Here is a 64,267-nt window from a genome sequence, read left to right as displayed (position 1 = left end):
TCAAAATATAGTGCTTTGAGTTCACCACTCGATCCTAATAAAAAGTTAAAGGCCAAGGAGGGCAAATCGTTAGAGGATCTAACTTTTTACAGAAAGTTGATAAGCAAACTAAACTTCCTTACCAATACAAGACTAGATATAACCTTTGGAGTGCAACACTCGATCCAATTCATGCAAGACCCTAGGGAACCTCACCCGAAGGCATCCTATCACTTGCTGAGATATCTCAAGGGTGATTCTACTTTGGGAGTTTTTATGTCCAACATTGCAGATTGGTCTGTCAAAGCTTTTTGTGATTCTGATTGGGCTTCCTACCCAGACAGAAGAAGGTCTGTGAGTGGGTACATTGTTTTGTTAGGAAATAATCCACTCAGCTGGAATCTAAAAAGTAGGAGACTGTTTCACTATCCTCAGCAGAGGCAGAGTACATGTCATTTAGGAAAGTGGTTGGTGAAGTGGTCTGCTTGAGCAGGCTATTGACTAAGCTAAGAGTTCCTTCCATTTATCCAATTGCAGTATTTTGTGATAGTTTATCAGTTTTACATATAGCTAAGAATCTCGTATTCATGAGCGTACAAAACACATCGAAATTTATTGCAATTTTTGAGAAAACAACTGCAAGAGGGCCTTATTTCTTTGCATCACATTACAATTGACCGTCAACTTGCATATATCCTTACAAAGGCTCTCACATGCATCAAACATTCTAGTATTTTAGGCAAGTTGCCAGTGTTTTCACCACCTCCAAGTTGAGCAGGGGGTGTTATTGAGATATATTATTTAATACTTAATTTTCATAATTAGTTAGGTAGTTAAACACTGTTAGGTTGGTTATATCGGTTAGTGTTAGTTAGCAGTTAGCTTTAAAAGCTGAGCTTATGTCATCAACTTCACTCTCTTTCCTTCCCTCCTCTTACACTGAGTTCTAAAAGCTTCATCTACCACCATGGCATGTATGGTTGAGCTCGTTCTCACTGATTCTCAGTGTCGAACTTGACACTATTTTATAAGTAGGCTTACTGTCTTGTGACAAGAGGAAAGTTCTTCGTCACAATAAATAAATAAATAAATAAAACGAGAGAGAGAAATTAATTATTTTTTTAAAAAGGAGAAGAAGAAAAGAAAGCTCAAGCAAATTTCATTTCGATCAGAATATCATGACGCTCTAAGCAACTTCGAGCCTTTAACCTATTGTCTTCGAAAAGCTTATACATTTTCTTCATTCTTGTTGTTTGATTAATTTTCTATGAAATAACTTCTTTCTAGTTCCATTTTTCGGCTCTTTATAGAATATATCCAACGTTTAATATATTTAAGAATGAAATAGGACTTCGTCATACTTTAATTAACTCTCTAATTAGCTCAAACACAATATTTCGTTGATCCTTTCAATCTTACTTTTAGATGGAGGGCGTTATATATATATATATACACACACACACACATACATATATATAGTTGGGAAAAAACTTGCCTAATCCTTGAGGTTCAAATCTTTATATTTTGTCTGGGAATATAATCGACTTTTTTTTTTGTAATTAAAACTTTCATTTACTAGGGAAATATTTACAAGTAAATCAAAAAAACCCTTACATATATCCTATGCTTTCTGTACTCCCCCCCCCCCCACCTTTCTATTACTAAACTATTTGTCTATTTACATAGAGTACCAATCCAATCTACTTAAAGCTTTTTCCACATGCTTATTGCTTCGACAATGTATCTCCTATATAATCATCTTGCCAAGTATCTCTCATCGTCTCACTTTAACTTGAAAGATTATGGTGTTTCTTTCTTGATACACATAGTATACACATGCTGCTAGTGTCATCTTATATAGTTCAGTTGTTGTAATTTTTCTCTTTAGCCATTTTTCAGCCCATGCTAGCTCCTCAGGCCATCCATATACTGGTCTTCTTATCCCTTGCCAAACTAGTAGATTACCCTACAATTCAGCTACATATGAGCACTCAAAGAATAAGTGCTGAATAATTTCACTTGCTTGTCTGCACAGAACACACTCCTGATCAATTTGTATTCCCCATTTGCTCAGTTTGTCTGTAGTACATAACTTGCCATGTGCTGTCATTGTTAGTATAAACGTCCACCTAGGGCAGCCTGCATTATTGCATACAAATCTTCTCCAACTCACTTTGCTGAAGTTTCCTCTCAGTTTGTTATATATATGCTTCATTGAACAGTGGTTCATCTTCCTGATGTCTTCATGATTAAAGCCTGCTTCCTCAAATATCTTTTTTTTGCTTTCATAATCTTGATCATCATCCATAATGTTTGCTTCAGTTGGACTTCCTATATGTTCTTGCCTTTGATGTAGTTATTGTGCATCCATTGAATCCAAAATTTGTTCTTCTCTTTGTATAGGTTCCAATATTGTTTACATATAGCTGCTTTGTTCCACAGTGTGATGCTCATAATATTGAAATCCCCCGTCCACAAAAAACTTGTGCTTATTGCCTCAATTAGTTTAGTGATTTTCTTTGGGAGCACAAAGATTTGTGCCCAGTAAGTTTGAATAGAGAACAGTACACTTTTGATCAATTGAATCCTCCCAGCATAAGATAGGAATTTGGCTGTCTATGAGGTTATTCTACCAACTATTTTATCAATTAAGGGCTGGCATTGAACTGCTGATATTCTCTTAGAACTTAGGGGAACTCCCAAGTATCTAACTGGCAGTTCTCCTTTTTGCATTCCTAGAAATTGCAGAATAGCTTCCTGTGCATCTTGTGATACCCCTCCAAAAAAGATAGAGCTTTTATTCTTGTTGATCACCAATCCTAAAGCTTTTGAGAAATCCATGAAGCAGTTATAAAGTAGCTTGATTGATCATATGTCACCCCTGCAAAAAAAGTAAAAGGTCATCTGCAAAACCAAGTTGCAAAATTTGTAACTTTTCACACTTGGGATGATAATTGAAGTCTGGAATCTGGTTTAAAGTCTTTAGGTTCCTTGTCAAATATTCCATTGCCAGCTCAAATAGAAATGGAGATAATGGATCCCCTTGCCTCAACCCCTTCCTAGCTTCAAATGGCTGTGTCAATGAACCATTAACCAATACTGAATATGTGACACTTTGCATACATGTCATGATCCATCTCAAACTGTTCTGGAAAAGCCAATACATTCAGCACCTGCTCCATAAATGCCCATTCAATAGAATCATATGCCTTCTGCATATCCAGTTTCATCATAAACCTTGGTGATACCCTTTTCCTTCCATATCCTTTGACAAGTTCATGGCTAAGAATAATGTTGTTTGTTATCACTCTTCCAGGAACAAAGGCAGACTGTGTTTTATCAACCAGTGCATCCATCACCCTTTGTAGTCTCTTAGTTAAGACCTTAGAGATCACTCTATACAAAGTAGTGCAGCAAGAGATTGGTGTGTATTCTTTAATACTGGTAGGATTTCTTACTTTAGGGATCAAAGTGATTGTTGTGCAGTTGATAGGCCTATACATTTGAGCTGATTCAAAGAACTCCAACACAACCTTAGTCACATCCTCTCCTATGACTTTCCATGCTTTTTGAAAAATACTGCATTAAATCCATCATAGCCAGGTGCTTTTAGGTCACTAATATCCTTCAATGGTAACCAAACTTCCTTCTTAGTTACTGGTTGGATGAGTTGCAATTGCTGCTCTCTACTTAATACTGCTCCCATCTTCATGACATTTGGATTAATAGCTGGGATACTTGCTGCTCTTGAACCCAACAGTTCCTTATAATATCCCAATATTTCTGCCTCTATGTCTTCTTCTAGCATTAGTTGGATCCCCAAGTCATTTGTTAGAGACTGAATACCATTCAAGTTATTCATGTTCTTCATTGTGCAAAGAAACAAGCAGAATTTGAATCCCCCAGTTTCAGAGATTGGACTCTGGATCTTTTCTTGTAGATACTCTCTTCAATCAGTGTCCATTTATCTAATTCACATTTTAACACTTTCTCCTTCTCAATTAAGTTTGGCTATTGCATTCTGTCACTCATCTTCTCTTACACAATTTGTAACTCCTTCCTAGATTTTTTAATTCTATCTTCTATCCCTTGATAGTGTTGTACGTTTATCCCTTTCATAATCTCCCTGACCCTTTTGAGCTTGTTTCATACTTCCTGCATCATTCCCTTTGTTCCATCTATATTTCATACTTGCTCAACATGCTGTATAAATTGAGGGTGATCTGCTATACAATTAAAGAATCTAAATGGCCTATTCTTCTTCCTTTGTATCTATGTAATCATTAGTTTAAGTGGGGAATGATCAGATACAGACGATTCTAACACCTGTATTTTCAAGCTTGGCATTGTCAGCATCCAGTTAGCATTCACCAATCCCCTGTCTATTCTACGATAAGTATGATTATTTGTCCAGGTATATTTGATAACTAGGGATTATGATGCATTTTACACTCCTTATTACTTGAGTTTTGATTAGAAATGTGATACAAAATAGTTACAAAGGCTTACATGTTGTACTTGATTGCAGGGTTTGGTCAACAAGGTGACAATTCGTAAAACCAGCTCAAAAAAGAGTGAAACATGTACAAGTACCAAGAACAAGTCCAAGCACAGTGTAACAGGACCAATGCAGCCGCACTCCATTCTGTGCGATCCGCAAATAAGAAGTTCAGAGAGGTGCTATTTCGGAGACTCAAGCATTGCGGCCGCAAAGCAATTTGTGCGGATCGCAATGGACTCAAAGCGTCTGAACTCGATATTGTGCGGTCCACAAAGACAGAGTTCAGAGAGTTGCCAATTTGGGGAATCACTGCCAGTGGGGTCCGCGATCCTTTTTGTGCGAACCACAATAGAAGCCACCACGGTCGCGGTGCATTTTGTGCGGCCCGCGGTGGCCAAGTTCATAGAGAAGAAGTTTAAAGCCAAGAGCCTCAGTGCGGCCGCACTCAATTTTTTGCGGTGCGCACTACACCCGTAGAGGTATTTTTGTCCAGAAAATTCAGCCTAGCATAAATAGTTTCTTTTCCCATTTTTAGGTCATCAGTTGTATTCTAGTTTCTAGCTAGCAGTTGCGCTCGTGAACAGTGTTCCTTTACTATTTTGAGTAATTTTACAATAGTTTTATCATTGAATCTTCAAGTTTTAGCTTGTAATTAAATATTATGGGTTTTTCTTCATCTATTTCTTGGCTTCTTCTATTATCATGAGTAGCTAGACCTATTAGCTAGGGTTGTGGCTCAACCCTAGTATGGGTAATTGATGGGTCTTGTGTTTTAGGGCTTGAATGTCTATGGGTGTTTGATATTTGGACTAATTTATGATTTCAATGTTGAATTAGTGGTTGCAAACACTAATTTGTGCCTATTTGACTTGGGCTCTTCTTGAGAAAGAGAGCCTAAGTCTAGGAAAATTAGTCCAACAAGGAATTAGGGTGTATTCAGGAGATTGATAGCCCGAATTAAAGGGTTAAACCTAGAGATAGTAATACCCGACTTGAACCTTAATTGCTTGCAGAAATTATCATACCCAATTGGTCTTGAGAAAGTCAATTAGGGCAAAATCACTCAAACTACCGAGAGGTATAGAGTGAGCAGTATCATGTAATGGTTATATCATAATCCCCAACATGACAACCTAGCCTTAGACTCAAGAATCCGTCAAGTATCCATCTAGGAGAAAGTCACTTCCCTAGTGCTTTTGAACTATTAAGACAACCCTTCAAGTATCTTACTCTTAGCTTAACTTAGCTTAATTTTGCATCTTATTAGTATAAATTTAGAAGTAATATCAAAACCAACTATGATTAGAAGTGCAATTAAGAGCAATTACGCATCTCCAATTTCGATAGAAACTCAATTCCCATTTCTAGCTCCCTATGGAAATTGATCCCAATCTTCTCGGGTAAAAGCTGCTTCGACCACTCTCGCTACTTTGTAGTAGTACAAGGTTGGCCTCGATCACTTTTTGGCGCCATTGTCGGGGAGCTAACGGTTTTGGCTATCTATCTAAATTGTTTTGTGTATTGTTCTTATTTCCTTCTGTGTTACTAATTTGTGTGTGTCACAAATTCAGGTACAAAATAGCAGCAAACTTAAACAACGCACCTCTTGGAGATCTTCCGCCGGGGGAGGAGGTAGATGACAATGTTGATGATGAGGTACCTATTGTGCCTCAAGGACAAAGGAGAGGCCGACAGGCCAATGATAATATTCCAGACTCTCCCCCGCCACCTCCAAGAGTGGCTCCTTGAGTGTTTCCCAACCAAGGATATGCAAGTGCAATTGTCCCACCCGGATCCGGTGGGCAATTTTTAAATTACCAATGTGATGCTGACATTGTTGCAACAGCGTGGGTATTTCACTGGCTCTGCCAATCAGAATGCTTGCTAACATCTTAAGAGTTTTGTGGATACCTGTTGGGGGAGCAAGAAAACTAATGTGTCCGAGGATACACTTCAGTTGAGACTCTTCCCTTTCTCACTTAGAGGGAAAGCATTGGATTGTCTTGAGCGACTTCCCAACCTTTCCATCATTACTTGGATGAGTTGGCGGATAAGTTCGTTGCAAAGTTTTTCTGACTGGGGCACATGGCAGCATTGAGAGATGAAATCTTAGCTTTCAAGAAGGAGCCCACCGAACCTTTACATGAGATTTGGGAGGGATATATAACAATGGTAAAGGAATGCCCCAACAATGATATGACTGAGGCGATGATCCAACAGACTTTCTATCGGGGCATTAACACAACAAACCAGTGCATAGTGAACCAACTTGATGGGGGTAACTTCATGAATCTATCTTATGATGAGGCTTGTGACATTCTTGACGAGATGGCTGACACGTCCTTCGCTTGGAAAAGTAGAGCCAATGTGCCATAGGGTGACCCCACAGTTACTCACTTGCACAAAGAGCTACATGACCATGGGCAGGCTATAGCAGAGCTGACAACTACAATGAACCAGTTAGCAAAGATACAGTTTTAACAAGTTCAAAATCCACACCAAGTAAATGCTATAGAGGGTGTCAACATGCTAGTGAACAAAAGAAGACAAAGAGGTTAACAAAACCAAGGGAGTTCGGATCAATTTGACAATGATTGTGGTGGATTCCAAGATGATGGTTATGATGGGCAGAATGAAGAGGTGCAATACATGAACAACTATCAAGGCTAAAGGGGCAATTCTTCCAACCAATAACAATGGAGACCATAAGGCAATTGGGGCAATCAACAACAACATGACAATGGTAATTGGGGGAACAACAACTAAAATTCCAATTGGGGCAATCGGAACAATCAGGGTAATTGGAATGGCAACAACAATAACTGGGGTGGTAATAACAATCAGGGAGGTTGGAACAATAGCAATCAAGGAAACGGGGGGCAAGGCTTTCAAAGGCCCCCAATGTACCAACAACCGAACAATCTACCCCCATTTCCATCCCAAGGTCCTAGTTCTTCCAACAATAAAATGGGGAGAATTGAAATGATGTTTGAACAGATGATAAAGAATGCGGACTCTGATGCTCAACTGTCTTCCTACAATACTTCAATCAGAAACTTGGAGGTTCAATTAGGCCAAATCTCATAATCTTTGAATACTCGCCCTAAGGGGGCACTAACAAGTGATACGGTAGTTAATCCGAAGGGTAGGAACAATCATGTGATAGTGGTGAAACGAGAAGTGGAAGAGGCAATGATGTGAATGCCTCCAAACAAAAAGCAGTTTTGATTTATGAAATTGAGTTGCAAGAAAATGAAATTCCTTTGGTGGTTAAAAATGTGGTTGATGAGAACGTGAATGAAGAAGTGAGGATTGATATTCAAGATATCTAGGTGGAGACTCAGAATGATGTGAACCCGTCTAGGGAACATGTAATAGACATGCCGGAAATGATTGTGCCAAAAGCCAAGGCTCCTTTGCCAAGGCCACCTCTACCTTATCCTCAAAGGCTCACGAAGTAGAAAAATGAGAATCAGTTTAAAAAGTTCATTGATATGATGAAGAGCTTATCCATTAATGTGCCTTTGGTAGAGGCTATAGAACAAATGTCGGGCTATGCTAAATTTATGAAGGACTTGGTGATAAAGAAAATATCCATGGATTGCAAAACTATCAAGATGACCCACCAAGTTAGTGCAATAGTGCACTCAATAGCCCCGAAGCTTGAAGATCCTAGTGATTTCACCATTCCTTGCACCATTAGGAGTGCAGACTTTGCTAAGGCTCTATGTGATTTGGGGGCAGGTATCAACTTGATACCCTACTCAATTTTCAAGACTTTGGGTATTGGGCAACCGAGGTCGACTTCCATGAGATTGCAAATGGCGGATAGAACTATGAAGAGACCATTGGGTATTATTGATGATGTCCTTGTCCGGGTGGACCAATTTATCTTGCCAGCTGATTTTGTGATCTTGGATTGTGAGGTAGATTATGAAGTTCCAATTATATTGGGAAGACCTTTCCTTGCTATTGGGAAGGCCTTAGTAGATGTGGAAGCAGGGGAACTCACCTTCCGGGTAGGTGATGAGAAAATGATCTTTCATGTGTGCAAGTCAATAAAGTAGCCCAACAGTTCTGAGGTGTGCTCTTTTGTGGACCTTGTCACAATGATAGTTGATGATACTAGTGCAATGATAAATGTGGAGGACCCTCTAGAGGCTGTGTTCTTGAACCTTGATGTAAATGAGGATGAAAGCCGAGTGGAGTGCGTGGATGTTTTACATGGAATGGGCTCTTACTCTTATGAGCCTAGGAAACTCTCTTTGGATCTTGAGAATAGGAAGACTCCACCAACAAAACCTTAAATCAAGAAACCTCCGGTGTTGGAGTTGAAGTCGTTGCCTTCACACCTAAAGTATGAGTTCTTAGGCCCTAGTTCAACTTTGCCAGTTATTCTTTCTTCTTGTCTTACTAACATGCAGGTTGATGCCATATTAGAGGTGCTTCAAAAGCGAAAAAAGGCAATTGGATAGACTTTAGCTGATATTCGGAGGATAAGCCCCACATTCTGTATGCACAAGATTATTCTGGAAGATGATGCAAAACCCTCCTTGGAACATCAAAGGAGGTTGAACGAGGCAATGCAAGAAGTTATGAAAAAAGAGGTGATCAAATGGTTGGATGCCATGGTTGTGTACCCCATCTCTGATAGCTCTTGGACTTCGCCGATGCAATGTGTACCAAAGAAGGGTGGCATGACCGTGGTTGCAAATTCGCAAAATGAGTTGATTCCTACCAGGACTGTCACCGGGTGGAAGGTACGCATGGACTACCGCAAGTTGAATAAAGTGACCTACAAGGATAACTTTCCATTGCCTTTTCTTGATCAGATGTTAGATCGACTTGCTGGGCGTGCCTTCTACTATTTCTTGGATGGGTATTCTGGTTACAACCAAATCTTGATTGCTCCGGAAGATCAGGAGAAGACCACATTCACTTGTCCATATGACACATTTGCCTTTTCTCAGATGCCTTTTGGGTTGTGTAATGCACCGACTACATTTCAGCAGTGTATGATGGCCATTTTCACCGATATAGTGGAAGATATTTTGGAGGTGTTCATGGACGACTTTAGTGTTGTGGGTGATTTCATTTGAGGAATGTTTGAAAAATCTTGATAGAGTGTTGGCCCGTTGTGAAGAAACCAATCTTGTTCTTAATTGGGAGAAATGTCACTTCATGGTGGAAGAGGACATAGTTCTTGGGCATAGCATGGTATAGAGGTGGACAAAGCAATAATTGATGTGATTTCAAGGCTCCCTTCCCCTACCTCTGTCAAGGGGATTCAAAGTTTTCTTGGGTATGCGGGGTTCTACCAGAGATTTATCAAAGACTTTTCGAAGGTAGTGAATCCCTTATGCAAGTTATTGGAAAAAGATGTCAAGTTCGTGTTCGATGAGAGATGTATGCAAGCCTTTGAACTTCTCAAGCACAAGTTGACCACCACTCCTATTATTACCGCACCTAATTGGAGCTTGCCTTTTGAGCTCATGTGTGATGCGAGCGATGTTGTGGTTGGGGCAATTTTGGGTCAAAGAGCGAACAAAATGTTTCATCCGGTGTACTATGCTGAGCAAGACAATGAATGATGCTCAAGTGAATTACATGGTGACTGAGAAAGAGTTTTTGGCTATTGTGTTCGTGATGGAGAAATTTCAGTCATATCTTATGGGTGCCAAGGTCATAGTCCATACCGATCATGTCGCACTCCGGTACGTAATGACGAAGAAGGATTCCAAAACTAGACTGATACGATGAGTCTATTTACTTCAAGATTTTGATTTGGAGATTGTGGACCGGAAGGGTAGTGAAAACCAAGTGGCGGACCACTTTTCCCGCTCGGAGGAGGAGGGGAGGCCTCGTGATGTCCTAGAGATCAATGATTCGTTTCCCGACGAATAACTCCTTTTAGTGTCGGTGAATGGTATGCCATGGTTTGCGGACGTTGCTAATTTCCTTATGACTGGTATAATCCCATATGATCTCTCTTCTAACCAAAGGAAGAAGCTCAAATGGGATAGATTGGATTTCTATTGGGATGAGTCGTACTTGTTCAAGATTTGCACAGATAGTGTGATCCGAAGGTGTGTCCCAGAGGAGGAGCAATTGAGTATCCTAGAGGCTTGTCATTCCTCTCCCTATGGTGGCCATCATGGCGGGGCGAGGACGGCTTCCAAAGTTCTTAGTTGTGGGTTTTATTGGCCAACTTTGTACAAAGATGCAAGTGAACTTGTGAAGAGGTGTGACGAATGTCAAAGAGCAGGTGGAATTTCGAAGAAAGATGAGATGCCTCTTAATACCATTCTTGAAGTTGATATTTTTTATGTATGGGACATTGATTTTATGGGCCCGTTTGTTAGCTCGTGTGGGAACACATACATTCTTGTGGCGGTTGACTATGTTTCAAAGTGGGTTGAAGCCATGGCTTTACCCAACAATGAGGCCCGTAGTGTTGTTGCATTTCTCAAGAAGAGCATTTTTACAAGGTTTGGCACTCCTCGTGCAATCATAAGTGATGGGGGTCTCATTTTTGTAATAGAGCTTTTGACACTTTGCTTGCAAAGTATGGTGTCAATCACAAAGTTTCTACTCCTTATCATCCTCAAGCGAGTGACCAAGTTGAAGTCTCAAACAGGGAAATCAAGAGTATATTGTCAAAGACGGTCAATGCAAATAGGATTGATTGGTCAAAGAAGTTGGATGATGCTCTATGGGCTTATAGGACTGCTTACAAGAATCCGGTTGGTATGTCTTCGTACCGGTTGGTATTTGGGAAAGCTTGCCATCTACCGGTTGAGTTAGAGCACAAGGCCATGTGGGCTTTGAGGAAGCTGAATCTTGAATAGGATGTGACAGCAAATCTTCGTGTGGAGCAGCTTAATGAACTTGATGAATTCTGATTCTATGCCTACTCCAGTTCGTCCCTATACAAAGACAAGATGAAGTACCTTAATGATAAATATGCTCGTGGCAAGGAGTTCAAAGTGGGTGATTTGGTTCTCTTGTTCAATTCTCAGTTACATCTGTTTCCGGAAAAGCTTAAGTCAAAATGGAGTGGACCTTTTGAAGTGGTTTTTGTGACTCCGTTTGGTGCACTTGACTTGAAGAACAAAAATGGGGAGGTTTTCAAAGTTAATGGGCACAGGGTCAAGCACTACCTGGGCAAGATTGATGACAGCCACGTGGTGGCACTTCTTCATCTAAAGTGATTTGATGGTAACCTGCGTCGTGCTGCGACGTTAAATCAGGCGCTTCTTGGGAGACAACCCATGTGTCTTTCTTTTTGTTTTTCTTTGATTCTCTTTGTAGTATAGGATTTATTTTTAAACTAGCTGGTTGTGAGATATTATAGGATTGTGTTGATGCAGTGCAGGACCAAGTTTGGAAAAATGATCACTCTCTGAAGTTTGCAATGCAGACCGCACTTTATTTTGTGCGGCCGCGAAGGCCTTTGTGCGGCAGCAAGAATTCAATGCAGACCGCATAGTGATTTGTCAAAAGTGAGGAGTCTCTGATGTTTTCTACCGCAGCCGCATTGCATTTTATGCGGTCCGCGGTGGACCACTACGGCCGCACTGGATTTCTTGCGGTCCGCAGTGGACAACCTCCCAGTGCTTCATGTCTCTAAGCACCGCGGATCGCGGTGCCATTTTGTGAGGTCCGCGGTGGGTAGGTGAGATAGGCCCCAGGACCTTTTTCTATAAATAGGACCTAAGGCCCTCATTTCAAACTTTTCGACTTTTTTACTCTCAGAGCTTCAAAATTACTGCTCATCCCTCTAAATTGCACAAATTTAACTGCTAAGGCTCGTTAATCAAGATTTCATCTCACTTCTGGTAACTTTAATTCATTCTTAGTTGTTTAATTTTGTTATTTTCATTGAACTTTTATTTTTCTTAGTTTTCTTTCTTTTCTTCAAATTTTTCTTTTAATTCTGTAGCATAAGTTAGTTTAATCTTGTTTTAATTAGGAATAGTTAGTTACAACACTGATGCAACACCTAGGGAATCATTAATAGGTGAAATTTGGACTAAACATGTGAAAAACTTAAACCCTAGGTTGGTATTGCTGTTGGGCAATCACCGCAGACGACGGTGGATTTCGTGCGGTCCCGGAGCTCCTATGCGGTCCGTGAAGCTATTTTGTGCGGACTTCGGTGGTAAATGCTCTAAAAGATGTCAAATAAGGACCGCGACCACAATAGATTATGTGCGGTCCGCGGTGCATAGATTCAGAGAGTAGGTAGTCTGAACCCTACCTCAGTGCGGACCGCAATGCATTTTGTGCGGTCCGCGGTAGCCTCTTTGCGGCCACACTTCATTTTGTGTGATCCGCATTCTGCAATTTTTGACTGTCTGCAGTAGTTTTCCTGTAATTCTGCATTTCACTGATTATATTGATACTAACAAGGCTCAATTAAATGTTCTTTGCAGACAATGGTGAGATCACGAGGCAAAGGTGATAAACAATCAGGAAGAGGACAGTCCTCTTGGTGTAGAGGAAAGGGTATGATCAAACTGACCCCGCAAGACCAGCAAAACATCAAAAACACCAGCAGGCTCATAAAGGCTACTGATAGAGCCATTGACCAATCAGGGAGTAAGTATGAGCCTTCCCGGGAGGCATCGTCAGACTCCGTGCTAGAGTATGTTCCTGACTGGCCGGAGAGAAACAGGTTGAGGGATACACCTCCAGTCTCTCCCACTGCCCAAGCATTAGTGCATATATCTTCTGAGTCGTCTAAGGGCTCAGCTGCAGGCAGTGGAAATGAATATTCCACCTCTCTTACAGCTTCACTATCCGGGGAGGGGCCCGTAGAAGAAGAAGGGGAAGAAGTAGGAGGGGTGAGCCCCAAGTAGGAGGGGTAGAGAGAAACAGATAGGCATGGAAGGACAGATTTGTGAGCGAGGTCGCCTATCACAAGTTTAGAGAATGGTGGCCTGAGAGGAAGCTAATACCTGAGCGTAAATTCATCACCCGGGACCTTTTGCCTCACAACCCCAATGTGTTGAGGCAGTTCAGAGAGAGAGTTGGATGGGATTATTCCATAGGCCATGTGGAGGATGCCAAGGAGCACCTAGTCAAGGAGTTCTATACCAATGTTGCCCACATCAAAAAGGGCACTACGGTGACTAAGGTGCGGAACTTAAAAGTGAAATTTGATGGCAAAACAATCAATGATTATTTGGGATTCTCGAAGGTGGATGAGTCATTTGTATTTGGAGAAGGTGGCATTGGGTGAGGTTGCTCGTCCTTGGTTGGTAGAGTACTTGGCAATCCCAGGTACCACCCCAGATTGGTTGACTATAGGAGTGAAGATTCTGAGGAGAACATTAAACTTTGAAGCTAAAGGGTGGGAAACATTTGTGTGTAGCAGTCTAGACCCCACCACCTAGGACAACTCACTTCCTATCCACCGAGCAATATTGGTGGCATCGATCATGGCGGGGTACCCGATTAATATCAGGAATGTGATGTCCCGGGTAATTAATCGGGTGGTGAATGAAGGTGACAGATCCTATCCCTTCCCCAACTTCCTGACTATGTACTTGGAGGACTTAGATGTGGAGAAGCGGAGATTCAATGTCAAAGTGAAAGCAAAGGCACTGTTCTCCTGGTATAGCCTACAGGGTGATGACAACCCTAAAGGCAAGAACTACAAGAACTGAAGAGCCAGTAGTAGTAGTGGCTCCTACTCAGCCTGCCTCTGCCACTCCAAACATGGCCCCAGGACCCTCTACTTCTTCAGCTCCAGAGATTCCATCATCTGCTGCATACCCCTTGACTGCCTACCGCTTGAGCCAGACCCTCGCCAGCATCAACAACTGGATGCAGACAACCACTTCTAAGCTGTCTGTACTATCTACTACGGTGGCAACCCAGTCAGCACCTCCTCCGCCACAGGTCCCTCAGTCCGCTGAGGACACTTTGATGGAGATTCTGGACAACCAGAAGAAGCTCATAGATGTTGTTGACTCTCATGGAAAGGCGCTGAAGGAGCTTGCTAGGGAGGCGAAGAAAATGAGAAAGACTCGGGCTTCAAAAGAGTCGGTGAAGGAGCTAAGGGTGGAGGTAGAGAGGTTGAAGGCGGATCGCCTACCTTTGGATATGTTATTACGTGACTCGGTGCTAGCAGCCCAGCCCCAGCCAAAGTAGGAGTTAGAGAGGCCACCCAAGAGGAAGAGGGTGATTCCTCGTACTGACGATGCAGTCATAGAGTTGGAGGACCCACAGGGAGGTTCCTCCAGCTAGCCCCAGATTCCAGTACAGGCCCAGGACTCAGTCCAGGTCCAGGTCCAGGCCCAGACACCAGTGGAGACACAGATTACAGGGAGCCAGTCATAGGTTCCCGAGCAGACAGAGGACCCAGGGACCCAGACTCAGGATCCTATGCAGACAGAGGGCCCATAGGGAGTTTCTTTTTCCTTTCTTACTTATTTTGTGCTTATTTTGGTTAGTTGGCATTGGGGACAATGCCAACTTTCATTTGAGGGGGTAGCCCTATTTGGATGACTGTATATATAATAGTATTTTTTCTTTATGCTTTTTTTTTTACCTTTGGTATGTATATAACTTTATCATTTCATTGCACTTTTTGTACTTTTTATTTTTGGGTCTGTATATAAAGTTACATTCTTATGTATATATTCATTCTCCCTATTGTATATTCGACTAAATCCCCTATTGTACATATTCATTTTACTTTCCGCATTTTTCCTTTCTTAGCTTCTTATTTTACGTTCATAGATTCTTGTTTTGAGTTTTTGCAATAAGCCTTTGGTTTTCTTAATGTCACGGTTCTTTCCAAAGGTGGAATTTGTGTGAACCGGGTGGATCATCCCGATGATGGATGGCATGACAACCTTCTTAAGGGTTTGAGTCTATTTTCTTTTTGCTTTTTAGTAGATAGTTCGTAAGGGTGCCTCAAGCAAAGCTTCACTTGGGCATAACACATTTGCATTTGATCCTATGGTCAAAAACAAATTGTTGTGTATAGGATGGTGAAAGTTGTGACCTTGAGACTCTTGTGTTAGCCGATAATCATCAAGTGGTTTTTCGGGACCATTGTGTTACTCAAATATTAGCTAAGGTTGTTGTGGGCCCCTGACTCTGTTTCTTTAGCAATCCCATAGCTTGTGTGGTGAGAATTTGAATTGCAAGTCCAAGTCCCGAGCCATTAGTCTAGAACTTGCTCGGAATGTTTGTCTAGGCGAAATCCAAAGTGTAATTCGACTTGAGATGTGATTATAGGATCTCCTTGATCCGAATGATGTCTTGAACACTTCCATAGCCTACCAATGATAATATCCCTAGTCAACCCTTTTGAGCCTTAGACCTTTTTCTTTCAAAAATCACGATACAAGCCTTTACCCATTCTAAAAATACCCTCTCTTGGCACCCGATCTTTCCTTAGCACATGGCAAAAGCATAAGTTTGGGGGGAGAGACGATGAATGCAACAAAATGGTAAAAAGGTACAAAATGAAGAAAAGGAAAGGCAATGAAAAAGAAAGAAAATCAAAAAGAAAAAAAATGATCAATGTAGAACAGAATGAAGGGATTCAATAAAATAAAGAGATGAAAGGTGTGGAAAGTTGAGAAAGGAGAAAAAGATTTGAAATGAACAAGAAAGAATGACAGTGCGTCTCTCTTACCCCTTAGAAAGAATTTAAATGACTTAAAAAGTCAAGTGAATGTGTGCCAAAATAAAGCAAATGAAGTGCTAAAGGGAATATGGAACCTACTTAGACCAAACATTTCCTACCCTGAACAAAAGCCTTCACTATATCTCCACAAAAGCCCTATATGATCTTGAGTTGAATGAAGCTTACATTAGTAGTGACTTACATAAGGGGCAAACATATTGTACTTAGAGCCGGACTTGTGACTTTTCTTTAAGAGAGATGAATGTATTTCCATTAACCTCGTTATGAGTGCTACAATCCTAAAGGTGAGGTTTGCTTAGGGAGAGTTGAGGATGTGTGAGTTTGGGTTCCACAATGACCAAGGTAGTAGAAAGAGTTTCTTTGATGTGTTGAGTCAACTCTTGATGCTCTTGTGTCGCACTAAATCCATGGTGCTTAAAAGAGTGAATGTTGTTAATGATTCATTTGAATTGAGGTCAATTGTTAGTCCCAATTGATGCTAGATGAGGTCACTTTAGGTCAGCTGAATTTTCTTGGATTTACTCTAAAGGGGTGAGTCTTATTTTGTTTGCTTGAGGACAAGCAAACGCTTAAGTTTGGGGGAGTTGATATCTAGGGATTACGATGCATTTTACACTCCTTATTACTTGAGTTTTGATTATAAATGTGTACAAAATAGTCCCAAAGGCTTACATGTTGTACTTGATTGCAGGGTTTGGTCAACAAGGTGACAATTCGTCAAAACCAGCTCAAAAAAGAGTGAAACATGCACAAGTACCAAGAATAAGTCCAAGCACAGTGTAACAGGACCAATGCGACCGCACTCCATTCTGTGCGGTTCGCAAAGAGGAAGTTCAGAGAGGTGCTATTTCGGAGACTTAAGCATTGCGGCCGCAAAGCAATTTGTGCGGACCGCAATGGACTCAATGCGTCCGCACTCGATATTGTGCGGTCCGCAAAGATAGAGTTCAGAGAGTTGCCAATTTGGGGAATCACTGCCAATGCGGACCGAAATAGAAGCCACCACGGCAGCGGTGCATTTTGTGCGGCCCGCAGTGGCCAAGTTCATAGAGCAGAAGTTTAAAGCCAAGAGCCTCAGTGAGGCCGCACTCGATTTTGTGCGGTTCGCACTACCCCCGCAGGAGTATTTTTGTCCAGAAAATTCGGCCTAGTATAAATAGTTTCTTTTTCCATTTTTAGGTCATCTAGTGTATTCTAGTTTCTAGCTAGCAGTTGCGCTCGTGAACAGTGTTCCTTTACTATTTTGAGTAATTTTACAATAGTTTTATCATTGAATCTTCAAGTTTTAGCTTGTAATTAAATATTATGGGTTTTTCTTCATCTATTTCTTGGTTTCTTCTATTATCATGAGTAGCTAGACCTATTAGCTAGGGTTGTGGCTCAACCCTAGTATGGGTAATTGATGGGTCTTGTGTTTTAGGGCTTGAATGTCTATGGGTGTTTGATATTTGGACTAATTTATGATTTCAATGTTGAATTAGTGGTTGCAAACACTAATTTGTGCCTATTTGACTTGGGCTCTTCTTGAAAAAAAGAGCCTAAGTCTAGGAAAATTAGTCTAACAAGGAATTGGGGCGTATTTAAGAGATTGATAGCCCCAATTAAAGGGTTAAACCTAGAGATAGTAATACCCGACTTGAACCTCAATTGCTTGCACAAATTATCATACCCAATTGGTCTTGAGAAAGTCAATTAGGGCAAAATCACTCAAAGTGCCAAGAGGTATAGAGTGAGCAGTATCATGCAATGGTTATATCGTAATCCCCAATATTACAACCTAGCCTTAGACTCGAGAATCCGTCAAGTATCTACCTAGAAAAAAGTCACTTCCCTAGTGCTTTTTAACTATTTAGACAACCCTTCAAGTATCTTACTCTTAGTTTAACTTAGCTTAATTTAGCATCTTATTAGTATAAATTTAGAAGTAATATCAAAACCAACTATGATTAGAAGTGCAATTAAGAGCAATTACGCATCTCCAATTTAGATAAAAACTTAATTCCCATTTCAAGCTCCCTGTGAAAATCGATCCCGACCTTCTCGGGTAAAAGCTGCTTCGACCACTCTCGCTACTTTGTAGTAGTGTAGGGTTGGCCTCGATCAATATTCCTTTCCCACTGTTTCTAACTCATTGATCCCAGTATCATTCATGAATTCCTTGAAATCTTTTGTCTCCATATCTTGTATCACAGAGTCATGTTGCCTGTCTTGGTCATTTAACACAGCGTTGTAATCTCCCATTGCTAACCAAGGCCCTTGTTGTGTACTATGAATCTGTCTCAATTTTCTCCACAAACTCTGCCTGTCTTTGATGGTATGTAACCCATAGATTGCTATAAATTCAATTGTAACAATTTTGAGACTGCTCTGGGTTGACCATGTATTAGCTGCTCATCAATTTCAGTTGGGTCAAACACATAGATTCTAGGATCCCAAATCACCCAAATTCTACTTTTGTTCATTGTGCTAAAGTTAGTTATCCATTGCCATCCAGGCACAATCTTCTTCATTACATCTTTAGTTTTCTGTTCCTTTATTCTGTGCTCAACTAGAGCTATTACTGTTTTTTTTATTTTCTTTTATGAACTCCTTTATCTCCTTTTGCTTATAAGTTTTATTCAACTCCCTAACATTTCATGTGATCACACTCATACTGGTATAAAATGAGTACCTTTATACAACTCCTACACCCATACACTCCTCATCTTCATACAACTTGTGCCTGGATCACTATTTGCTTGATCATTTCTCAGAGATTGGAATCCATTGTTTCCAACCAGATTCTGCTCCTCATTTTGTTTAGCTTTGGCTGTCCTTGCTGCTGACTTACCAATCACTATTATCCACCCATCTTCCTTTTCTTGTTTCTCATTGTCCTTTGTCTTTGCCCCTTGTTCTGATGTTTGGATTACTTTACTCTTCTTACTTTGTTCAGCCTCCTGTTTCTGGACATTTAAGCCATCTCTATCAGTTCTGAGCCAAAATTGTTTTCCTTTATTCACCTTCCTCTAATATATCATTCTTTGTGGTTGTGGCACTTTGACTTCATTACAATCATGGCCTATTTTCAAGCATTTAGCACAGAATGCTGGCTCCCAATCATATGTAATTTCCTGCAGTATTGTTTTGCCTTTTAGATCTTGCACCTTCACAACTCTAGGCAATGGTTTAGTGACATCCATTTCAATTAGCATTCTTGCATAAGAGATTCTAATTGATCCAGTAGTGCACTCATCAGCATAGATAGGGTTTCCCAAATTACTACATATCTTGCTTAGGGCCTTCATGCTCCAATAATTGAGGGGCAAATTAGGAAATTTGACCCTCAGAGGAATAGTTTTCAGTACTTCATCATGCAAATTGAAATCTGCTGACCATGCTTTCATAATTTTAGGACGATTGTTCACCGTATGAGGGCCAGAATATAGTACTTGATCTTTTTCCTCCCAATCACTAAACCTTATTACAAAGTAATCATCATTATGATAGTAGATCTGCGGCTTCACTGAAAATTTACCCACTGAGGTCAAGAATCTTTCCATTGCTCCAATAGTAGGTGAATCTCCTATCACATAAAGCACAATCGCAGAACTCCACTTATCATTTTCTTGTTCTACATCCTCGAGGTCTAATTGCACAATCTTCTCACCATTCTGAATTACCGGTGCAATAAATTGTAGGTTCATACCTTTCATTGCTAATTTGTTACCCGGCCCCTTCCACATTTGCCCATGTCTGAGTCTTGCTATCTTTCCCTAATTCAGCAATTTAACTGTTCTCAACAGCACCTCGAGCTGCATGGTATTGTTCCATTGTTGCTCGGGGTCTTCGTTTGTATTTGAGTTGTCCCGCTTCCAGATCCACCTCCTATAGCTTGCGCAGCTACAGGTGTAACATCTACAGCTTTCATTTTGCCATTTCTGCGAGCTAGATCTGCTTCCTCCTTGCTCTGTTCACTTTGCATGCTTCTTGGAGTGACTACTTCATTTGGTTCTTCAATTCTCACCTCTTTTGGTGAAACAAACAATTCTAAGACAACATTTCTTGCTTCCGTTGATCGTTGATCTGTAATCGGAACCTTCATAAGGTTCTTCTTAGGTCTGCCTCTCCCTCTCATTGCCTCCAAAGCACACGTTAGCTAGGCCACGTTAACGTGCGCCGAGAGAAAACGCTAGAGAGAGGTGGTCCAATCTAAATAAGTCAATTAATAAATGAAGTTTTGAATATAATCGACTTTAATTACTCCTTTCGTTCCGCTTTATTTGATATTATTTCTTTATTAGTTCGTTTAAAAAAGAATGACACATTATTATATTTTACTGTGAGAGTCTTTTATAACCACACAAATATTATGATAGATTTAAACTATAAATTTCAAAAGTTTTATAACCAAACAAATGTTACGGAATATTTAAAATCACTAATGTCAAAAAAAATCTTTTCCTTATTGAACACTATGTCAAGCCAAAGTACCAGAAACAAAGTGAAAGGGAGGGAGTAATCTTTTATGCTATCTAAGTAAAGATAACTTAAACAGCATGTAACTTCGTACAATAAGCCTAACTTTATATAGTAATTGACTTGCTATGCTAAGTTGAATTAAACTGTGCTAGTAGCGTAAATGTGTTTAATTAAGGGGAGGCTTGGATCAATAATAAAGTTATTTTTGTGCCGGATTCGAGCCGTAGAAGCAGCTACTAATGGTTGTATTATGATAGACTGTTACTTCTCCAACTTTTGAATTGTCAAAACAAGAACTTCATGTGAGAGTTGAAGCCCCAAAAGGAGAATTGGGAATTTTTCTCATAGGAGATCAGAGCGTTTTTCCTTGAAGATGGAAAATTCGCACACCAGATTTTATCAATTTGCACACTCTTCTTCAGTTAGTTAAAAGAATGAAATTGGCTAATATTATGACAATACTAGGTAGCATAGATATCATTATTGGAGAAATTGATCGTTGAAATCATAATTGATACAACAGAAATAGAAACTATCAATTCTTTTTTCAAATTGGAATCCTTAAAAGAAGTCTATAGGATCATGCGGATGTTTTTTTCCTATTTTGACTCTTGTTTTACAAGTCATCCCCAGACCCATAGTAAATGTGGAATGCTTTATGCATCTAGCTGCCCTTTTTGTTAGTATAAATGTGTATTATTAATATCACTATGTCAGTTATATAGGTTAAATACTGATAAATTATGCTGCGCTAATTTAAGGGAAAAAAGAAAAAGAAAGAGCTAGCACACGTTTTCTGAAAAACCCTTCCATTTTAAATGGACAAAAAAAGAAAAGAAACTAAAAACCTAAAAAGAAGGCTAACCTTTCTCTTTACTAGTTGGATGGCTGATGGAAGGGCCAAGGAAACTGCCAGGGTTTTCTGGATGGAAGGACACAGTCTTTTTTTTTCTTTGTTCTCTTTCTTTTTAAAAAAATAATAATATATATATATATCCTCCTGGCTAGACAAAGCTGCTAACCACTACTGTAATCAATTTTCCACAGCACAGAAGTCATAATACAATGATCAGCTGTTACACTTTTGGCAGTGCTGTTTGTAACTAATATGCCTTTGTCCCTTGTCTTTGTCTTCTTATTGTTTTGTTTTTTTACTGCGTCAACAGTCAAAATTATATCTTGAACTAGTAATTACTAAATCTCCCATTTGCCTTGCTTTTACAATAATGTAACCATTGCTGTCTGACTTGACTTAGCTTTTCAATTAAGTACGTATAGACTGTTCACATTGTGTTGTGTAAATGGCTGAATGAGCTCTAAAGAGTGCAGGCATATCCACCCTGTATTACATGTACCTTCACATATCAAAGGAGACATTTTGGGAAAATAAAACTATATAGCCATTCTCAAAATAATAGCAGAAAAATATATATTTTGTATGTTATATAGTACAAATTTTATACACTTTTTCAACTATCGAATGTAAATAGTTTTTCGCACGGGCTAGAAGTGAAAAAAGTCAAGGCATTTTCCCGGGAGAAATTCAAAAATAGCCAGATTTACAAGTGATCATTCAAAAATAGCCACAGTTTCAAAAGTAATCGAAATTTAGCCACTTTTCATGTAAAGATAATCTGAACGAAAATATTGTTCAAAATCCGGAAAATACTCCCGCATAATATACTGGAGTTCCAGCATAAGTATACTGGAACTCCAGCATATTATAATGGAGTTCCAGCATAAGTATAATGGAACTCCAGCATAATATACTGAAGTTCCAGTATAATATATCGGTGTCGCATAATATGGTGGAAGTTCACACACAGGTGCTCCAATATCCAGTATGTTATGCTGGAACTTTCCGCGTGTTGGAGTTCAAGCATAATATGCTGGAAGTTCATACACATGTGCACCAATCTCCAGTATATTATGTTGGATCGGTCCCTATTACAGCAAAATAGTGACTATTTTTCATTGACTTTGCAAACGCTGGCTATTTTTGAATGATCAGTCCGAAAACTGACTAGCCCGTGCTATTTTTACTTTCCCTCTTTTTGGCCCAATGAAAATTTGCATCGATGAAGAATCGTTTAATTAATATACGTTGACGAGTAGAGAAATTTTACTTTACCAAATCACTTAAAACCAAATTACATACTACTGTAACTTTTATAGCAAGCATGGATTAATAATCTGCAAAACATGGTTAAGGACCTCTTTTAATAGGTAAACTACAGTATTATCTTTTTTTTATATTGCTCGTGTATATAAAATAAATTTATTAAAAAAAGATAATTCAGTGCACAAGGTATCCTGTATTTACCCATGTCTATCCTAATACAAACATTAATAACTGTTTCCAAAGCTTGAACTCGGTGAACACAATTTTACCATTACTCCCAAGTGCAGTCCATAAAATAAATATATTGATAAAATAAAAAGTACTTGAGAAAAGCTTGAAAGAAGAAAAGCAATCCCCAACATATAGTACTCTTGAGCCATGAACTCTCTCTTGGAAGAAAAAATCCAAAGAAAGCAAACACACTTGCCTCAATTCAGCAACAGATACAAACTAATCCATCTAACAGCAAAACCCCAACAGTGAAATCAATCTTCTAAAATGAGTACTTTTATAAGGGGAGCAAAAAAGGGAGCCTAATTGAAGATGATGATGATGATGAGAGAAGATGGAATATCATCAAACAGTAGGTGTCAAGACTGTGGAAATCAAGCAAAGAAAGATTGTCCATATTTGAGGTGCAGAACTTGCTGTAAAAGCCGAGGGTTTCAGTGTCAAACCCATGTCAAAAGCACTTGGATCCCTGTCTCTAGAAGACGTCCAAGGCACCACCTTCTTCATACTATTCAACAACAACAGCAGCAGCAGAAGCAGCTTCAAGCAAACCCTAAAAGATACAGAGAAAATGATAATAATCTTGCTGCAGGTACTTCATCTTAATTGATCTACTGTTGTCCTCAAACACAATCTTGATTGCACTGTACTAAGAGATCTCAACTGGTGCACTAAGCTCCCGCTATGCGCGGGGTCTGGGGACGGACCGGATCGCAAAGGTCTATTGTACGCAGTTTTACCTGTATTTCTGCAAGAGGTTATTTTCACGACTCGAACCCGTGACCTCCTGGTACAGCGACTTTATCGATTACACCAAAGTTCACCTTCTGAGATCTCACCACCATTTTTGCCAATATGCTTACCCTTTTTATGTCTATTACTTATCTATTTGCAGACACCATCAAACCCTAGTCATAGTAATAGTATAGCTCACTTTGACATTCAGTAGTACCATAATTATTATTATTAATATTTACTGCTATTGTTTTTTTTTTCTCACTTAACTAATGGTATATGCTGAACATAGATGGATGAACCATATTGCACCCCTCAACTCAGCAAAAGACCCCGAAAAGATTGTAACTTCTATGCGCTTTCAGATCACTTAAAAGATGACTACATACAGGAACCGTCCACATAAATAATGAGATTATTAGTAACAAACAACAACAGCAACAAATCCAGTAAAATCCCACAAGTGGGCTCTGGAGAGGGTAATGTATACGCAAATCTTACCTATACAAAATACTTCCAATCCGTATACTTATTTTCCCTATATATATTACAAATGTAGGTGGGAAAGAAGAAGATCTACCAACAGAATTGAGTTTACCAGCAGTATTTCGATGTGTTCGAGTAAGTTCAGTAGACAATGTGGTGGATCAATATGCTTATCAGACATCAGTGAAAATAGCAGGACATGTATTTAAAGGGATATTATATGATCAAGGCCCTGAGACTGAGACTCATTACACTAATATGGCTAGGGAAAGCTCCTCAAATGGCTTCCAGCAAGAGCAACTTACAACAAATTTAACACAACCACTACCTTCTTACCCTAGTCCTTTTAATAATTTCATGCCTGGTACGCAATTTTTTCAATACCCAAAGTCATTCTAAAGTTTTAATTATTTTTGCTAATTTTTTTTAAATTTGTTATGTGCATTCCATGTGTAAATGTAAAATAATATTTCCTCTTGTCCACAATAAATGATCTTTTGGTCTTTTTATTTTGGTCCAAAATAAGTGTCTTTTTACATAATCAAGAAGGAATTAATATTTTTCTAAAATTTACCCTTATTTACATATAATGTGTAAAGGTAACAATATGCAAATTCAAATTAAGGGTAATTTAGTGAATACATCTTTTTTCTGTAGGAATTAATATTTTCTGCCAAATACCAAAAAATCACTTATTATAGACCGGATGAAGTATACACCGTGATAAGAAGGGAAAAGAAGGCAAAGTTCAAAAATATCGAGAGAGATTCACTTACTTGTTGTCTCCTACGGTACTGATATTATTTGTCTGATTTCTATTATTGCTACGAATCTTTTATCTTTGAGCCGAGGATCTCCCGAAAACTAACTCTCTACCCCTCCGGGTAGGCGGCCTGTTGTTGTATATATCGTGAGAGAAAGAGATCAGTGCTCTAGTATTCTTTTGGGATTCCAATGAAGTATTATTTGCCTTTGGTCTGCAAAATTAATATATATGGTGCCGTGTTTACATATAATTCTGCAGTTTGTCTTTTCATGAATTTTAATTTCTCTCTGCCGCATTGTGTTATAGGGAAATTAATCATGTCTGATTTATTGGTTGTTTATGAACTCCAAAGCTGCTTTTCTCCCTATTATCCGTTTCTTTGCCGGCTAAATGTTGTTAGATTAAAATTATATTGACAGTGTAAATTTTTTTAATATTATCAAAATGTTTTGCCTGTTATTACCGGTCATTTATCTTGTTCTTTAGAATACTTGTCCATATACGTTAGTAAAAAATATTAAGTTTCTAGGTTACTTGATAGTGTAAAATTTTGTTTACGCATTCAATCTTCACGTTGAAGGGGAGTTTTGGAGGCGGACTCAGGATTTAGACGTAGCGGACGCATATTTGTATTCAACCAAAATTTACTTTGTATATAAGATGTCACTACTAATATATCACTATTTTGTAAAGACATGTACATATATACATGAATTTTTTGTTGAACACTATGGTGCTGGTGACCCCTTATTCTATAACATAGGTCCGCATATGTGACCTATAGGTTATGAGCAGAGGCGGAGCCAGGATTTTAAAGTAAGAATTTGTAATATTCAATGAATTTTTTAAGACAAATATATGATTTGGACTAAAGCTACTGGGTTCGGCTGAATCCGATGTCGAGACTCTAGCTCTGCTTCTGGTTATGGGTTCGAGCCATGAAATCAGCTACTGATACTTGTATCAGGGTAGACTGCATATATCACGCTCCCTTAAGATGCGACCATTCCCCAAACTTTACGTAAATATGGGATATTTCATGCACCGGACAACCCTTATATATTCAATATTCATGTTAGTTAACCTCAATCTTATTTGGTCCATTTGAATGGCCATAATTAGAGGATAACTCTTTGAGTATATTTTAATCGTATTTAGTGTGTCTAGTGGTAGCCTAACGTGTTAAGCTCCATTTCTTGAGCTTCATTTGGAGCTCAACACAAACAAGAAAATGTAGGCAGTCATGAATACTCACTACTCTTGTCCCCTTCTTGTACGTATAAAGTTCAACAGAATTCTAATCATTTCTCCAAATTCGTTTATGCTTTTATATTTTATTATTTGTACGTATACGCAGGTTTACAGAACGAAAAAGAAATTACGAAAATAGTTACGTAAAAATTATTTTCTCATTGTAATTAATTGAGCTGGTAGCATTGTCATGTGCCCATCTTAGGGTTCATTGAGTTGTTAATTTCTTAAGCACCTCCACATATTAGGGCCTTTTTGCTTGCAATGTGTATTTGAACCTATATATGTAGTCTGTCCCAGGCAATTGATGTGTCTAATTTTTCAGGTTATTAATTTTATTTTTTTATAAAAGATTTATTATCATTTACATTACGTGATAGCATAGATATTTTTTACATGATTAATATATGGAAGTTAATCACTTGTATGACGCTATTCTAACCCAATGTATGTTGTCCTATACATATTAATATGGACTTCCCCATATATATAATGTTTAGAAAAAACTTTGTTAATAAGAAAGTTGTTGCCATGTGATCAGGAGGTCATGAGTAATGGCGGACCGGAAAATTATATTGTATTGCTAGATAATTTTTATGTTTTATGTATATTTATTATACGTTGACTCTCCTGAACTTTTTGATATAGCTATTTTTTTATATTTTGACACTCATTGATAAAAATTCTAGCTCCGCCACTAGTCATGAGTTCAAGCCGTGGAAACAGTCTCTTGCAGGAATGTATGGTAAGACTATATATATACAATAAATCCTCGTGCCCTAAACCCCACGCACAACGAGAATTTCGTGCACCCGACTGCCTTTTTGCTAATAAGAAACCCTGGTGCAGATCATTGCAGCACTTGGGTAAATCATGGCAAAGGCATGAAAAAGGGAATCTCTGATTATTATAATTATGAAGGTAACCCTTAGATGATCAATACTTAAATTAGTATTTTGAAGAGAAAATATTGGGTGGGCATCTACTGATTTTGTAGGTGATAGTGACAAGCAGCTAGGATTGCACATGTTCAACCTTTTATTCTAAAGAGACATTCACACTAACCAAAGGAATTGAAAAGATTGATATCCTCATCAATTGGAATATATCCTAAGTATGCTCGAGAAGGAAATGAACAGGTAAAGCCTATAATATATTACTACACTATGTATTTAATTAACTTATATATACTGATCATGGAAAGAATTTGCATATTTTCTGTGATTTTAATCATCACTTATGGATGATTACCTTTTCTTATCTTAGATGATATGATTAGTTTATAAATTCTTTTACACTATCAATATAAATACTTTATTATATACATGATGCAAAGGTGTTATATATATATGCTGTATAAATGCAATTAGAATTAAACGATCCTAAGAAATTCCGTCGAGGGTCTATCAAAACAGGTTTTCTAAGTGGCGAAATCACATTCAACCAAGGGGTGTCTCGATACTCCTTCGCTAGATAATTACATTCTATTGCTAGATAAATTTTTATTTGTTTTATGTATATTTACTATATATCGACCCCTTGACTTTTCGGTAATATCTAAAAAAAATTATTTTGATACCCCTTGGTGAAAATTCTGGCTCCGCCACTGTTCACTACGTAGGGATAAAATCTGCGTAAATATTATCCTCTCCATACCCCACTTATGAGATTACACTGGTATATTATTGTCGTTTTGTTGTTGAGAAGTTCTCAAAGAGTGCAATTAATGTTCTCATTCACGCGTAGCTTTTACATGTCTTTCCCATGTTGTTCTTTTAAAAAAAAGGCTTTTTAAGGAATGAACATCAAACTTTTTATGGAAGGGGAGGGGATACTAATCTAGCTTTATGCAAAACAAATAGAGATATTTCTTTAATTATATCGTAAGAACTTTAGCAGGAAAATGAATTTATATTTTAATATACGTTAGGCACCAGACATATGACGTGCTTTTTTGGAAAGGAATATATAGTTTAAAGAATGTGAAGATGGTTTATAAGTGATCTTTGGCACAAAAGAGAATCAGTTTCTGTACGGAGTTCATGCATGTCTCTGCTCTCAGATTTAGTCATAAAAATGACAAATTAGGCTCTACAGTTTGGATGGAGAGACTAAGGGCCCGTTTGGCCATAAAAAAAATTCTTTTCTTTTAAAATAAAAATTAGTGTTTAGCCATGAAAATTTCAAATTTCACTTGAAGTTGAATTTCAGATTTTTTTTGGAATTTGAAAAACTACAAAAAAACTGTTTTTCAAAATTTTCACTTCAAAGCACTCAAACAAAAATTCAAAAATAGCTCCAAAATGTATTCATGTCCAAACACAACTCTAATTTTCAAATACAATCTTTTCACTTTTTTCCGAAATTTCACAGTTCTTATGTCCAAACGCCCACTAATTACCTTATATTATTTATAGATAAATTTTGACTTATTTCGTTTGCGCTCTAAAATTTAATTATTTTTCTTCATGGGGGGGGGGGGAAGGCTGGTAGAATAAAGAATATGATTTTTATAATTCTCGTTTACTTTTTCTTAAGCATTTCCCTTCTTTTTGGCTTATTCCTTCTGTTTTCTGGAAAGGTATCTATTTAGTGTTATTTAATGATAATATATATTTTTGGTTATTCACTATAAGAAAATAGCGTCCAAACTCTTCGAAAAAAAAGATCTAAATTTATCCTTCAACTTTGAATTATGATAAAATAATCCTCAAGTTGGAGCTCAGTTATCAAAGAAAAAATAAAATATTTTTTTTAACTGTGGGATAATATTAGACCAAAAATTTAACTGAGATAAAATTACTTAATTTCAAGTAGTGCATGGACACATTTGATCCTTTCACCTCTAAATATGCTGGAATTTGCGAGGATGCTAAAATAATAACCATTTTGCTATCTGATGACAAAATACTCTTCCGTGTGTTATTTCAAAATGAATCAAAAAAGTGAAAGAAATTTTATGGTGTAATCTCACGAATATAGATGTCGAGATTTTCTGGTAATTGAAATATATAATCAAATTTTCATCTTTATCTATGTTCCACCGAGATTAGAGAGAGATACAATATATAGATGAAATATGATCCACTATATCATCTATAGTCAGCCATATAAATAAAATATATGAAAAGATACCAAATTCATTTTCATCTCCTTACAAAAGAAAAATATTAAAAACAAACAAAGAAGCATTTTAGTGTCTTACTCAATAATAAGCAAGAAGAAACCACGAATTACTAGGTCTTATTATGATTTACGTTCTATTCAAGCCCATTTCATATTTGCTGTATTAATCAACTAACGTCTCAATCCTAAACAAGCTGGGACCAGTTATATAAATCCTCTAAACCAATTTCAATTATTCTCTCTTTTTCAATTTAGATGACACACTTTTTTTATTAATTTATTTTAAAAAGAATGACGTAATTTTATATTTGAAAATAGTTTAACTATAAACTTTTCACTTTATTCACTTTACCCTTAATAAGAAGATTTATAACTACAAAAATGTCGTGGCCTCACAAAGTTTTTACCTCTTAAGCTTTTAGGATCACATATATCAAATTTTTTTTTTTAAAATTTTGTACCAAGCCAAATTACATCATCTAAATTGAAACCGAGGGAGTACTGGGGTTTTCTTGTTTAACCAATTTTTCACCATCAAAATGATCAAAGGTCAAATGGGTCTTTTTGTTTATTATCAGATTCAGTGGGGTTAAAGAAGACAACTCTTCAAGGACATCATAGGTACTCCCTCCGGTCCACCTTAAGAGATTTTTTTATTTTTTTGTGGTTCATAATATTTGATTTTTTTCAAATATCAAGAAGGAATTAACTTTTTTTTTAAAGTTGTCGTTGAAATAAAGAGCCCAGGAGTAGTTTGTTATATTTTTTATGAGCAAATTAAGATTAATATACTCAATTTCATTGTTAATTAATACTAAAAGGTGAATTTTTTAATACGTGTGAATAGGGGTGGCAAAATGGTTAAAAGAACACAGTTAACCACCCATATTATCCACCAAAAAATGGGTTGGATAATAAACTTTTTAAAAACGGGTCAAATATGGATAAGAATCATATTATCCATTTAGAAAATGGATAATCAATGAGTAACCGATGGATAACCAATGAGTCTAACTTTTATATTTGTAAAGCTCAAATTGGGGGTTCCTCAAGTTAGGGAGACTAAGAATTCTCCCAAAAGTGATTATATACAAGAAGTCATGGATAATATGGGTAACTCATATTATCCGCCGGTTAACCCGTTTTTTATCTGTATTAAATATGAATCAAGTCGGATAATTGATCTGTTTTTTCATTATTCGTTTCGATCTGAACCATATCCGGCCCGACCCGCCCGTTTACCACTCCTATCGTGTGAATAGAGCCAAAAAATCACTTAAGTGGATAGGAGGGAGCATTGATTTGTGACAACGGAACTTGTGGCCATGGATGCCGATTACCCGATTAGGCCATAGTGCGGTCTCTTCCTAGGATTCTCAACATATTCGGTCTGTTTTTTCTGAAATTGGATTCAGGAGTTTTTTTCTTCTTCTTTTGAGAATGGCTAAGGTAGTAGTTTGGAGCTGACCTGGGTAATCGGCTCTTGGATATAGGGGAAGTGCACATTTAGCTACTAATAACACATGTATTTATTTTTAAGTCACTATTTAAAATATTTTTAGTCTTTAGCCACTACTTTAATAAATTTTTACTCGCCCAGACAAAAATACCCTTTTGCTCATAAAGTTCATGATCAAGTGTCTTAACTTATGAGCTTGTTACTGTAAGTTCAGGACTAGCTGTTATTAATTTATGAGATTGTAAGTCTAAGTTAAGGACTACTTATCCTTAGTTTTTGAGCTTGTAACTCTAAGTTTAGGACTACCTGTCCTTAACTTTTGAATTTGTAACTTTAAGTTGAGGACTATTTGTCCTTATTTTTTGAACTTGAAACTATAAGTTCAGGACTACTTGTCCTTAATTTTTGTGCTTGTAACTCTAAGTTAAGGACTACCTGTCGTATTTGAAATATTTTGTACTAAATCACTTTCCCTAGATCCTCATGCTCTGCAAAGATAAAGAAGGATGTAAATGAAATTGATGAATGAAAGAATGTTGGTCACTGTGACATGTTCAAATGTGATACACAGATTGCCCTGAACATTGTGAACATGTTAATGAAAATGTCATGTTGCAGTAGACAGTGTACAACTTATGTAGCCGAGTTTGTATGAACATGCTAGCAAACTCTTTTTTTTAAATAAGCAGCGTTCTTGCAGAACGGGAGAAGGGTTTTGAAATTTAGAGGGTTTGAGGAAAGAGATAGAAGAAAGGGTAACGCCGTCTTTTCATATTAATTTTAATAGATTAGTACTTACTTTTGCTCAACATAAAAAATGCTGGATAAAAAGTAAATATTATTTTAAAATGTGGCTACCCCACGCAATTTTTACGATATAGTGATCTTATATCGGTTTACCTGACGTGGCATCACCAGGTTCTTGATCTTCCATTTAGCGCTGCAATATTTGAAAATATTGCCAAATGTACAATTTAGTTTTAGTTATAAGATTTACACATTTTATAAATTAAAGCAAATATATATTATTTAACCATAATTAAGTAATCAAAGTGTGTATGTTAGGTTGGTGTGAGTATGTGTAAATTTTCTCTAGTAAGTGTTATTAAATTTTCTCTAATAAGTGTTATTCCTTCATTCTAATTTATGTGATGTATTTTTGAAGAAAGAAATATATGGTCAAAAACAAACTATACATCTTTGTGTAATTATAAACGAAAGGTAAAATGAAAAGAAATTTACATGACACTTCATCTTGTTCTATTTTTACTATAATTTTACATTTTTCAAAACATACTAAAGTATATAGATTTTTAATTAATTAATATTATCCCAATTAAACTATTTTAATTATAATTCTAACCAACTTTTTTATTATAATAAGTTAAATAATTAAACTTGTGTTCAACCAAAGAAGATTATAATGGCATTATTATTTTTGGTCCGCACCAGAAACTATTTACATCTGGTAGCCGAAAAAGCGTATAAATTTTATATAATTTTTGTATATAACATACAGAATGTATATATATACAAAAAATATATAAATTTTATATATTTTTTCGGCTATTATTTTTACGGCGGATATATAGCATACAATGTCATTTTTCCAAGATTATATAAGAAGAAACCGAGTAATTTTCTCTTTCCCTGCTTTTTCATATTTCCCTTCTGAAGAAACCTAATAACATGCGCTAGATGGGGTGGGGGTGGGGGTGGGGGCAGAAGAAAAAGCAAAAGAAACCGACCACAATAAATTAAGAAGTATTCCGCCTCCCCTGAAACGTAATAGATGAAAGACAGAGGGAACAAAATGAGAAAGCAGCAAAGATTAGGAGGACACATGCAAACGAGTATAAGGCTCTATAGTTAACACTAAGTTAACCTGCAAAACAAATAACTTTAGTCTGATATGATATTATAAAAAATAGAATAATTTGCTTTATCCAGTTAAATACTTAAATTGCATTATGTAAACATTTACACAATCAAGCGTATATAACAGGAAGCGGAAGCTATTAAAAGCACCATCAGAAAAAATTCGAGATATGCCAAGTATAAAGAGAGCCGCAAAACTATAAATAGTCAAAAATTTACAGATACAAAAACTATATGGTAGTTTGTATTGTTCTATACATTGCAGCTGAAGGTCAAGAGATCATAAATATGCCACAATACCTCCCTGACGACTTCAGCTTTACTCATTTACATCCTTTCCTCTTTCTTCCCTTCATTTCTTTGGGTCTATCTTATTTTACAGTTGTTGGAGAAGTACACAAGGGATAATTATATATCATTGTAAGGTTACAAAATACAGGTGAATTAATTAAAGAATGTCACTGAAATGGCGAGTTGACAATGAAAACCTGCAGTAAGGAAAAAGAGGGAGGAAAGTAAGAAACTTCCATTAGTTTAAAGTAATTTTCATAATAAGAACTGTATGAAGTAAGATGAAGAACAGCAATCACCTTTTCTTTTCACCATAATCATGAGGTTAAAAATAATGTCAAGTAAAGGCAAAAATCCTATCTGCAATATTTGTCCGACATATGGGACACTCGAAGCAGGCAAGGGAACAAGACTTGCACACTGCAAAAAATCATCACATTCAAACAGCTCATACTGTGGGAGCAATGATAATACGAGCATAAAATGAAAAAGGACACTTACAGCAAAAATGGCGGCATGGAAGAAGCATTGCAGCAGTGGGTGATTCAAAACACACTTTACATACATTTGAATTTGCATCACCATTACCCGAGTACCTATGTTCCTTTTCCTTCATCTCTTGCATTCGAGCCTGGAGGTGTAAGTGTAAAAGATCATAGAACTTTCAAATTTCTGGAGTAATCAAGGCACGTAAATAAACAATCGCATGTCTTTCACAAATTTCAAGAAGTCAGCCATTTGAAGTTCTTTTTTTCTTTGTGGTTTTCCTAATCAAACTAACTTTCAAGTGAAATTTTCTATTTTCTCCACTGCTACCAATACAATCTACAACTCAATGAAACAACATGGCTGATGAAACTGTCACACAAGTGGAATGAGTAGCATAAAAGGGCAGAGAGAGATTTCCATACAGAGCCAGTAAAGAAAATAGCTAAGATTGATGCTCCTACTAGTGATTCTATGAAACATTTCAGAAATAGCACTCTGTGGAATGACAGGAAGTCAGTGACTGAACACATAAAGGCCGAAGAATTAATTCAGAGGAAAGACACTGATATGTCCAGACCCATACAATTGTGTAAATATAGGTGTGGACAAGTGAAAAGAAAATGATAATGACATTACCTTCAAGCGGGCAACAAGCGGTTCAACCTTTGGAGCCTCAGCAATGGAAGCTGTATGATTCACGGCTTGGCTATCAATGAGGATCGGGTCCTTGTGATCGATATCATTGATTTTTGCATCACTCAGACTGTCTTCTACATTCTGCCTTTCAGCTGCCAGCTTTGGATCTTGCCTAGCACCGCTTTCTTTCTTCAGCTGAGCAACAAGTACCCACATATTTGCTAAATCGTTTTCCAGGGCTGCCTCCCTTTTCTTTCCCTCTTCAACCTTTTGCCTGTACTCGTCTTCCACAACTTCCTTCTCAGCCAAGACAGCCTCCAGAGCTGCCTCTCGCTGTTTCCTGGCCTGCAACTCCATCTTTAGATCTTCAGGGTCTAGGTCCCATGTGTCAAAGTCATCATGAATCGCTCCTGGAATTTCACTTCCTCTGCCAGGGATCCGACTTCTACGCCCTGATCGTAGGTTTTCACCATGCTTTCGGCTGCCAATGTTACCAGTTTGTGTAATGGAACTTCGAGAATTCAGCATCTCTCTAGCAGCCAACAACTCTTTCTCTAGTTTTGCATTCTGTAACGAGAGCTTTGTGACTTCACCAGCTAAGTTTTTAAGTTCAACAGCAGCAGCAGATGCTAATTCTTTTGCATACAAAGCTTCCTCAGACAATTTCTGGTTCTGTACATGTAACCCACTATTTTCCTCTACGATCTGGACATGTTCTAGCTTCAGTTTACCATTTTCAATATCCTGTTCAAATTGCAAAACAGTATATAAGATCTGTGATACAAACTCATCCAGCACAAATGCAATGTTAATAATGTGCCTTTGAGGTGAAGACGGCAAAACTATGCATAATATCACATGAAAAAAGTTAGAAAGATCCAGTCTGATGATTGGGATGGATATCAACTAACAGAATCAAAGAATTCTAACACAGAAGTACCCCATGGAAGCAGAAAATTTGCAGATAGTTAACCAAAACAAATATTTGAAACAAAATTAGCACCACAAAAGCATAAAGAACTTAATGAGGAAAGAAAGAAGAGAACAGGTACACCTGACAGATTCACTAATCAGATCGCTGAAATTCCTCCAACGAACACGAACATATCATAGAATAATTTTTGGTCTCAACATATCATCATGTTTCTTAATCACTGTATTGATAATATATGTGTTCTTATTCACATTCTATCCCATATAAAATAAATACATAGATCCCCACATAAATTAATACAGATACTAGTTAAAACAGCCAACCAAATGATGCATTAGTTATGCAGGTATTATTCTTTCTAATCACTCAAACCAAAGATAGTATTGTGTTTATGGGGGACTTTATGCTGGTATTATTTTTTCTTATACCTCCAACCAAACAACCCATTAGTCTTCACTTGCATTTATTTTAATGCCAGGAAAGTTGTACATATCTAGCCTCTAGAGGTAACAAGGGTTCACATGATCCCTTCTTTGTAACTTTTCCCTAATTAAAACATTGATATGGCTCCAAAAGGGACACCATCTATAGGGAAATATGCTAACAAATGAAAAGAAGTCTGCTCATCACATCAAAGACCACTGGAAATATATACTGTGAGGAGTTTGGTTTAAGGCTTCAAATGCTCCCCTCACCTTCCTAAGTACTGGCAATTGATACTATCTGTACCAAAAGTTTGTTTCAAGAGCAAGCAGTCCACTCAATTCATTAGATAAAGATGCAGACCAAGTGCTGGATAGAATGATATAAAAATCACCTGGGACTGAATTTTCTTTCTAAGCTCATCAACATATTCATCAGATACACGTTGTAATGGGTATGACCTTTCAGCCTTAACTGCATCCAGCTGCTGCTCAAGATGATAAATCTTTTCCTGCAGTTCCTTGTTCTCTGAACACTGAAAACAACAAAAAGGTAACAGTCACATTACTCTTTAGAAAAAAGAAAAAAAGAAAAGCTACTAGCTTGAAATTGCATACAAGGTCGACAAAATTCAGTACAAATAGTTGAATGGAAATGAAGAATAATAACACTGCTATTTGACCTTGTTTTGCAGCTCTTCCTGAAGAATCCTATTGTCCGCTGATGTTATCTGCATCAGAGGATCAAATTTTAAACAACTCTGAATAAAGATAGATACACAGCATGTCAACAAACTATTATCTGCTACAAACCTCAAGCTCAAAGCACTTCTCGCTACACTGTGTCATCAATTTCATCAGAGTCTGCTAAAAGACAAAAATATGAGACACGCAAATTTGAAAGGAAAAATAAAAACAAAGAGGTTGAGAAGGATAATATGAGGTCACCTGCTGCATTTCAACTAATGATGCTTTAGAAACTGATGCTTCACCGTTTTCAACAATGCGCTGTTCCAGGATCCTCATTTGATTTCTCTTTTCTTGTATTTCGCGCTCTAAATTTTCAATCTGTCATAGGAGTTAGAATAAATGATTCTGATCCTAAACTCAAAACACATTTACATACACAATAAAAACAAGTAACTTCCATTCATACAGCTGCCTTGTATAACGAAAAACAGAACATTTATGAAGAACAAGACTATACTTCCTGCGATAATGATTTAAGAAGCCTAAGGACTTCAAATATCGGAGATGTTTTATCATTTTTGCTAACAGCACTAGAAGTGAATAAGTTCGAAACTTAACAGAAAGATTAGCACAAAACCTAGAATTTTGTGGTAAGAATCAAATGACAAATTCATATCGAACAGTAGAATAGTAAAAAGACTGCCTTCTGGAAGAAAAATCTATAAAGGAGACCCTAATTAATCGCAGCAGATTACTGTTGGAACAGAGGTAGAAGGAGAAGCAAGAGGACATTGGAGGAACAAAATCCCTGCATGCATAATTGCATATGGTGTACTGTTTGGAAGGAAAGGAACATCAGATATTTTTAAGACAAAGCTAACTCTTTTCAACAGATCAAGTTTAACTGCATAGTTTTGCTTTCTTTTCGGTGTAAAGAGGAATTTGTAAATGAAGCAGAACCAATACTTACCCTTTTAGAATCCCTGTAAGATTGGAGAAGGATTTTTCTTTTGGTTTTTTGCTCGTTTGTAATGACTACAGCACTTCCTTAGTGCTACCTTTCTAATACAAATATCTTTCTCTCAAAAAGAATTACTCGCAGCAGGTTATAGCAGACAAACACATCATTGTCTTATTCAACTTAACCATCAAATTGTTTTGAAGATGGAAAAAGAATTAACAAAAGATAGCATACTTGAGTTCTTGAACTCTCAGGATCATTTACAGATTGCTCCATCAACCGCTTCAATGTACTGCTGCTGAATGCAATCTCTCCACTAAGCATCTTAACTTGCTCAGCCAGGAGGTCCATTTCATCTGCCATTGAGATACCTTCCTGCATTCAAACAGAACAGACAATCAAATATAGCAAAAAGCTAACCCTTGATAACGATCATCATGTTGCACCATATACTATTCGTTCAACGCATTAAACAAAGGACTAGAAAGATGTCCTAGCTATGCTGACTTTACATATAAGCATTTCCCAAAACCCATAATCAATTGATGGTACAAAAGTGGATTATAATATTACTAGATTATACCGTGTCAAAAGAATCATAATATTACTAGATCATAGTGAGGGAATTATTAGCAAGGAGATGGACGGATTAGGGAGAGACGGGATTGTGGATTATCAATCAATCATTCAAAGTTAGTTGAAGTCGGCTATTTGACTCCTTTATATCAATTCTGCTCTACTGGGGTCTAAGGGATTATGAATCAGATTGGGTAAATTGTACACTAGGTTTGGTATGTAGATGACGTGTGTTGGTAAATCTGTTCTGAACATGATAACCTTTTTATGTATACAATTATTATTAAGTTACACAAAATAACACAACAAGTTAGGTAAGCGAAAGGGTGACAGCTGATGATCATGCTTAAGGAGGTGAGCGAGATGGCAAAAGATACTGCGAGTGCTAAGGCCAAGGTAGAGAAAGGATAAAATAGTATTTTCGTGTCTAATCCATGGGATAGGAATTTGATCTCGCATCGGATCCCCCCATGGGGTTGCTGATCCACGCATGGCACCCCCCCCCAAATGGGATTGTCATCCAAGCAGCGAAACACCAGACATGAGTAGGGGGTGGTACCCCGGCCAAAGTTAAACCAAACTCCCGATAGGGTAGCATTATATAGCTATGGAACCGCATAATTTATCAGCTCCCATTAAGTGAACATGATTGGACTGACGGAAAACTATTATATAGCTGTAGAATCACATAATTTCTCAATTCTGATACAAAATGGCGAGAGTATTCAAATATAATATCTGGATGGATATTTGCTTAATTTGAAACTTCAGCAAGGTATGTAAATAGCTCATGTAAATTTTGGATAATGAAAATAACCTTAGCTAGCATTTTATTGGTTAAATACACGGTTAAGGCAAATTTAAGCCCTGAAGCTAGGTGCAACAAAGGTTAAGCGTTTCACCTTGCTAAGGTGGCACTCCCATACATGCACCAAGATGCAAAGGTGTGAGCGTCAGTGCCAAACCCTTACTTTGTTAAGTGGCAGCACTAACAAATAAGTATAGATGGTATATTAAATATTTTCATTAATTTTTTTTTTATATTATATATTAAATATTTTAATTACTAAGGAAACTTTATGGATGATTATAGTAATGATTGTGAAAATTATTTTAGAAACTTAGTATGAGAAATTCAGGGAAAATCTGGATAAGAAACTCAAATTTGCATTTTTTTTTTTAATCTAACCAAATTTCAAATGATTTTTGAACTTGATTGACATAGTTTGATTCATATTAGTATTTCCAATTCAGTTGCCTTTATAATGTTGTTTGTGTAAAGAGTTAACTTTTGTTGCTTTACATATATACTTCTGTTTGTTTTTCATTTGCACCGTTTCCTACTGCAATGAATGCCTTAATTGCATTTTGTACTTAAAGTTTCAGCAGATCAGCACTTTTTTTCTTAGACAAAGCTGCTTTTTTCAGTAAAATAAATTCACTTTATGAATAAGAGCAACTGCAAATATTAACTTACAAATCGTTTGAGTCCTTAGAAGGATTAAGATTCACATGCACTCAATTGGAAAATTGAATTAAGAACAAATAAATAAGCAGCCTCCACTTAAAAGTTTTAAAATTGAGAAGCAAAGAGAAGGAAGAGACATACTATGGGCAGCTTTGAACCACAGGAAGAACCGCCAAGAAGTTCACCCATCTCAGCCAATTCAGTAATCGTACTTCCAGCCTGTGATAGATCATCATTCCACTTGCTAGAGGATCTTTTGTTTTTTAAATCAGAACTATCTGACGAAGGGTCTTTCTGATTCTCGCTATCTGTGAGAATAGAACCGTCCAATTTCTGATGGAAAGATCGAAAATAGAAGATCAGTACAAAACACAAATTTTCTATCCTAGATCAGATAAAGGCAGAGAATGTTTGTCCAAAAAATAACTGGATAGGAAAAGAAACGAGAGGAGTCGTTTATCTTACATTCCAATGATAATGAGTTGAACAATTGAGGTATATGTTTCTCTACTTTTGGTATACCTCTTGTATACGGGGTTTCCCCCAACATTAATAAAATTATTTACCTTATAGTAATGATTAAGTAAAACATCTATGAAGTGCACAACTGATTGCAAAAGAGCAGGTAAAACTCGTGCAAAAAATACAATACACATGATGTTATCTTAAAGCAATTATCTAGGTGAAGAGCGAAGAAAGAACAGCACTGAAGAACACAACTCATGATATTATGGAAAGACAAGCCTACATCATCTTCAGAAGCAGAAACACTCCTTTGATGAGCAGCAGCATCACCCAAATAACCAGGAATTGAACTCTTTGAAGAAACAAGGATCAGTTTAGTCAGCCTCTGTATCCGACTCAGTAGAGCTGCCTTCTCTTCCTCCTCCTCTTCCAATCTTGACTGCATTTTCACTTGTCCCTCTTCCAACTGTAAAATGAACAAGAATGTAATTCAGTACAGAATCTATTTATGCTAAAAGAACACCCAAAAGCAGCTAATTGAGTAAAGATATTAAACACGCAATTAGTTTGACATGATCACGTCTAGCTATAGAGAGTCCTTACCACATCATTTAACTTTAAATCATACCTGCTGTCTCAAGTTCATAAGCTCTTCATGATTGACACCGACAAGCACCCCTCTTCTTAGCTGATCAAGCTCTTGTTTCAGACATGATATTTCCCTTTGATATTTCTTAATCAGAGACTTCTCATCAATTATCTGAAAGAAATACATACCGAACTGTCAGCCTTCTCTATTGCAACTCTAGGAAACTGAAGCAATGCTAAAGAGCAAACCTTGTTGCGTGATGCATAAATCTCAACACGTTTAGCCCTACTTGCAAATTTTAACGTATTATGTGTTTCCTCCATATTGCTTGAAGCAGGAGTAAGAGTACATATGAGCTGCAGATCACAAAAAGGGGAGAAATTAGCCATCCTTCCTTTGAAGCAATTGATGTCAAAGCAAGCACCATGAATATCAGATGGCAAAGTGTGCCTCATTATTTATTTAAAAGAAAAAAAATGGAGAGCTAAGAGGCCAAAGATGCACATCAATAAAGCTGTACAAATAAAAGATATGAAGAATAAAATAGAACTCCTTGTGTGGGCTCATCATACTTACTGAAACATGTCCATGTCCACTCAGCGATGACTGGAGTAGGCGAGTAAGTTTAGAATCCCGATAAGGAACATGACATGCCTTCCCTTCACTAAGTTTTCCAATGACCTAATACATGAGAACACAATCAATGCATCAGCATTACGTTCAGACTATTATAATCTTTAGCCCAGCCTGAAAAAGGAATACATCAATCATTCTGATAGGCAAGGACAAGAAACTGAATTATGACAACGGTGCATTATATATTTGTTATAGGAAACCACCATAGAAATGGTCAATGAGGGATGCTTAGAGTACGTACAGTTCCTAGAGTCAGCAGACTTTTATTTATGTATGATCCTTCCTTTCTCCGTAATCCCGTTGTTTCAGTTTTAGAGCTCTCAGACCCTGCTAAATCAATCAGGTTCTAAGGGGCAAAAAAAGAAAAATAAGTGAGATGCTATAATATAAGGCTTGACATTTCAATACAGAAAACAGTGTAAGTAGCCATACAAGCTGTGAGAAGATCACTCCATCATACTCATCACCATGGGCACTACTTTCAATCATCTGCAAAATGTGCAGGGAAGTGGACATAATAAGATAGAGGAATAAAAACCAAGTACGATGTGTGACTGTTAAGCAGGGAGGGAGAACTATAAAGTGACCAAACAGAAGATTATGATCACAGACCTAGTAGATTTCACATACAGTAAAAGCAGAAGATAGTACATGATATATTACCAAGGAGAATATTGTGTGACTGCGGCTACTGAACAAATTGAAATTATTTGAACCAATGTGACGGTGCTCTGCAATACAAAAGATAGAAATCAATATAAATTGTCCATAACATGGCCTTGGCTGTCAATAATGGGTTTGGAGAGACAGAATTGAACCATACACAATAATTACCTTCCCCAGCAGCAATGAACGAAAGAGCATGACCGGGTGACAAAACAACTTCCTCCTTTATACCTTCAACATAAGTACCCTGCATATTTATAGCAAGCGTGAATGATCAAGAAATATACCTTAGCAATAGAATCAACTATATACAGCAGCATAAACATCTGTTATGCAGATGGCAAAAAATACAGAGGAAACTTATAATCTGTTGCTTAGGTGGTGAAAAAAAAAACAATATGGAATTAACATCCTAAACGAAATATCTGGGTAGAAAACTAGAGTGGAAACCTCAGGAACTGTAGCTTGGAAGGTGAAAAGAACAGTATGGAGCTAATATGCTAAAGATAGCATATATTAGCTTTTGTTTGTTTCTTGATTCATTTTCAGGGTCATTTGTGACTCAAGATATTAATGAAAAGTACAAGCTGAATTTACTCACAAGCTAGTGATGACTGGTCAGAAGACATCATTGTTTTTGTGCAATTGTTTCCTATTATTGCCCTAAATGATGTCTACAGGAATGTACAACTCTACATCCAGATCCCTCATATGAAACAATATGCTCATCTTCAGACAAAAATGTAGAAAGAAATATCAAAATGACCAGAATCATAGCTTCAAGAAAACTGGCTTTTTAAAAATAAATAAAAAAAAAAGCCTTGGCAAATGGCCCTAAAAAAGCAAGTCTTATTAGAACAAAAACCTGTGCATCTTCCCTGACACGCAAATTCTGGCCAGTAGGATCCAGCAAGTCATTGATAACCTGACATCATAAATACGAAGAGTACACAAGTTAATTATGGTAAAAATGGGTATGAGACAGTTAAAAATGTCTAGAGGTGATAAGTGCATACAGACAGATGCTAAATATACACTAAAGAGTATTTCACTTTGTATAGGTCTATAGGAGAAGCTTTATGATGTAGCTATGAAGGACATGAGCGCAAAATCTAAACATAGACGTAGGATCGAAATAAAAAAGGCTCATCATATCTGTGAACCACCCCGCAAAGCATAATGGTATTTTCTCATTCTAATCAGTGTCACTATCATTGTTTGTGAAAATATCTGCTGATCTGCTTCATACTAACCTCGTTGTAGATTTCAATATATGACACACGGAGTAAGAATTCGCGTCCAGGAGTCTGAAAATTTTAAGAGTTAGTCACACTCTCCATAGAATAATGGATAATTGAAACAAGCATGGCTCTCAATCCTTATGGAAAGATGATTGAGGAAAATGAATAACACCATATCACTCTAGGGTGCCATGCCAGACAAAACTGCAACACCAAATTTTCAGAATGAGGACAACTTCTGAGCTTACTTACATCTTGAATAATGCTGAAAACGTCCTTTATCGCCAAAGGAATTATGCCCGGACAACTGTGATCTCCCTGTTGAAACCAATATCTCAAAAATCAACATTCAGATAACAAAATCTTGTACACTTGGGAGGGATGGGGAAGGGGAAGGAGAAAAACAAACTTCAATTAGCAAAGAGGAAAATGAAGCAACTACAATTTAACAATCAATTTTCAACAAAACGTGCAATAAATACAAAGATTGTGCAGTATTACAGGGCAGCAGCTTTGTCAATAGCAATTAAAAGTTCCTAGGCAGTTCATTGGCAATGTAACTGAGTCGGTGAAGCTTTCTTTCAGTTCAAAGGGAAAAAGGATATAACACAAAGGAAAATTGATTTACATGCATAGTGTGCGTCTTTCCACTACTTGTAACTCCATAAGCAAATACTGTGCCTGCATAATCAGCAGGGCTCAAGTCAAAATACAAAAATAACAGATGAACACAATTAAATTGGACAGCACGATGTATCACACTTAAATGACAACAAATTCGGTCCATGAAAAAAAATTACCATGTATGCCTTCCATTGCAGCCTTGACCACGGGTCGAGCAGCTACTTCATAAACTTCTTGAGTAATTGTTTGAGGTCCAAACACTCTATCTACCCAGCATCAAAGCAAATATTACCAAAATAACTATATTAACTTCGACGAAAACCTAAGTCCTAAGCAATTCCATACTCTTCCCAGGCTAATTTAGGAGATTTTGTAACAGTTAGCAGAATCAGAATCATAATGAAACCCGAAAGTGTCTAGAATTGTACCAAATGCATAAGCTGTGGCTGGATTATACTCGTTCCGCACAATTTTATCACCATCTGCATACCATGCAATTTCATCGCCCTTCTGATATTCTCGTTCACTGTCACCATAAATTACAACAATTTCAAATACTTACTACATTGTCTCAAAACTCACATCCCTAAAATTCAGCCGAACATATTTCAAAAGTGTTTAAGTTCTATGAATTGACAGTGTAAAAAATTATTTTAATAGCAGGTAATTATGTATAATAAGCATTGATTAGTAGTCCATATTAAATCATAAGTTACCAGTCGTAACAGGTCAAGTCACACTGATGGTATAAAAAATTTCTACTCTGTCCCTGTATATAACTTAAACCCATATCTAAATCAGTTCAAACAGATCTAAAATTTACTAGAATTTACCTCATTGGGCGAAACCTGACAGTGACTGAAATGCTATCTCCCGATCTAGACATTTCATCAACTGGTTCATCAATCAACTCCTCTTCCGCTTCCGACGTGTAACTGACCGGCGTACGATTTTCGTAACCTTGCGAGTACATCGAATCGGAACGACTCATGGATCTGGAATTGTAGCCATTTGAAGAGCCGTAAAACGACGTCGTAGATGAAGAGTAAGATCGCGGCAGTAGCTTAGGGTTCATGACGGATGATGAGGATGACGAAGATGATGAGTACGGAGTTGAAGGTTTACTACGGTACTGAAATGGTGAACTACTTCGACTACCTCTCGACGATGAAGCCATCAACGACCTAGCTCGAGCTCAAGCTCAAGCTAAAGCTAACCCGAACTTCTCTATGAATGTACACGCGCTTGTGGCTGCGATTGGAGTACACGCATTTCTATGGAACAAGACGAGAGATTGAAGTAATGGATTTTGAATTGGTGCTTAATTAGCCTTTGAAGTAAAATGGTAGTGAGAGAGAAGCTTCAGACGATGAATCCACTGTGTGTCTGTGTGTAAATTATGTAGTGTAGTTGCTATAATTGGATATTCAATCTGAAACTTGTTTTCGTCTTCTTTAAGACAAAGAAGAAATGCAGAGAAGGGAGAGAGAGAGAGAGATGAGGAGTGAGAACTGAGGAATAATGGGAGGGTGAGTTTGAATTATTTTTGCTACAGTGAATTTTTAAATTTAAATAAAAATAATAAATGCTACTCCTATAAGGGATTGGAGATTATTTAATTTTATCTTAATATAGTAGTAGTAATTCTTTTCATAAATAAAGTGTTTTGGTCCATTTCAGCTGGCAGAACATCAAAGCGGTCCATTAAATCTGATAAAAGTGTCACCTGTGTTTCACATGACTAGTTAGTAAAGAATAATTTAGATGGAGATTATTTTTTCTGATTTTAATTAATTTTCGAAAAAATAATAGTATTGTATAGCTGCTCTCAAAATAATAACTAAAAAATATATTTTTTGTATATATATATATTTTGTATGTTATATATAAAAATTATACAAATTTTATATATTTTTCGACTATAGAATATAAATAGTTTCTGGCGCTGGCTAAAAGTAATAATATCTCTTTTATTTCTGCCTTATAAAGTCAGGTGTAAGGCTGCATACACATTATCCCAAGTATGGGAATAAGTTGGGTTTGTTGTTGTTTCTTGTTGTATTTTTGCCTCCAATTAAAGCACTATTTAAGTCATGTTTATAAAATCAAACAAGACAATCACTGAAAAAATAAAATAAAAAAAGTCTATCTGTAATGAAATAAATTTCAATCGGATGAAAAATAAAATTAAGTAAGATGAACCTAATTGCGATCATTATTTAGCTTGAGCGCGCCCAAAAAAAAATAAATAATTCATTTAAAAAAATTACCACTTCGACTAAAGTGTTTAATTTTTATAAACTTAAAAAATTATGTATGCTCAAGGAATTATAATAAGACGAAATTGAATTTGGTTTAAAAAAAGATGGAGTTGTGGTGACGTGGAAATGAAAATTGGCTTTAACGCGCTCTGGTAAAGGAAGCTTTTATTCGAAAACTCAGTTTTAAAAAATGAGCTGCAGTCAGAGAATTGCAGACAAATTGAAAAAAGAGTTGGTAGCATCTGCCATCTGGCCATTAGCATTTGAATTTGGTTCCTTTTTCTTTAACTTGTGAACTTTTCTAAAAGAAACTTTAGGAAAAATATTAAACTTGTCTTATAGTCCTGTTGGCCATGGGTTTTTTTTTGTTAACAAAAGTTTTTTTTTCTTAAGCTAAAGTGTTTTGACAACCTTTTAAAAAAATATATAAATTTTTGAATTGAAGCAGTAGCAGATTTTGAGAAGCAGGAAAAAGTACTCCCTATATCTCAATTTATGTGGCGTAATTCACATCAAACTTTTTAATTTTTTTACTATTTTGGTGCTATTTACTCTGTTCCCGCTATCTCTTTTTTTCTTTTCTTCTTCCTTCTTTCCCTCAACTCCTTCTTCTTCCTCTCCTCCCTACTTTTCTGAGCTGAAGGTCTATTGAAAACAAGCCTAAGCAAGTTACAACTTACTTAAACTGGAAATTTAAAATGAATAATTCATAAAAAGAAATTTTTTATGGGATTACGTGTAACCTCTCTACCTTTACTAAGTAAGGGTAAGGTTTGCGTACACACTACTCTCCCCAGACCTCAAATATGGAAATACATTGGGTATGTTATTGTTGTAAACTTCATAATTTTGACCGTAAATTCGGACATAGAATCTTTAAATTTTTTAAAGCAAAACTTATATATTTGAAAACTACGTAAAAAAGTATTATAAGTCACAAGAATTAACAATTCAAAACATTTAAAAGACATATGAAAAAATACAGTAAAAAAATTTATTTGACTCTCGAAATCCGAACTTTGCCACATCAATTGGGACCGTGAGAGTAGTTTCTCCCAAAAGTAATGAGAAAAATATACTTATAAGTACTTTTTAAAAGGTTGGCCAAAATTTAATTGCTACTCAAAAAGCACTTTTTAAATTAACCAAATGTATTTTCTTTTAAAAGGATTTTTAAGAAAAACATCTTTTAAATTTTAAAGTGTGTTGTACTAAGTGGCTTGGACATGGAAAACTACACTCCGCGCAATACCCGACATCATTTAATAAATTTTAAACGGCGTTTTTTTGAATTTGGCCATTGGAGTATGTGGTTATTGTTTCCTCTCCTTTTCAGAGTAAAAGCTTTTTTATTCCTATTTTGACTAACTTTTTTATTCGAAAGTTTGGTCGAGCAGCTTAATTAATTCTCTAAATAAGTAATGGAGAACTATTATTGTGCTTCTTGTTTTTCAAATTTTATAGACAAGAGGGGTTGTTCTGATGGTAAGCAACCTCCACTTTCAATTAAGAGGTTGTGAGTTCGAGTCTACCCAAGAGCAAGGTGGGAAGTTCTTGGAGGGAAGAATGCCGAGGGTCTATTTGGAAACAGCCCCTCTACCCCAGGGTAGGGGTAAGGTCTACGTACACACTACCGGGTTGTTGTTGTTGTTTTTCAAATTTTAACCAAACTACAGTGATAGTTCTAGAAATGGAGAGGAAGATTCTCTTCATTTGATTGAGCGAAGGTGTGACGGTGTCGTTATTTGTGGTGCGAATATTGATATAATATAGTAGACAAAGACAAATAACAAACATGACCAACCATAGAAAGTTATTTTGTTTTAGTGGTAATGGGGCCTTTCTTGGTTTATTTATGATTATTCGTAAAAAAACGATTCCTATGACAATAGTAGTAATGACAATTATTTATTTTCTCTTCTAGTTAAATTTAAGACGTATTTTTCAATAAAACACTCAAAAAGAAGATGCTATAAAGAAATAGAATAATAACATACTTAAAGTGTTGAACCTAAAAAAAATGATAAAGACCCGGTAAAAATTACAGTACTTATTTTTTGAGACCCTATTATAAGTTCTATTCATAAAGTTTGATCGCCAAGTCATACTTTATCCGATTGTATTTTATTAAAATTGAGATAATACTCTATAGAAATTTGACTTTATTTTTTTATATCCGGTTGCAACCACCACGTGGCTACTCAAATGTCACAACATGCACTAGATTATATATCAAGAGCGATCAAGCATGACTTAGCTTCTTTTTTTTCAAAAACATTAGGCATGACATGCTGATTAATTAATTAAAACATGTTTGTTTAGAGGTGAAAATGACATGGTCATTTCTAAGCATGTTATTTAAAATATATTCATAATTTACAATCCATTTAAATATATTCATAATTTACAATGCGAGCTCGCAATTGCGAAGATGGGCTGCGCAGGGAGACCTTCGCATTTGCGAGGCTCAATGTCACAAATGCGACCATAGCAGGTACTGCAAGTGCGAACGATTGTTCGCATTTGCGAAGAAAGCGGGACTGGCCTACCTTCGCATTTGCGAAGCCTGAACCGCATTTGCGAGTTCGCATTTGCGAACCTGGCATCGCAAATGCAATATCTGCACCTTTGCAAATTATAACTTAGACAAAATTTCTTCATTTTTCAAACTCTCTCAAACCGTAAGCTCTCTTGGGCGATTTTCCAAAGAAAAGTTCTTCTCCAAATCAATTGTAAGTCATTTCTAACTCATTTTCTTCAATCTAGAATATCTTTTCACATGATTTCAATTCAAAATCAAGGGTTTTCATGGGGATAGGAGTGTTCATAAAAATCCGAAAAACCGAACTAAATCGACTCAAAAAATTGATACTTTTTAGGTTTGGTTTTGGTTTTGGTTTTAAATTTAAAAAACCGATCAAATTTGGTTTGGTTTTGGTTTTAATAAAAAAAAACAAAAAAAAAAAGGAAGCAAACCGACTATAAAAGTTGTTATTTAAATTTATTATTACACACACACACACACACATATATATATATATATATATATATATATATATATATATATATATATATATATATATATATATATATATATATATTTTATATAAAGTTTCTAAAATTTTATCGTACTTATTAGTCATTTGTATTTTTAGTCTAGTTCTTTGCTACTATAATAATCTAATTCTTTGCCTTTTACATTATAGTTTGATTGGTAGTTTTCTTTTGCTAAGTACAAGAATTTATTTCATGATAAAAATAATCGATTTTTAATTGAGTACTTAAATTATTCATCACTATTTAATTCAATTATCATCAATATATCTTGGTAAATGATAGATTTCTCAAAGAGCAATTGATTTGATAGCGTTACGTTGAAAATGTAGTCGTCAGAATATGCTTTTGGTAGTGTATGTCTCATATTTAAGAAAAAAACCAATAAATAACCGAAAAACCGACAAAAAACGAATCGATAAAAAATCGACTTAATTGGTTTGGTTTAGTTCCAACATGTGAAAAACCGACTTACTTGGTTTGATTTCTTTTAGGGGAAAACCGACCCAAACCGAACCATGAACACCCCTACATGGGGAAATTGGGTGTTTTTGGGTAAAACTTAGGGTTTTTAAATTTTGGGGATTTGGACCTCGATTTGAGGTCCGATTTCAAAACAAATTACATATTTGAGTTCGTGGGTGAATGGGTGATCGGGTTTTTGTTCGAACCTCGGGTTTTGACTATGTGGGCCCGAAGTCGATTTTTGACTTTTTGGATAAATCATTAGAGAAACCTATTTTCATGCATTAGAATTGACTCATTTAGCATTTATTGATATTGTTAAATAAATTGTGGCTAGATACAAGCGGTTTGGTGGTGGAATCAAGAGGTAAAGCGGTAGTTGAGGCTTGATTGTGTTCGTGGCATTGAGGTAAGTGTTTGGTCTAACCTTAGCTCAAGGGAATAGGAATCTTTGTCTTATTTGCTATGTGTTAGTTGTTGAGTACGACGTATAGGTATTGTGACGAGTATCTATACGTCGGCGTCAAGCATGACCGTAAGTATTATACTATGATTGATGTGACTCTGTTTTGTATTGTTCATGCTTAATATGATGATTTCTAATGTTGAACAAGGCTCGTGGAAGTATTCTTAATAATTTAACATTGTAGAGCGTTGGCTCAAGTTGAGAATTGAGTTGTGAAGTAATTGTGGAAAAGAGAAGAGGTTTATGATATTGTCTCCCTTGCCGGGATGTTATTGCTTTTGATATTATTTTTCTTGCCGGGATGTTATTGCTCATGATATTGTTTTCCTTGCCGGGATATTATTGTTATACTATTGTACCCTTGCCAGGATTCTATTTGTGATTTTATTGATTTTCTTGCCCGAATTGCTTTGTAATTGTTGCTTGGGTAAGGAAGAGTGTAGAAGCACGAAGGGTGATACCGTGCATGATATTTGTGAGTGCGTGTTAATGTACGAAGGGTGATGCCGTACCGATATTGTAAATGTAAAAGCACGAAAAGTGATGTCGTGCCATGATATGAGTGATAATGCACGAAGGATAATGTTGTGCCATGATTTTGTAAGGTAAAAGCACGAAGGGTGATGCCGTGCACTTGTCATTGATTTTCTTATTCTTGCTTATAGTTGAATTTTAGTGTTTCGTATGCTTCTTTACTGAATTTCTGTTTGTACATGATATTCCCTCGAGCATGTTTCCCCTCCCCATCCCTAACTGCTAGATCATGTCGTTATTACTTGTTGTATATGATATAACTGCATAGGTTTATTTGGCAGACGTGTCCTAGCCTCGTCACTACTTCGTCGAGGTTAGGCTCGACACTTACCAGCACATGGGGTCGGTTGTGCTGATACTACACTCTGCACTGTGTGCAGATCTCGGTGCTGGAGCTTTTGGACCATAGAGAGGTTGCTTCATTCAGTCCATTAGGAGACCCGAGGTAGTCATGCAGGCGTTCATAGGCCTTGGTGTCCTCTTCTATCTTTCCATTTTGTTTTTCTATGTATTTCAGAGACAGATGTGTATTATTTCTTTCAAACCACTGTTTGCAGTATTCGTAGATAGTCCGTGACATTGTGACACCAATTCTGAGTAGAGTTGTATTTTGGATTTCCGTATTAGTATTTAGTGATATTATCGGATTTCGTCTTCTGTATTTATTTTATTATTATGGTTATTCCGCTGTTGATCGCCTGTTAAATTGAATTGTTAAAAGATTAAGGAAAAGGGGTAATAAAATTGTAACTCTCGGCTTGCCTAGCTTTAATGAGTAGGCACTATCACGACTCCCGAGGGTGAAAAATTCGGGTCATGACACATTAGGCATGACATGCTGCTTAGTAATTAAATCATGTTTGTTTAGAGGTGGAAATGACATCAGGTAGTCATTTTTAAGCATGTTATTTAAAATATATTCATAGTTTACAATGCATTTAAATATAGAAAAATGACATTGTATAGCCGCTGTAAAAATAATAGCCGAAAATATGTATATATATATATATATATATATATATACACACACAAATTTTATATACTTTTTTGGCTATCATATGTAAATAGTTTTCGGCACGGTCTAAAAGTGATAATACCCCTTTAAATATTAGCCAATTTTGCTCAAACTTCAAGATATGATGTTCTAGAGTTTAAACCTCAAAATTCAAACTTCAGGACATCGTGTCCTAAAGTTCGAAAATTGTGTCCTGAAGTTCGAATTTTATATCCTGAATTTTAACTTAGTAGTTCAGAAATTCAGTACACTTAATCCTGAATTTCAAATTAGCAGCTCAAAAGTTCAGGATACTTAGTCCTAAAATTTGGTTGAATTGATTAATCTTTAAATACATAGTAAATTGTATATATATTTTAAATAGTTGGTTTAAAAGTGGCTATTGCTGCACTTCGTCCTGTTTAAAGCCCTTACATTGATTAGTTAGAAAAACAAAAGGCTTCAAATATATTATGCAAGAAAAGAAACATAGGGATGTTTGTTGAGTTATGTCCCACATCGGTGGGTTATGGGTATCTTGGTCTCCTTATATGGTCTTAGGCAATCCTCACCTCACAGGCTAGTTTTTGGGGTTGAGTTAGGCCCAAGGTCCATTCTTATCATGGTATCAGAGCCAGGCCCATCCCAACTTATTGTTATCGATGTTGGGCCCCCATTTATATTGTCCACGCTCCAGTTGCAAGCCTGAGCGTGTGGGGGGGGGTGTTGAGTTGTGTCCCACATCGGTAGGTTATGGGTATCTTGGTCTCCTTATATGGTCTTGAGCAATCCTCACCTCACAAGCTAGCTTTTGGGGTTGAGTTAGACCCAAAGCCCATTCTTATCAATGTCTAGTGACTTTATATGTTTATAGCCTGTTTGGTCAAGCTTTTTTGGAGGGCCAAAAGTGTTTTTTTGTTGTTGCCAAAAACACTTTTAGCCAAAAATTGATGTGTTTGGCCAATCATTTGAAAGAGAAAAAAGTGCTTTTGAGGAGAGGCAAAAGCAGTTTCTGAGAAACAGAAAAAATAGCTTCTCTCCAAAAGCACTTTTCTGAGAAGCACTTTTGAGAAAAACACACTTAGAAGAAGTTTACAAAAACTTGGCCAAACACTAATTATTGTTCAAGTGCTTTTCAAATTAATTAGTCAAATACAAACTACTTCTCACCAAAAGTACTTTTTAAAAAAATATTTTGAAAAAAAAACACTTATCAAAATAAGCTGATTTTAGAAGCTTGGCCAAACATGCTATTAGTCTCACTTATCTCCCTTTATTTCCTAAGTTTGAGCACGTCGTGTGAAATTCAAAAATAGCCAGATTTACAACTGGTCGTTCAAAAATAGCCCTGTTTCAAAAGTAATCGAAATTTAACCACTTTTCATGTAAAGATAAATCTGAGCGAAAACACTGTTCAAACCCGAAAAATACGTCAGTATATTATATTTGAGTATGCTGGAACTCCCGCATATTATACTGGAGTTCCAGGATAAGTATGCTGGAACTCCAACATAATATGATGGAGTTCCAGCATAAGTACACTAGAACTCCAGCATAATATACTGGAGTTCCAGCAAGTATAATTGTCCAGTATAATATATTGGAGTTTGGAGCGTCGGTGCTCCAGACTCCAGTATATTATACTGGAGTCAACAAAGTATACCGGTCCAACATAATATGCTGGAGTTCATACACAGGTGCACCGAACTCCAGTATATTATGTTGGACCGGTCTCTATTGCAGCAAAATAATGGTTATTTTTCATTGATTTCGTAAACGCTGGCTATTTTTGAATGACTTATCCGAAAACTGGCTATATCATGTTATTTCTACGTATAAACCACCTGTTTAGCCACGTATAAAGCGCTTAATTTAAAGTCTAAACGAAAGCATGCGGTTAACTTGCACCAATTATTAAGGGCTAATTAGTGGATAATGATGACATAATCATCATGCGGGGCATTGCTGCTACCTAAGATAATGCACATATTTATTAGATTTTTAAAGATAAATACAAAATTTGAACCAAAATTATATTGGAAAAAATTGGATGATTATGGAGAATAAAAGCTTTAGCTTGAGGCGTATCAAAGACACTGTCCTTAAAGATATTTCGTCCACACCGTGATAAATAAAATTAGGTGTATCCACCAGGATTCAACAAGCTCTTCTAATATAACTAGGAGCAAAAATAACAAAGCTTAAACAAAATAAAATCCAGCACTGAAAAATATAATATATAGCAGAAGTTTTTACTCTTAGTTTTTTCCACCCCTCAAAGCAAAAAAGAACTTGGAATTTATAGATAAGAAAACACCATCTCATCATATGGCTAGCTTAAAGCAATAAATCTCCAACGTATATAACATTAAAGGATTAACAAATAATGAGAGGCTGATGAAGAAAATTCTTTAACATTTTGTAACTTTTCAAAGTCATTCAAGGCTATTGATAATGGCAGTGGTTTCAAAAGAATTTAGAGGTATATGAGTGCTAATCAAAGGTTTGTTATAATATTATAATAATGATTATTAATCATGACTAGTAAAGTATAAAGAATATGTTATAATTTTCAATTATAAATATTAAAATATATTCAATTGATTGGTCTAATAAAGACACATTAAAAGAATGAATCTAGACATTATTTTAAATATTCTTTTTAAGAAATTAAAATTATTTTTCTAATAAATTATTGGGTTCGGTCGAATCCATAGCTGTACCTTAGCTCCGCCCCTCTCACAAACACATACTAATGAGTGCAATTGTACTATGTACTTAACCTTTTCCAAATTATGAATCTACCTATGATATACACAAAGTTCAAATCATGCTCAATTGGAGCTAGCGGCGAAAAATATCCTTCAGAAAGTAGTGTCTCCTGAAACCTATTCGCAAAAGATTTTCCTAATATATATGTGTGTAATAATATTTTTATAGAAAATAATATATACATATATTATAGGTTCATATCGTTTAAGAATATACATTAAATAAATATATATTAATTTGAGACGTGAAGTAAAACCTCAAAATTATGTACTTTTAAATTTAAATTTACCTACAAGCCGATTGTAACAATAGGAATGCAGCCGACATAAAACTCGCCTACGAAAATTTCCTACTGCCATCTAATTATGAAACAAAAAAAAAATTAGTTCATAATAAAAGAAAAATGGATCTATAGGTAAAGTTATCTCTACGTGATCTATGGATCACGAATTCGAACCGTAAAAGCAGCCATTACTATTTTTATTAAGATAATTTGTCTACATCGCACCAAAATCCTCGATCTTGCATAAATATAGGATACTTTGTGCATTGAACTATCAAGCTCTTTTAGAAGGAAAATGGAAGAAACGTCCTTGTCTTCCTACCACAAAGAGTGACAATGTAACCTATCCCTGCACCTTCCAACTCGGCCATTAAACAAAACAAGAAAATCAAAGAATTAAGAATTGGGAAAAAAGGAAGCGTAAGTTTGAGTTAAACACTCGACAAGGCATTCAAGACGTGAAAGTCTCAACTAAATATAGAGCCTAAAAGGATGGATTAAAATATACTAATATCAAGAAATTATGTCCATAGAATGACGGGAAAAAAAAAGAATAGCTATAATTTATCTTCTTGATAAAATCAAACTCACACCACACCTAAAAATTTGAGGGATCGAGTGGGTATAAGAAAAGAAGGGAATCTCTCCGAGACTTATGTTCTATGTGCATGCATGCTGATTCAGAATTTAAAATCTAATGGATTCAGTTTTTAAAAATTTTAATATAGAATTAATTGTATAATTAAAATTATAAGTTTAAATCTAAGACTTATTGAAATTTAGTCGGTATATATATATATACATACTCCGTATAAAAAATTATAGATTCAGTTGAACATTGCCGAAAGGCTACATCGCCAATGTACATTATTATAATCCAATTTACCTCTAACGATCCGGCCGGTCCTTTCATGAGTTACCGCTCCGTTTTTCCCATTTCTGCTTCTTATTGCTTTGTTCAGCTGTATTTTTGTATTATCGGGTTGGTTGGCTCGAGTTCGGAGAGGTTTTGGTAAGGTTTGAGACACTTAGTCACTTTTGAGTAAGCTTAAGTTGGAAAAGTCAATCGGATGTTGACTTAGTGAAATAGGGCTCGGATGTGAATTCTGATGATTCAGATAGCTTCGAGAGGTGATTTGGGACTTAGGAGTGTGATCAGAATGTGTTTTGGAGGTCCAGAGTAGATTTAGGCTTAAATTGGCGAAATTGGAATTTTGGCATTTTCCGGTTGATAGGTGAGAATTTGCTATAGAGGTCGGAATGAAATTCCGGGAGTTGCAGTACGTATGTTATGTCATTTGGGATGTGTGTGCAAAATTTCAGGTCATTCGGATGTGGTTTGATAGACTTTTTGATCAAAAGCATAATTCGGAAGATTTGTAGAACCTTAGGCTTGAATCCAATGTGTTTTGATGGATTCAATGTTGTTTGAGGTGTTTTGAAGATTGGTATAAGTTTGAATAGTAGTATATGGCTTGTGGGTGCTGTTGGTTGAGGTCCCGGGGGTCTCGGGGTGATTTCGGATGGTTGACGGAAGATTTGAGTTGGGTTTTGGCAACTGAAGATTTCCCATTGCTGTCATAACCGCACCTGCGGCTAGGAGACCGCAGGTGGGGTCTTGCAGAAGCGAAACTGGAGCTGTAGATGCGGCCAAGCAGCTGGAACCGCAAAAGCAGTTGAGGAAGCGCACCTGCGGTAGCGCAGGTGCGAGATTTGCATCGCATATACGACACCTTGGATTTAAGTGGAGACCGCAGAAGCGGCGCTTGGGACCGCAGAAGCGGTTGCGCAGGTGCGAAAAGCCTGGGCCAGAAGGTATAAAAGATTTCCTTCGCGATTTTGAGTTATTTCTTCATCATTTTCATACGGGTTTGAGCTTGAGAGAGCTATTTGAAGAGGGATTTCATTGAGGTAAGAATTTTGGACCCTAAACTCGTTTCTATGGTGTTACTTCACTGATTTGACTTGAAAATTTATGGAAATTAAGGATTAAAAATTGAAAAAACTAGGGCTTGTGATTGGAGACCTTTGAGCAAGGGTTTGAGTGGCCATTTGTGGTAGGATTTTAGTACTTTCGATATGTATGAACTCGTGGGGGAGATAAGGAGTCTATTGATGTAAATTTTATCGGATTTCGAGACGTGGGCTCAAGGGTCGGGTTTTTGTTAATTTCGGGATTTATGCTGTAATTTGATTATTTTCACATGGGCTTCATTCCCTTAGTAGATTTTGACATCGTGATTCTGATTTTGGATAGATTCGACGCGTGTTCAGGCCGATTCGAGGGGCAAAGGCACCGCTGGCTAGAGTTTGGACCGGATAGAAGTGAGTAATGATTGTAAATGTTATCCTGAGGGTATGAAATCTCGGATTACACTCGTTGTGCTATGTTGAGGTGACGCACATGCTAGATGATGAGCGTGGGATCGTGCACCGTTGGGGATCGTGATTTAGTCCATCCCGTATGACTGTTTTACTGCGTATTTGATTGGAAACTAGTTGTTATCATCATGTTTTGGGTTGAATGTTATATTTGGGCCTCGAGCCAACTATTTGTACCCTTAGGGGATTTTTACTGCTATTTTCTCATTGTTTTGATTTTATATCTGTACTCAGTCATGCTATATTATACTGTATTCGCAACTTAGCCATGTTTACTCTGTTTAATACTTTAAATGATATTTTGGGCTGAGCATCATATTTACTATGCCGAGTGGCTTTTAGAGATTTCTAACTGAGTAGGGCCGAGGTCTAGTGTTATGAGGATTATTATGGGATCGGGCTGAACACCGCATTAGTGTTGTACTGATTATGATTATGAGGCCGAGGGCCTGAGTTGTATACCACGAGGTGGCTTGATATGAGGCCGATAGCCTATTGATTATGCCACGAGATGGCTTGATATTGCGCGGAATCTGTACACCTCCAATGAGCGCGGGTACCCAGTGTGATATGTGATATAGCCCGAGGAGCTGGTGTTGTTCCATGTTATTGCCCGAGGGGCTGATTCTGTTGACATTGTGCCCGAGGGGCGGATTTTATGTGTTTACCTTTTCTAGCTACTTTTCATTTACTTGTTTAACTGTTAAAAAGGTATTTTTATAAGATTTCACTGCTTTATTGCATTTTATTGGTATTGCTCTGCCTCTTTATAGCATGTTGTTGTGTTTTACGTGATTTCTTATCGTTTAGTCTTCATTTATTGTTATTATTCACTAAGTTGGAGTACTCACTTTACTCTTTGCACCCTATGTGCAGATTCAGGAGCTTCAGGTCCCGCCAGTGAGAGTTGATTGCTCCCAGCAGGCCATTTGGAGTCCACTAGGTAGCTACTCGGCGTTCGCAGCCCAGTGTTTCTCCCTCCTATCTTACTTTCTGTTCTAGTTCTGTAATAGACTATATAAATTTTTTCAGACTCTTAGACTCATATTTAGATGCTCATGACCGGTGACACCCTGATATCGGGCTGTGTTTGTCCGCAAATTGTATTGTTTCACTATTTCTTTTGGGATATTAGCATATTAATGACTTAAATTGTGTTATTTTAATTGTTTAAAATGAATTGGGTGTTGTGTAGGCTGGCCTTGTCTTCACGAGAGGTGCCATCACAACCGGGTTTAGGGTCATGACAAGTTGTTATCGAAGCCTAGGTTACATATGTCTCACGAGTCATGAGCAAGTTTAGTAGAGTCTCGCAGATCGGTATGGAGACGTCTATATTTATCCTCGAGAGACTGCAGAACCTTTAGGAAAAACTTCATATTCTTGTCGTGCGAATCTGTTGATCCGAGTACTAAACTTCTGTTATTCTATTCTCTCACATATGGTAAGGACACGCGCTATCGGTCAGGATGGACGACCACCAGTACCACCAGCTCTGGCCACTAGAGTCTGAAGACGCGATCGTGGTCGCGGTAGGGGCAGGGGTGTGGCCCGCATAGCAGCACTTGCAGATCCACCAACCGCCCTAGTTCAGGATCAGGTCCCCGTTGTGGACACTCCAGCATTACTAGCTCAGGCACCAATTGTGCCCATTGTGATTCCGGGTCTTCAGGAGGCCTTGGCTTAGATTCTATTAGTATGCACTAGCCCAGCTCAGGCGGTTTCAGTTACTACAGTCGCAGCTACTTCTCAGGCCGGGGGAGGCACTTAGACTCCCGCCGCTCGCACACCTGAGCAGGTCGTGTAGGGACTTCAGACACCGGGAGCACATCCAGCCCGGCCGGTTGCAGCTGCTTAGGACTATGTACCTCCTGCCATGCTAGAGGACGAGCAGCGCAGGTTGGAGATGTTTGGTAGACTTCAGCCTCTGACTTTCAGTGGTGCAGAGGGCGAGGATGCCCAGGGTTTCTTGGACAAGTGTCAGAGGATTCTTCGCACAACGGGTATTTTGGAGACCAGCGGGGTCGCTTTCACTACTTTTCAGTTTTTTTGGAGCTGCCTTCACTTGGTGGGAGGCGTATGAGAGACGTAGGCCTGTTGGTGTAGCACCCCTTACCTGGCAGCAGTTCTCCGTTCTCTTTTTGGAGAAGTATGTGCCACAGTCTCGCAGAGAGGAGCTACGCAGGTAGTTCGAGTGGTTGCGTCAGGGAGAGATGACTGTGACGTAGTATGAGATGAGGTTCTCAGAGTTAGATTGTCATATTATTTGGTTGGTTCCGACAGATAGAGAGAGGATTAGGAGGTTTGTTGATGGTCTCACATATCAGCTTCGTATTCTCATGACTAGGGATAGGGTGTCTGGTGCTACTTTTGAGGAGGTTGTAGACATTGCTCATAAGATTGAGTCAGTTAGGCGCCAGAAGCGAGATGAGAGGGAGGCCAAAAGGCCTCGAGGATGTAGTAGTTATGATGGTGCTCCTTTGAGGGGTCAGTTCCAGCACGACAGAGAACGTCCATTCAGGCATGCTCAACCAGCTCGCCTAGGTTATCGTGGGGGTCATGGTTCTCACAGTTCTCATCAAGGCTAGTCATCACTTAGTGCCCTTCCAGCTCAGAGTTCGTCCCGTGCTCCATCAGTTCAGGGCTCTTCTATGTCGGGTGCATCTGCTAATCATTTTGGTGCTAGGGGTTCCCTTCAATCCCCGTCTTCAACACCCAGGAGTTGTTATGAGTGTGGAGAGATGTGTCATATATGGAGGCAGTGTTCTCGTCGTCTTGCGGGTTCATCTCAGCAGAGGAGTTAGCCATCAGCTTCAGCGCCAGTTACTTCACCACCACCCACCCAGCTAGCTAGGGGTGGAAGTTAGTCAGCTAGGGGTCACCCTAGAGGGGGAGGTCGATCAGGTGGCGGTCAGGCTCATTTCTATGCACTTCCAGCTAGACCTAATGCTATTGCTTCAGACGTTGTGATCATAGGTATTGTCTCAGTCTGCCACAAAGATGCTTATGTATTATTTGATCCCGGTTCCACTTATTCTTATGTGTCATCATACTTTTCTCGTTATTTGGATATGCCCCGTGAGTCTCTTATTTCACTTGTTCATATATCTACTCCAGTGGGCGATACTATTATTGTAGACCGTGTGTACCAGTCATGTGTGGTGACTATTGGGGGTTTGGAGACTCGAGTGGATCTTTTGTTATTATGTATGGTGGATTTTGATGTTATATTGGTCATAGATTGGATATCTCTATGTCGTGCTATATTAGGCTGTCACGCTAAGATAGTGACGTTGGCTATGCCGGGTGTGCCACGGATTGAGTGGCGAGGTTCGACTGATTATGTTCCCAGTAGGGTGTTTTCATTCTTGAAGGCCCAACGTATAGTTTGGAAGGGTTGTCTTTCTTACTTAGCCTTTGTATGGGATGTCAGTGGAGAGACTCCCAGTATTGATTCTATTCCAGTTGTGAGGGATTTTCCTGATGTGTTTCCTGCAGACCTGTCGGGCATGCCACCGAACATGGATATTAATTTTGGTATTAATCTGGTGCTAGGCACTCAGTCCATCTCTATTCCACCGTATCGTATGGCACCAGCGGAGTTGAAGGAGTTAAAGGAGCAGCTTCAGAAACTCCTTGATAAGGGGTTCATTCGGCCTAGTGTGTCGCCTTGGGGTACACTTGTTCTATTTGTGAAGAAGAATGATGGTTTTATGAGGATGTGCATTGATTATAGATAGTTGAACAAAGTAACAATCAAGAACAAGTATCCTTTGCCTTGTGTGAGCACGTGATTTTTGCACTATAAGAACTACTCCCAAAAATTTAAAATAAAATGGTTTTGTGTTGTTTGTGATTTATTTGTATTTTGTCTGTGCATGTTTATTTCTACTTTAATTAAGAAAAATACAAAAATATGTGTTGCATGTGCATTTAGGATTTAATTTTACAATTTAGGACTTAATTAAACAATCAAGTTTGTTTTACAAAACGGAAAAGTCACAAAAATATGTACTTTGCATTTTTAAGCATTTAATGTCCAAATTGTGTGATTGTCTTTGTATTTAATTTTGGGTGATAATTATTATTAAGGGTTAATTAGTATTCTTTAAAGTTAATTTTGAGTTTTGGTAATTAGAAATCAAAAAAATAAAAAATAAAAGAAGGAACAAGAGAAGAAGAGTTAAAATCGGATTGGGCTGGTTATTAAAAGGGAAATCAGGCCCAAAATAACCCCTTACCAGCCCATACCCGCCCCAAATCCAGTCCACCTGCGATTAATCCAAATGACGTCGTTTTAAGTCGGTCAATCTCAACCATTCGTTTGAATGGATTGGACGGTCCAGATCAACTCCGCCAATACCCGACCCATTCCCATCCAAGACCGATCCGGTCATCCAGGCAAGTGAAGCGACATCGTTCCCATTAAGGAATGGATCCAAGCCGTTGATACGACTTGATCAAACGGCCAGGATTTAATCCTCTCCCCCGTATATAAGCCCAACCTCTCACCCCACCCCCCTAAGCCATACCCTCCGTTCATCCTTCGTCTCTTTCAGAGATAAACCAAACGACCCTCGAAACCCTAGCCGCCCTGAAGCCCTTTCGCCTGAAAGCCGGCGGCAACAACGCCGATGACCATGAAACTAACACCCCTAGAGCACCTAACCACCCTCTCCACGAACCCCTTACCCGTTTTGCTCAAATCAGCTTGTAGCTTCTCGAATCTTCAATCGAAGATTCGAGCAAAACTTGAAACCCACCCCAACCAATCCCGAACTCACACCAAGCCACCCCCTGACCACCCTCGTTAGGGATCTGTTAACCGTTTGCCTCGAATCAACCTGTAGTTTCTCGAATCTTCAATCGAAGATTCGAGCAGAACCTAAATCTACCCCAACCAGTCCCAAACTCATACCAGACATCTCCCTGACCTCACTCGTTCCCAAACCACCCTTAGGTTGCGTCGAATCACCCCGGAAAGTCTCGAATCAAAGGTTTTAGAATGGTGATCTGAAGCTAGTTCAGAGACTGAGGTCAAAACGGACCTTAGTTGAATGTGTTCTCGTTCAGGAACACTCGACTAGGGTCCGTCTTGGCACCAAGTCCAAAAGGCATCGGAGGTTCGAACCCAGGCCCCGTTTAATTGGTAGGTTTTCGTTTTATCTTCTTTTTCTATTAGTTTTTGTTCAGTAAATTCATCCTCTACTTCTTTCTTATTTTTTGTTGTTGTTTAAATTCGAATGTTTTGTGCTTACTCTGTATATTGTTTCTTCTTTATTTTCCTGAATGATTCGAATCAGTCAGTATTAGTAAGTTTTGTATAAACTGTAGCTATTCCCGTAATTGCTCGCTATTACTGTTAGTTCAAAGTATGTCATCTGTGATTGCCCATCACTTTGTATATGAATTCAGTGTTTTCATTCAATGTATTTACAATGTTCCTTGTTCGTATTTAGGTTTAACATGGAATTATGTTTAGTTTATTCCCTGAATCACCGTGTCCTTCATCTTGTTGCAATGCTATTTTGATCTTGTTTGAATTCAATTGTTGTTTGAAGTTTGCTGAGTTAAATAACAATGTTTGGGGTCTGATATGAATTGAACTTGAGTTCACCTTTGAGCCTTAGTTTATTTAGTTGTTGGGTTTCCCCCACCTAAGAGCATTGGTTATAGCTGATGTGTTCTTGGTCTAGATACAGTTCATTATGTTTCAGTAATTAATTAAGAATGGGTTTAGGTTAATCAGTGATTAGGTTTCTTGTTAGATCAATTGGTCATAGTTGATGGGTTACAGGGGTGAGGCAGGACAATAGGGGATTCCAGGATAATACACAGGGGTTAAGGGAGTAATCTGGGAATTGAAAAGTTTAAAAATGGTTAGTTTAAGTGTTCTGTCTAGTAGGGTACTAAAGTACCATAAACTAATGAATGATTTAAGTGCTAATGGGGAACAAGACATAATGGTAGGGGAAGGTTTAAAGAGAATGGATTAAGAAATAGGTGCCCATACCTATTTGAATTTAAGTAAAGAAATGACAAGGGTAGTGGGGGAACAAGGGAATTAAAAGAGAACAAAACATATACTAGTGGAATTGAAGAGGAGATGATGGGCAAAATTAGTTTAAAAATTATGCCTAAAGTGCTTTTGAGAGTTGGGGGGGGGTCTGTTTTGGTGATAAATAGGGTCACTCAAGACCAGAAAGGGGGTTGGTTTTTGGGAGCAAAAAAAATCAGTTTCTCTTAATCTTCTTTTAGTCGAGTCTGGGCTTGGTTCTTCTTCTGGGTCAGAACTGGAAGGTAGAAAAGAGAGAGTTAAAAGAGAGGAAGACAGTTTATGGGCTGACTTTTCTTTTGGGCAGACCTTAAGAGGAGAACATTCTGAAAATCTTGAGGGTATTGGACATTCTGAAAAACTAGAAGAGTCTTAAGAGTGAGCCTAGTTCAACTAGTACTATTCCATTGAGACTGAAAAGAGCTTCAGCTTAACTGTGGAGTTGTATTTTCGAGTTTTCTCTTGATTACTAAATTCTAGGGGGTGTTTCCGCTTGTGTTTTGATTGATATTTGGTTGCTATCAAGCTGTTTTGGGGTCAGTTACTGGGTGTTTGTGTTGCTATTGGTATTGCTGGAATTCTGCTGGTTCCTTTTAAATCTGCTACTGGTTTATTTATACTGGTTGTTGCTGGTTATTGTTGATGTTGCTGGGTTACATACTACTCTGCTGATCTTCTTCTTCTTGTATTCCAATACCAGGTACACTACCCTGAACCACATTGATGTAAGCTCGTTGAAGTTTGAAAGGAAATGTTCGAACACATTTATTGTTCAACTGAGGACTGCCTGCATTTTAATTGATGTTAGTTTAGATGTTTTCCTGTTATATAGATGGTAGTTATGTGTATAATCAAAACTGTTTCTTAAGGTGGGTTATCTGTTAAGCATTGTATAACATTGAACTGTTAAATTGAATCCTTAGAATGTCATGAAGTGTAGTCAGTTCAATAGGTTCGTGAAATGGGATTGTTGAATCAGTTGGGAGGAACTCGATTGTCATCAGTAATAGGCGGGTCTAGATTAATGTCAGGTTAAAAGAGTAATGAACTTGTAATAGGATTCCAATTCATGAGCTAATCTAGTAATATTCACCCTACTCGCTAGTAATTTTATCATTAATCATGCTAGTGTATTAGGATGTCTTCGTTGAATAACAGTTTCTGAATTCGATAGTAATCAAAACCTTAATTGTTGTTGGTAGATTAGTGTTGAAAACAGTTAAAAGTCAGGAAAAGAAAGGTTCATTTGCACTAAATCGGTTCATTAAAACCCATAGTTCGTAATAGTTAATGGGTATGATAAATTGGTTTAGGAATTTTGGGAGTGCATGTATGTCAATTAAAATGAAGGTATGCATTGTCGTTGAGGTGCGTCATCGTTAAGTTGTTGGTTCGAACAACGAAAGCTGGAACATTGCACGTTTGTAATTAGTTAGGCCTTTTTTCTATCTTTAGAGACAATGGTAACTAGAGAACCATAGTCACTTTAAGATATCCTAAAAAAAAAACGAGGCGTGCCTCACCTAATAACTTGCAAACTGCGGGGCCCTAGATAATTATATATATTATATACTCAGATTTCGGGACGAGCCTTTTAGCGAATTTCACGGCCACTTCCCAAAATAACCCCGCGTTAGTCTCTTTAGGCGC

The 64,267-nt window shown here is 37.3% G+C and overlaps 2 protein-coding genes across 6 annotated transcripts; one reads left to right on the top strand and one right to left on the bottom strand.

Moving 5' to 3' along the window:
• The first annotated feature begins 23,080 nt into the window (after positions 1–23,080).
• LOC104232586 (protein SHI RELATED SEQUENCE 3-like) lies at positions 23,081–27,371 on the top strand. Of its 4 annotated transcripts, XM_009785825.2 has the most exons (5): positions 23,081–23,554; positions 24,257–24,547; positions 26,890–26,945; positions 27,050–27,121; positions 27,198–27,371. In XM_009785825.2, exons 1-4 carry the CDS (start codon positions 23,275–23,277, stop codon positions 27,068–27,070), a joined length of 648 nt encoding a protein of 215 aa, XP_009784127.1. In that variant the 5' UTR covers positions 23,081–23,274; the 3' UTR covers positions 27,071–27,121; positions 27,198–27,371. The 4 variants fall into 4 exon arrangements, with proteins under 4 accessions (XP_009784127.1, XP_009784126.1, XP_009784124.1 ...); XM_009785824.2 differs by having other exon boundaries at positions 26,890–27,121; XM_009785822.2 differs by having other exon boundaries at positions 26,890–27,371.
• Positions 27,372–32,834: 5,463 nt separating this feature from the next.
• Positions 32,835–44,780, bottom strand: LOC104232585 (kinesin-like protein KIN-7D, mitochondrial). 2 transcript variants are annotated; one of them, XM_009785821.2, is made up of 25 exons: positions 44,185–44,780; positions 43,780–43,877; positions 43,528–43,613; positions 43,356–43,408; positions 42,980–43,045; positions 42,740–42,793; positions 42,352–42,411; positions 41,655–41,733; positions 41,484–41,551; positions 41,253–41,309; positions 41,062–41,166; positions 40,761–40,865; positions 40,433–40,540; positions 40,224–40,355; positions 39,879–40,061; positions 39,272–39,463; positions 37,321–37,461; positions 36,384–36,503; positions 36,249–36,299; positions 36,119–36,166; positions 35,831–35,971; positions 34,080–34,823; positions 33,456–33,585; positions 33,254–33,374; positions 32,835–33,151 (listed from the first exon to the last, which is right to left on the bottom strand). In XM_009785821.2, the coding sequence occupies exons 3-24, from the start codon at positions 43,541–43,543 to the stop codon at positions 33,292–33,294; spliced, it is 2,736 nt and encodes a 911-aa protein (XP_009784123.1). In that variant the 5' UTR covers positions 43,544–43,613; positions 43,780–43,877; positions 44,185–44,780; the 3' UTR covers positions 32,835–33,151; positions 33,254–33,291. The 2 variants fall into 2 exon arrangements, with proteins under 2 accessions (XP_009784123.1, XP_009784122.1); XM_009785820.2 differs by having other exon boundaries at positions 43,528–43,617; positions 44,185–44,617.
• Positions 44,781–64,267: the final 19,487 nt, after the last annotated feature.

This window comes from Nicotiana sylvestris, chromosome 12 (genome assembly GCF_000393655.2).
Source record: "Nicotiana sylvestris chromosome 12, ASM39365v2, whole genome shotgun sequence".
In the NCBI taxonomy this organism is placed as follows: domain Eukaryota; kingdom Viridiplantae; phylum Streptophyta; class Magnoliopsida; order Solanales; family Solanaceae; genus Nicotiana; species Nicotiana sylvestris.
This window is presented reverse-complemented; position numbering and strand designations above follow the sequence as displayed.

Coding starts and splice junctions, on each gene's coding strand:
- LOC104232586 (XM_009785824.2), top strand. CDS start 23,275: ATGATGATGATGATGAGAGAAGATGGAATATCATCAAACAGTAGGTGT. Junction 23,555..24,256: donor TGATAATAATCTTGCTGCAG/GTACTTCATCTT, acceptor TTACAAATGTAG/GTGGGAAAGAAGAAGATCTA. Junction 24,548..26,889: donor TTTTAATAATTTCATGCCTG/GTACGCAATTTT, acceptor TAAAAATTCTAG/CTCCGCCACTAGTCATGAGT.
- LOC104232585 (XM_009785820.2), bottom strand. CDS start 44,528: ATGGCTTCATCGTCGAGAGGTAGTCGAAGTAGTTCACCATTTCAGTAC. Junction 42,412..42,739: donor ATATTGAAATCTACAACGAG/GTTAGTATGAAG, acceptor TTATGATGTCAG/GTTATCAATGACTTGCTGGA. Junction 40,541..40,760: donor GTGGACATGGACATGTTTCA/GTAAGTATGATG, acceptor TGTGATCTGCAG/CTCATATGTACTCTTACTCC.